The sequence below is a fragment of the Helianthus annuus genome, chromosome 4, assembly GCF_002127325.2.
Source record: "Helianthus annuus cultivar XRQ/B chromosome 4, HanXRQr2.0-SUNRISE, whole genome shotgun sequence".
Taxonomy (NCBI): domain Eukaryota; kingdom Viridiplantae; phylum Streptophyta; class Magnoliopsida; order Asterales; family Asteraceae; genus Helianthus; species Helianthus annuus.
In genome coordinates this window covers 158,793,809-158,865,897 of record NC_035436.2, presented here as the reverse complement: position 1 = coordinate 158,865,897, position 72,089 = coordinate 158,793,809, and the positions used below count along the sequence as shown (strand labels likewise).

Genomic DNA, 72,089 nt, shown 5'->3' with positions numbered 1-72,089 from the left:
GGTGTGTCTTGCGGTATAATTGAAAGTTAGTAAAAGGACGGCACTTTAGCTTGGTTTGCATGATTGATCGCTTGAGGATTGAAAATAGTTTTTGAATAGGTTGCTTGGGACAAGCAACGGGTAAGTGTGGGGATGTGACGGGTGGTCTATAGGACAACCCTTAAAATGTCTAAATATATATACATTCCATGCTTAATTCGGTTTATTGTTTGAACTTAGTAACTACGAGAGATTTGATGTTGCAGGTGTTAAGGCGCTCAAAGTGCATGATTTAGGAAGCTTGGATGGATGGGGGAAGATGGCATCATTAAGAGATGAAGAAAACAAGTTTTGAGGGAGAAACGAAGGAAAAAGCTCACTAAGCACCGTAACCTACGGCTCCCCATACATGTCCAGATGCACAACCGTAAAACAGGCTCTCTTGGCCGTAAGACTCCGCTGATCGCCGTAACCTACGGCAGGAGGTCGTAGGTTACGGCCCTATGCTGACTTATTGACTATGCTAACCGCCGTAACCTACGGCTGGGAGCCGTAGGTTACGGCTCCGACTAATCCCATCTTGTAACCTTCGCATTTATTGGCCATTTGATGGGGATTTATGGTGTCTAATCATGGGTTTTCGGTTACTACTTGAGGGGAACGAGATTGGGAGTATAAGGGAGGCACTTGGAAGTGAAAAAACATATCTTGGAATTATCTAATCATCTAGTTTTCATTAGTTTGTGTTGGTGATTCTTGTAAACAATAATTTCCTTCTATTTTGCTACAATGTTTGTCCAAGCCATGAGTGGCTAGGTTCTTTATGGTCATCCTAGGTTAAAGGTTTGCGTGAAACAATTATGTTTTGATTCCATAATTTCTAGAATGGTAAACTCTATCTATGTCTTGTTTATCATGGTGTGTGATTGCTTATTTGTAAAGTGTTGATTCTTATGATATTCTAGTTTGAAACCATACGTTCTTGGTGCCGTTGGCAATCGAGATATCATGGGTAGAATTAGGATTGGGTAAGGGTTGATTGGTCATCGGGAAACAACCTCACGTTCTAGGAATCTGAGTACTTCGTTCCCTTTCATCACAATAAGTAATTATGCATGAACTATGTCTATGTAGTTCTTTCTAGTGGATGATAGCACAATTGTTGAAGCAAACCGGAAACTTAGGATGGTCATTTGTCTCCAAATTGTTTACAAACTCAACTTACATTTCGCAAATTAATTAGTATTCTTAGTTTTAAAAACCAATCCAATTAAACCAACTCTTGAATTTTACTTTATTTGCAAATTAGTGTAATTTTAGTCAAGTTAGATAATCTCCTAAATAACACATATTCCACAAACTCCTTGTGTTCATACCCACTTACCACTAACTATTTAGTTGTATTGGGAGTAAATTTGATTGTGACCACGACATCACGTCAAACCACCACCCACAATGCCGCCCCCACAGTTAAAGCATAACAAACACCATTTTTAAAATCTTAACTGGAGATGAATTGGAGATAAGCATTAAAGATGATAAAATACATGTGATAATCTTTGAAAAGAAAATATCCATGATCAATGATGAACCCCAATAACCCCTTGATCAAATCTACTCTGGTAGCTTTTCATGTGCCAAACACAACAATTGAATTTATGTGATAATCTTTAAATATATGTTAATATTCATGTGTCAAACAAACAACAATGTAAATTCACTGAAAAAAAAATCTTTGTGAGATCGTCAATATTTAATTTGTTACAAACCAAACTTGACTAATAAATGTAGTACATGGGTAAGATCTTGATGTTCCAGTGGATGCAATAGATACCTCAAAATTTTAGCGATTCGACTCAGCAGGGAATAAGATCTGGTGGATCTAATGGTGAAATTTTAGCGGGAGTAAGAAAGGCCGGCTCAACGATTCAAGATCTGGTTCTGATGGTGGTGGGGGTGGTGCGATGGTTTGAGAAAGAAAGGGTAGGGTGGGTGATGGGAATATAGCAGTGGCTTTAGGCGATGGCGACGGCAACACTGTGGCGGTGGTGGCCACACAGGTGGCGGTGACTGTTAGTCTAAACATGTTGCCCGAGTGCCTCGCCCGACATCGGAGAGTTGGCCGGCCTCAGAACCTACCGATGGTGGCGGTGTTGAGAGAGGAGGGAGACATTGGTGGTGTTGTGATGTTTGGCGGTGGTGATAGGATTTTGAACCTGAAAGAAAGAGAAGAAATCAAAGAAAGAAAGAAAGAAAGAAAGAAAGAGAAGTAAAGAAGAAGATGTAAGTGTTGGATACATGTATGTCCGACCTTAATTAAAGTCAACGTAACTAACTCGGTACGATCCGAAGAGTTACACGTTGGTACACGAATCGTATATGTTCACGAGTAGGTAGATTATTATTTATGAAATAATAATAGTTTAAACCTGAGGGACTTAATATTAATTAGATTATTATTAAGAGGATTATAATTGTATAATCTTAAAGGGCCTTAATGTAAGATTGGGTTTTATAAAAGGATGTTTAAGGTGGAAACCCTAGATACACTTTTATAAAACACAAAACCCTAGCCACCCTCCTAAGCTTGGCCGCCACTCTTTTGCCGTCGACCAAGCATCGCCGCCGCCTCCTTCTTGGCCGGTTCTACTCTCGGGTATCTTGTGCTCGGTTGTGAACTTCCTACTAGCGAGGATTCGTTGTAACCCGCGTGTTACAATTCCGGTGTAGTCGTCAAAGGTTGATTACTAAAACCCTCTATGGTTGTTTATTCCGTTTATTTGTTTATACGCGTATAACCTTGATCCTGATTGGGAATATTTATTAATCGGATTAATAAATCAAATTTATATAATCGGCTTTTGGTAAATTATATAAACCGCTTCCGCTAATATTTTGATACCATGATTCCCAAAAGTGGTATCAGAGCCACGGTTACACGCGTATAGATGGTAAAGTTACAATTTTGATCTATGTTTTATTTGTCAAAAATTATTTGTTTTGACAAAAGATCAAAAGCTTTTGGTTGTCTATGGATTGTGATGTGAATCGAGCCCTAGGTTATGACCTTTGTCATGGTTGTGTTGGTTATGGTTTTATTTTGATTTGTATTTTTTTCGGATATTGGATCCGATGTAATAGTATTTTTGATTTGTATTTTATTGCGGATATTGGATACGATGTAATAGATAGGATTAGATAGATTTGGTTTTATTGTATTTTCAAATTTATTATTGTAATCCTTCGAGTACAAGATCAAGATCAAGATAAATGGCGAACAGGTACCATGAAGATAGAGATCGCGGGTCAAGTGGGAGCTTTCAAAAATTAGCTTTTGAAACCCTTTTTGACTAGTTCGTTTCGTTTCTGGCTAAAACGAAACGGCCAACCTATTAGGGGCTCGATTCGTTTTTTTATTGTGTTTTGTGGTTGTGTTTTATTTATTGTAAATAATCTAGATAACCCAAAATAAATAAAATTTTCACAATCAAGACAACGGTTTTATTAAAACAAGTTTTATAAAACTGAAAAGTATAATTAATAAAAGGTTTTTATTAATATTTAAAACAAGATCATTCGCGATAAAACGACCGACATAGTTTAATAGGGTATTTAAAACTATATCGTGCGAGCGTGGAAAGGAGTTTCTATTATCACGAATTATATAAAATCGGATTTTATAAATAATTGTGTAACTCGTCTCATGCTACGAGTTATTCAAAATATTTTTGTAAATATTAAAATAAATCCCAAATTTTAAATTGATGTTTTATGCCACCCTTAACGAGTTAACACTTCATTCTAAATCGAACCCAAATGTTAGTGCTATACCTTGCATCTGGGCGTCCATCATGAAAGAAGGTAATCATCGCGTTTCCTGTGTAACATAGGTCGGTGTTACGGTTAACAGTAAAGGACAAAACATCACTTGTTCATCAAGTGGGCATAGTTGGGGTTAAACATACATCGTTTTAAGCGATAACCCCAAATGGAGAGTTGTGTAGTGGACACAATTAACAATCGTTGTTTACCTACATAATCATACCAGTGGATAGTGCTTAAGCCAATTCACTGTCATATGATGAATTGGGATCTCATCTTAATTAAAATTTTGTTTTTGGGTCATAAAATTAAATTAAGATATTAAAAGCATAAAATGCTAATTAATTAATTTTGAATTTTGTAGATGTCAACTGAAAACAATTCCTCCCAACTCTCTCTCAAGTCCATCTTAGAGAAAGACAAACTGAACCACTCCAACTTCATGGACTGGCACCGCAACTTGAAAATTGTTCTCAAGGCGGAGAACAAACTGTATGTTCTTGAAACACCAGTCCCTGATGAACCTATCAATCAGCAAACTGTTGCATATAGAAACTATGCAAAGCACTTTGATGACTCTATGAAAGTCTCATGTTTAATGTTAGCATCCATGATTCCTGAACTTCAAAGGACCATGGATGACATGATGCCATATGAGATGAATGAGCACCTGGTTGAAATGTTCCAACAGAAGGCTCGTCATGAGAGATTTGATGTGATGAGATCACTCATAACCACTCGTATGCAAGAGGGTACATCAGTTAGCGCTCATGTGCTAAAAATGAAGGCATATGTTGATCACTTGGCTCGTCTGGAATCCCCCTTGAGTGATGAATTAGCTGGGTATATCATCCTCAACTCATTACCTAAGTCATATGATCAGTTCACTATGAACTACAATATGAATGGGATGGAGAAGACACTTGCAGAACTACATCAGATGCTCAAAACTGCTGAGGTGAATATACCCAGCAAGACTGCACCAGTGCTGATGATCAAGGAGGGTCATGTTAAGAAACCCAACACCAAGAAAAAGGGCAATCAGGGCAAAGGGAAGGGCAAAGGCAAATTAGTTGCAAACAAGAAGCCTCAGAAGGATGCCAAGTGTTTTCATTGTAATGAAATAGGGCACTGGAAGAGGAACTGTGCTAAGTATTTAGCTGAACTGTAGCAAGCCAAGGCTTCAGGGGGAGAGTCCTCAGGTATATATGTTATTGAAATCTTTTCTTTTTCTGGCAAAACATGGGTGTTTGACACAGGATGTGGTTTTCACATTTGTAATGCTTTGCAGGGACTAAGAAAGATTAAGAAACTGAAACAAGGCGACTTGGAGGTCCATGTTGGCAATGGACAAAGAGTTGTTGTGAAGGCGATTGGAGAATATGTTCTTTTACTTCCTTCTGGTTTAGAAAATGTTTTGAACAATGTTTATTTTATTCCTAGTGTTACTAGAAATATTGTTTCGGTTTCTGCTTTGCATGGACAAGGTTTCAATTATCATTTTAATGGTGAATTTATTTCTGCTTATTTTAATGATGTATTTTACTTTGATGCAAAACCAAACAATGGAATCTATGAGATAGAAATCCAAAACAATAACATATTATACAACATCTCCCATAAACGTAATAAGTTGGACTTCAACGATACGTATATGTGGCATTGTAGACTTGGTCACATAAGCGAGAACCGTGTTAAACAACTTAAAATCGCAGGAATCTTAGATTCTAAGGGTTCAGAAACGTTTGGCAAATGCGAATCATGCTTAAGTGGAAAGTTAACAAAAGCACCTTTTTCAAATGTTGGAGAAAGAGCTAATGATCTGTTGGGACTTGTACATACAGATGTATGTGGTCCATTCAGAACAATGTCAAGACATGGAGAAAGATACTTTGTTACATTCACTGATGATTTCAGTAGATATGGTTATGTTTATCCTATGAAGCATAAACATGAGACATTTGAAAAGTTGAAGGAGTACCAAAACGAAGTAGAGAATCAGCTAAATAGAACTATTAAGATGCTTCGATCAGATCGAGGCGGTGAATATCTTAGTCAGGAGTTCATCGACCATCTAAAGGATTGTGGAATAGTTTCACAGCTCACTCCACCTGGAACGCCACAACATAATGGTGTGTCTGAATGGAGAAATCGAACTCTATTAGATATGGTTCGATCAATGATGTGTCGAACAACCCTCCCACGCTCCTTTTGGAGTTATGCTCTGGAAACTGCCGCAAAACTTGTGAATATAGCTCCAACGAAGAAGGTTGACAAAACGCCTTATGAGATATGGCATGGAAAGAAACCAAAAGTATCTTATCTCAAGGTCTGGGGATGTAACGCTTATGTCACTCTAGAATCTTCGGATAAACTAGATCCTAGAGGCGGAAAAGTGGTTTTCGTCGGATACGCTAAAAGGATCGGTTACCTTTTCTACCACCCCACTGAAAATAAGATTTTCACAAAACGCAGAGGCACTTTCTTGGAGGAAGAGCTTCTGGCAAGAGGGGTTGGAGAAAACCATGTGGATCTTGAAGAAATTCGAGAATCACAAGTGACTGAACCAGTTGTTCAGACAGAACCAGAAGTAACTGATCCAGTTGTTGAAGTTGAGCCTGAGAGGACTCAAGAAACAACAGAAACACCAAGTATTCGAAGAAGTATTAGGGATCGTCGTGCCTCTGAAAGGTATGACGATATCTTCATGATTGATGAAGCTGAACCTGCTACTTACAAAGCTGCAATGTTGGATTCAGAATCCAAGAAATGGCAAGAAGCCATGAATGCAGAGATGCAATCCATGTATGATAACCAAGTATGGGATTTGGTTGATCTTCCTGCCGAAGGTCGGACTGTAGGAAACAAATGGATCTTCAAAAAGAAGACCGACATGGATGGAAATGTGCAAACCTACAAAGCAAGGCTTGTAGCAAAAGGGTTCACTCAGAATCAAGGAATTGATTATGAGGAAACCTTCTCGCCAGTAGCCATGCTTAAGTCTATTAGAATTCTACTTGCCATTGCTGCATATTATGACTATGAGATATGGCAAATGGATGTCAAGACCGCGTTCCTTAATGGACACTTACTTGAAGATGTCTATATGGTCCAACCTGAAGGTTTTGTCGATCCAAATAATCCTAATAAGGTGTGCAAGCTAAATAAATCCATCTATGGATTGAAGCAAGCATCTCGCAGCTGGAATCTTCGTTTTGATCAGAAAATTAAAGAGTTTGGCTTCATTAAAAACGAAGATGAACCGTGTATTTACAAGAAATCTAGTGGGAGCTATATCACTTTTCTAATTCTGTATGTAGATGACATACTAATCATTGGAAACAATATCCCTATGCTAAAAGAAGTTAAGGCTTAGTTGGGAAAATGTTTCGCAATGAAAGATCTTGGTGAAGCCGCTTATATTCTAGGAATAAAGATTTATAGAGATAGGTCAAAGCGGTTATTAGGTTTAAGTCAAAGTACATATATTGATAAGGTCATACGACGCTTCTCAATGCAAGACTCAAAAAGGGGGCTCTTGCCCATGGCACATGGAACCATTCTTAATGGTGAGCAGTGTGCTAAGACCGAAGAGGAAAAGAAGAAAATGGAAAGAGTTCCATATGCTTCTGCTATCGGCCCATCATGTACGCCATGTTATGTACTAGACCTGATGTCTCGTATGCTCTTAGCATGACGAGTAGATATCAACAGAATCCAGGAGAGAGTCACTGGGCTGTAGTGAAGAACATTCTTAAGTACTTAAGAAGGACTAAGGACATGTTCTTAATATATGGAGGACTGGATGAGGAGCTATCAGTTAAGTGTTATACTGATGCAAGTTTCCAGACTGATCGTGACGATTCATGATCATAGACGGGATATGTTTTCATTCTGAATGGTGGGGTTGTTACTTGGAAGAGCTCGAAGCAAAGTGTGGTTGCTCAATCCTCCTGTGAATCAGAATACAATGCTACATCGGATGCTGCTAAGGAGGCTGCCTGGATGAAGAAGTTCATTACTGATCTCGACGTTGTTCCTAGCATAAAGAAACCAATCGAGATGTTGTGTGACAATACTGGTGCCATTGCTCTTGCAAAGGAACCAAGGTCACATCAAACCACAAGGCATATACTCAGAAAATTCCACTATATTGGAGAGATAATAGAGCGTGGAGACATCGTAATATGCAAAGTTCATACGGATCTAAATCTGGCTGACCCCTTTACTAAGACTCTACCTCAAGCTAAACATGAGGAGCATGCTGAAAAAATAGGGCTTAGATTTGCTAGACAGTGGGCATGATCTGTAGTTAGTATTGGTGTTTTAATTTTGAACTACAACAGTTACATTGAAATAGTTATTTGATTTATTGGTTAAATGCAAGTTTAATTATTTTGTAACTGTGTTCGTTATTTGTATGTTTATATCCTTGAATAAGCGTATTCTAAAATATCCGTAGTCGATCAAATTACATGGGAATGAATTTGAATGTAAGACTATTGTGAATTGAGATGATTGTATTCATGAGATGAATAACTCAAGAGTTTGAGAATCAAAATTCACAGATATCACTAGGGAATGATATTGGATGTGACTCGCTTCAAAACGATCTCCATGGATCTAAGTCATGAGATGTTTTGATATTGATATGTTCAATCTGTCCTTTTTCCTTAGGCACATATTAAACTACATTGATCAAGGACAATCTTTGATGTTATCTAACACTGTCCTGAAACATGGGTAGTAATCCGGGTAGCGTTGGGAGGAATCCAAGGTTAAGTGGGAGTTGTATGATGCTGATGGAATTCTGTACTTCTATGGGATTAGAAGTTTAGACATTCTGGCGCCCTCGTTAACTCAAACTGGAATAAACGCGTGGCCACGCTCGGACTAAAAGTAGTTCGTTAGACCACTTTGAATTAAAGACGAGAATAGAGAATGGTTGATCACTATATAAGAATGAATGATCTATGTCTTATGATCAACGAATGTTCTATACAGAAGGGACTTATTGATAGAATTATCAGGGCTATAGTATTTGGTTAAGTAAAGTGTTACTTGAACGCAAAGAACTAGTTGACGACTGTAAAGTGTCATGTCGTGTTAAGAGCAGTGCGATGCAGCTAGGCGTCCAACTCTGCACACGTTGACTCATTTAATTTAAATCGTCCAAGTGGGAGATTGTTGGATATATGTATGTCCGACCTTAATTAAAGTCAACGTAACTAACTCGGTACGATCCGAAGAGTTACACGTTGGTACACGAATCGTATATGTTCACGAGTAGGTAGATTATTATTTATGAAATAATAATAGTTTAAACCTGAGGGACTTAATATTAATTAGATTATTATTAAGAGGATTATAATTGTATAATCTTAAAGGGCCTTAATGTAAGATTGGGTTTTATAAAAGGATGTTTAAGGTGGAAACCCTAGATACACTTTTATAAAACACAAAACCCTAGCCACCCTCCTAAGCTTGGCCGCCACTCTTTTGCCGTCGACCAAGCATCGCCGCCGCCTCCTTCTTGGCCAGTTCTACTCTCGGGTATCTTGTGCTCGGTTGTGAACTTCCTACTAGCGAGGATTCGTTGTAACCCGCGTGTTACAATTCCGGTGTAGTCGTCAAAGGTTGATTACTAAAACCCTCTATGGTTGTTTATTCCGTTTATTTGTTTATACGCGTATAACCTTGATCCTGATTGGGAATATTTATTAATCGGATTAATAAATCAAATTTATATAATCGGCTTTTGGTAAATTATATAAACCGCTTCCGCTAATATTTTGATACCATGATTCCCAACAGTAAGAAAGCTGAGAGAGAAAAGGCTTTTGTTTTAACTAACTAAGGTGAAATACTAATAATATCATTGCCTTAAATAAACCTAACTGAGTAATTTAACTCAGTTTGGTGTAAAGGACTTAAAGTGATATAAAACATGTATTTTTTAGACATAAAATGAAATTAAAACTTTTAAAGGAAACGTTTCAAAATTTAGATAATACTTAAAGGACAAAAAATGAAATTTACTCTACTTTTATATCTTTATTAAATTGCTAATTATCGTTTTTAATTATTAGACGTGTCACTCTTGACCTACCGCATTGGAGAAATTAGCAAGTCCCACAAGTTTTATGCACTTATTGTATGTGGATTGACTTGTCTGATCTCTCAAATCATTTCCCTAAATTGGCCATGTGGCAAGATCGTGTATATGTAAATTATAAAGTTCACAAAAAGAGTCAATCCCTTCTAGATCATGTCGATTTGAGTGCTCAACGAAGTTCATGCATCGGTTTATCGTTCTTCTTATTATATGCAAGAAAATCAAATGTGAACACAAAGCTGGACCACATAGATCGTAGATGGGTCGTTTGGTCTCCCCATGTGAATATTTAGGGTTGGTTTTGGGCTAAGATAATTTTGCTTAATCTATCCAACGAAAGACGGCCACGTATACAAAATAAATTATATTTATTGATAATTTAAGCAATCTAGTAAACATCATTTGCTGTGATTATATTTTAAATTTTAATATGGTGTCGGGGTGGTTGTGTGATACACCACCATCGCGTGATACATCGACGTAAGCAGGGTGTATCACTTGGTGATGGTGTTGGTCGCGATACAGATCACGTTGGTGATGGTGTGTGTTGTGTGTGTGTTTTGACTTTTGATGTTAGGTGTTAAGTTGTGATTAAGTGTGATATTTATTTTGAAATGTGATGGGTATTACAAGTGTGATGAGTGAAATGCGATAGAATGTGATAGAATGAAGTGTCAAATAGTAATTGGGTTTGTTAGTGTGATGGGTGATGGGTATATATATACCCACCCTCATTGCTCTAAATACGTAGCATGATAATATAATATTCAGGTATTATTATTATTAATTTTTTTTTGTATCTCAAAAGAAAAGATGGTGGGTATATATATTCATCTTTTAAACTTATTTTTAGCTTTTTTTTATAAAAGTATTCTTATTAACAATAACTCAAGTTTATAAAAAGAGTAAACAAATCCAATTGTCACATTTGCACAACACCATGTTGGTTTTGTTAAATGCACTATTTGTAAACAAATCTTAATTGTTATTACTTGCTAACATATATCATTTGCTAAATTATATTAATATATATGGGTCAAATGGAGGGAGGGAGGAGAGGGAAGAAAGGAGACAGGAAGACCGGAACCGATACCTGAAGAACTGCGGAACAGGAACCTGGAGGAGCAAAGACGCATCAACAGCAAACAAGGAAGAGACGAAGACTGGCAGCCTTATAAGAGTAAACAGTCGAAGAAAATGGAAGCAAGGGGAGGAAGGTTTAGAAGCCTGTTATTTCGACCACAGACATTTTCATCAACAATCTACCAGATGGCATCAAGGAGACAACTCTGCTTCGGAATCTTGCAGAGTTCGGCGATTTGAGGAGTGTCTACATCGCTAGGAAGAGGGACAAACAAAGTAATCCTTTTGGTTTCCTCAGATACGCTTTTGTTGGAAACTCGGAGGATCTGCTGAACAAAATGAGCAATGTTGTCGTAGACGGGGCGAAAATCAGAGTAAATGTGCCAAATATGATAAACATGCAAGTGCCCCGGTGGAAGATGTGAGGGGTAAAAGTAAGGAAACACATGCAACTTTCTCTCTTGAAGAGTAATTTTCCATGTAGAACAGTGAGAGATACCATGCAGAATGTTCTAAGTATCGTGATATTTTGGTGAATCAATAAGTGAAGGAGAATAAGAAGTCGAGAACAATAATACTAGTGCCGGAGGCCGTCCATGCTGAAAACCTTTAGAGCAATAGGACCCTGGTAAGTGAGGTGAAGGATTTCCAGTCTCTAGAAAAACTTCAGTCACTTGCTTTAGAACTGGAGATACCTGAGGTGAGAGCGAAATACGTGGGAGGATTATCAATTTTACTCTCGTTTGATTCTAAAGACGCGACGGAGTACTTCAAGGTCAATAAAAAAGATGTCTCGAAGAGGAAAATGGTGGCTTTATCGGATTGGTTAGGTGATTACCAGCAGGAAGATAAACTGGTCAGATTGCGTATCACTGGAGTTCCGGTGAGGTTGTGGGATGTAACCACTTTTGACCTCATCGGAAATTCATATGGTAAGGTGGTTATCCCATCGAAAGCTTCGTTTCTAGATGATGTTTTGATGGTAGGAACAGTGGGAGTCCTAGTACGAGCTGGTTCGTACATCGAGGATAAAATGTAAATTAAGTGGAGAAACAAATCTTTCATGGTTGAGGTGAAGGAAGATCTTGTGAGCTGGGTACCCAGAAGTCTAGTGTCGGGGACAAGAAACTCAACAGACGGGTTTGGAAGTTGAAGGGACGAGTGTAGTAATGCAGCGCCTGACATTCCCTGCACACGTGCTCCTAGGGTTGAGGTCCCCATCCAGCCGACTTTGGGAACCAAAAGGTTTCAGGAGGAGTTAATTTTGATTGTTACAAATTCTGGACCCATCTAATCTATGCATGACCAAAACAAAAGTGGGCCATAACTATCCAAAGGAGTTGGGCCTGTAAGTGGATATGGGCCGAGGACTAAAAAAGGAAGAAGGGCTTTGGGGGTGGATCACCAGTTATGGAGAATAGGTCCATTTATTGGTACTGACCTAACTAATGGAATTAATCTTCAGGACATCCAAAAAGGTCCAAAAGTTTATTTTTTTTAGATTTGGTAAAAAGGTTGCAAATGGGAGACATGGGCATTGGACCAGCTGGTAATTCAATGTACTCAACATATTCCCCAACTCAATCGGATAGTTCGACTCTGACTCTGGAATTGTTGGAAGTGGGGCAAAAGTTAGCAGATGAAGAAGTTCATGAAACTATCAAGTATTGTTTCAAGGTGGGGGTGAACCTAATAAAGTACGATAAAGATGTGAGATCAATGGTTCAAAGAAAGGCGTCTTTTGCTCGGCCCCTATGACTTTTATGTCCATCAACATTAGAGGATTGGGAGATGAGGCAAAGGCTAGATGGGTTAAAAGGTTAGTGTTGACTCAGAAAATATTGTTCCTTTCTTTGCAGGAAACTCAATTTTTGAGTAGCGAGAAGATTGTTTGTTAGGCGTATTGGGGGCAGGGGAGGTTTCAAAAGGAGTTTGTGAATGCTACAAGTCGTTCGGGGGGGGGGTCTGCTCTGTCTCTGGAACAAGGATATTTTGAAGTGTTGAATGTTTTAAAAAAGCAGGTTCTTTTTAATCTTATTGGGTAGACTCAAAGAGGAGGATGAATTGGTTCATGTCGCCAACAACTATGGTCCTAAAAGGACAGTAGCTAAACGAAACTTATTGGGGAAATTGGCGACATTATTTTGGGTAATCCCGGAATCTGGGTGGCGATGGGCGATTTTAACGGTTTTCATTTCCCTGAAGAAAGATTAAATTCGATCTTCGACCCGGTGACGGCTCGGGATTTTAATGATTTTGTGGCAAGGGCACAATTGTTCGAGTTCACAATGCAGGGCCAAAAGTATACTTTTTGTAAAAGTAAGAGGAGAAAAATGAGCAAGATTGATCCTGTACTTGTTAATCAAAGCTACGTCGACAGATGGTCGGATTCTTGTCTCACGACGTTACCTATGTACCTTTCGGATCATTCCCAAATTGTGCTTAGATTCGCTCCGCTGGATTATGGGCCGACTCCTTTCCGATTTTTTAACTCTTGGCTTGACATCCCTGAGTTTGAAAAAGAGGTTCTGGAGTTCGATTCGTTGTTCTCTTTCGAAGGGCCACCGGATAAACGCATTGCTTGAAGAGTGAAGCATTTAAAAGAATGTATTAAGCAATGGGTTAAAGATCATAAAGTAAAAGAAAATGAAAAACTTGATACATGTACGGCTGAATTATCGCTCTTGGAAGAAAGTTTAGAGAATAGAGAGCTCGGGGAAGAGGAGTGGGCTAGACTTGAAGGTATTAAAGATTTGGAGAAATTGGAATAAGGAAGACGAAAGACTTACATCAAAAATTTAGATCTCGTAGTGCGTCTCTAGGTGATGACAACCCGGCATATTTTCATTGAATAATAAAACATAAGGCCACGTCTAACAAGATCCATGGGCTCGATGTTGAAGGAAGATGGTGCAATGTTCCTAACAAGGCGGAGAAGGAGGTCAACTGGTTCTTCAAAGAGCGGTTCAAAGAAAGTATACCTGAGAGGCCGTCTATGAATAACAGGGGGGAGGGTTTGACATGTTATTGGATAGAGAAAAGCCAGGTTTGTTGCCTCGTTTAAATCTAACTTATACGGGTTGGGAGTGGCAGATTGTGATATTAGGGATATGGCTAAAGTGGTGGGGTGCAACACGGGTACTATTTAGCTAACTTACTTGGGGATTACGGTGGGGGCTAACATGAATAGAATTAATAATTGGACCCTGATTATTGAAGTTTTTGAAAAAAAGGTTGTCGGTTTGGAAAGCAAAAACTATATCGATAGGAGGGAGGCTTACGTTGATTAATTCAGTGCTGGAGAGTCTCCCTATATATTACTTCTCGTTATATAAGGTCCCGGCTGGCATAATTAAGATTCTTGAAGCTAAAATGAGAAAATTCCTTTGGGCGGGAACTAGTGTTAATAATAAAATGAATTGGGTGGCTTGGGATTGGGTAACTTGGCCTAAGATAAAAAGGGGTTGGGTATCAACAAACTAAAAGAGGTTAATGAGGCCCTTCTTTTTAAGTGGGGTTGGAGGTACAGGGTTGAAAATCAAAATCTTTAGAGGAAGGCAATGGAAGCTTGCCATGGTAAAATCAGCCAAAGGAGTTTCCTCCCTTTTAACAGTAACATTTCGGAGTGTTGGAAAAATATTGTTAAGGTGATTTCTAATTTAAAATTAAACGGGAAGGGTTTAAACCGTCTGATCTTGGGTAAGGTTGGGAAAGGGGATGAGATTCGTTTCTGGTTAGACACTTGGGTAGGCGACCTTCCTTTCATGGAAAGATGGCCTCATTTGTTCGGTTTGGAAGTATTTAAAACATGCAGGGTTGCAGATAGAATGGAAGAAAACCAATGAAATGGTGGATATGTTTGGAATTGGTCTAGACAGCCCGAGTCTGATGTTGAGCTTAAGGAATGGCAGGAATGTCAAAATGTTCTTAACATGGTTATGCTTTCCAATGATAAGGATTCGTGGTTATGGATAAATGGTGATCAGGATGGATTCTCGGTAAAGGCAGTTAAAAAGGCTTTAATTGAAGATCGGGGGACAAGTTATCTTCCTAACTTTGAATGGCGTAAATGGGTGCCTCTCAAATATAATATTGTGGCGTGGAGAGGTAACTTGGATAGATTAGCTACGAGAGTTAATTTAAGTAGAAGGAACGTGGATATTTTTTCGGTTATGTGCCCTTTTTGCGACGATTTTGAGAAAACAGTGGAACATTTATTTACTGCGTGTTCGGTGGCTGGACGGGTGTGGTCGGCTTTCAGTGTTTGGTGCAACATCCTTCCGATTTATATTTTTGACTTCAAAGACATTCTGGATATTCACAACTTCAATCAATTGGGAAAGGAAGCGAAGAAAATCATTTACGACTTAGTGATTATCTCTTGTTAGTGCATTCGGAAAGGAAGGAATGGGATTGTATTCAATCAGATTAGAAGAAGTCCACAAGATATTATAGGGGAGGTAAAATCGAGAGGTTTCGCTTGGGTCAAAAATAGAATGTCTTGTAACTATATTAGTTGGATAGAGTCGTATAAATATCCAATGTATATGTTGTAATTGTGTATCCTTTACCCGTTTAGGTCGATGATATTATTGTCTGTTTGGCCTTTTACCCGATTAAATCAAAAGACATGTTTTATTGAAGTTTACTTAAAAAAAAAAAAAAAAAACAAAGCTAACCCCAAAACCTCCATAAGATCTCAATATCTCACCGCAACGTGAAAACCATGTACCTTCTCATTGAAATTGGACACATTATAAAAAGTCAAAATCAATCTTTGTGAAATCTCGTGTCTCCCCACCCTCCACTAGACATTTGCTTCAATTTTTTTCTTTTTCTTTTTTTTTTTGCTTCAATTTAGTGTAAATAAATATAGAATACCTTTAGTTTAACTATTACAAAAAAAAAATGAAAATTTTTATGTCAATTTGTAATTAATATTACGTAACTCTTTTTCTTTCTTTATATCCATTTATAACTAATATTTACGTAACTATTTTTCTTTCTTTATATTTGTTTATTTACAAAATGAAAATAGATGTTTTTAATAAACTAAGATAATTTGTATATCTTTTCGTTAGACACTCTTGCACATTACAACGGATTAACACTGTTTAGACCACCCGTAGTGGGGCGGTATTTTTAAAAAAAATTGAAAAAAAACGCCCCCCACCCCATTACGCTAGGCGTTATCCGGCGTTGTTTTTCAAAAAAAAAAAAACATGTAAGCGTTATAATTAAAACGCTGAAGTTGTTGGGGGGATTTTGCATGTGGCCAATGGGATGTCTCCAATGTTTGACTAGCCACTGTTTGCTTTTTTTTTTTTGTTTAATGATTGGAAGGGGCATTATTAGGTATTATTCCCACTACACCATTTTCGCAATAACGCCCCATGCTGACTGGGATGACACGTGTCGAATAATGCCCCATGGTGGGAGCATTATTTTTCTCTACCACTACGCATGGTCTTTTAACATACTTGATTGCTATCATTGTAATGCCAAATTAAAAAAAAATATATATGAAATGAAGAGGACATTTTTATTACATACTTATTATTTATTTTACTACCATTTCACTATATATTAGTCTTTTGGATGATATTCTCATCCCGGATGATGATTACAAAGAGACCTTTTCTCGAAGTGGCGGAGCTAACAAGTCTTAAGACCAAGCGTAATGGGGCGTTTTTTTTTTTAAATTTTTGTCCCAAAACGCTCTATAACGCCCATATCCCCATTACGGGGGGTGTTTTGGGGCGTTTTAAAACCAAAAAATCGTTGCCGGCGTTTAAATTAAAACGCTTAATCTCAATTCAACCACCAATCAAACGGCTATATTCCAACGGCTAGTTTGACTTATTTTTTTTTTAAACCTATTATATATATATATATATATATATAAATAACCAAAACTCATCCATTTTCAACAAAAACAATCTCAAAACCTCTCTAAAAAATCCCACATTTTTAAAAAAAAAACTTGATGGATTCTCCTAGTTCTTCATCCATGATAAATTTTTACTACAACGAGTATTTTGCGGATGGCGATGGTTCGACCAATGAGGAGCTTGAGCAAGAGGCGGTTACGAGTGCATGTCAACTAGCGGTGCGATATGTCAACCATTCTCGTCGGCCCGAAGCACCAAAAAATAAAAGAGGCTATGTTGAACGAGACCGACGCGCGGCACACGAGCGTTTGATGAAAGACTATTTTGACGAGGCGCCGACATTTTCAAACGAAGTTTTTAGGCGTCGTTTCCGGATGAGTAAGCGGTTGTTTCTACGCATAGTCAACGACTTGGAAGCCAACTACGATTATTTTAAACAAAAACCGGATGCGAGAGGGGCACTTGGATTTACGGGTATCCAAAAGTGTACGTCGGCATTGCGAATCCTTGCTTATGGTAACACTACCGACATCAACGACGAGTATCTAAAAATGGCGGAGAAAACAACACGAGATAGCTTGGAACATTTTTGTCGCGGTATAATTCTTATACTTTACTTTTATTTTTTTTAAACGACGAGTATGCTTAGATTTTTTTTTTTTGAATCTTATGTTTATCTATATTTTTTATATAGGTATAATTGATGTGTACGGTGCGCGTTATCTTAGAACGCCTACATGGGAGGACCTTCAAAAGATCTACGAGGTACATAACGCCGAGCATGGTTTGCCTGGTATGATCGGAAGCATAGATTGCATGCATTGGCGTTGGGATAACTGCCCGACTGCATGGCGAGGCCAGCACACACGTGGTGACCAAAAAGGACCCACTATTATTCTTCAGGCGGTTGCTTCACAGGACCTTTGGGTTTGGTCGGCTTACTTTGGCGTGGTCGGGTCATGCAATGATATCAATGTTTTTGAACAATCGCCGTTGTTAGAGGAGTGGATTTCTGGCAAAGCTCCAAAAGCGTCGTTTTACGCAAATGGAAACTACTACCCCCATGGATATTATTTGAGCGACGGAATTTATCCTAGGTATTCGATTTTTGTGAAGACGTTTAGTGATCCTATTGATGACAAAAGAGCATACTTTAAAAAGGTTCAAGAGTCTTCACGAAAAGACATTGAGAGATGCTTTGGGGTTCTTAAACAACGCTGGCAATACTTGAGAAATCCCTGTCGTGCATGGAGCAAGCAAAAAATGAGAGATGCTATGTACGCTTGTATAATCATGCACAACATGATTTTGGAAGACGAAGGAAAGGCGATATGCCAGAATTACGTGCCAGAAGCCGTTCAACAGGAGCATCCGCAGGCGTCAATGGAAGAAAGAGTGAGTAATGCGCGAGAGTTGCGTTACGAACCGTACCATTCCCAGTTAATGGTTGATTTGGTACACCACGCATGGTCGGTTCGGTACGTACCACCTGAGGGAGAGGAAGAAACGGAGGACGAGGAAGACGAAGTGGGCGAGGGTGAAGAAAGCGAAGACGAAAACTAGTTTTTTTTTTCTAGTATTGTATTTTTTTTTATTTTCTTTTTTTTTTATTTTCGGTTTTTTTTTTCAGTATTTTTTTTTATTTTTTTTCAAGTAATGCAATTTTATTTTTAAATTAATGAAGTTTTTTTTATGTTTTAAATTAAAAAAAAATAATTGGGAAATGATTGTAAAATGATTGAATGGGGGGTTATGGCATAATGCCCCACTACACCACTTTTGCTATAATGCCCCCTTGCTGACTAGGACGCCACGTATCGTATAATGCCCCATGGTGTGGACATTATAAGGTTCTACCACTACACATGGTCTAATTTGCGTCGGTATGTCATCGGAAGAGTTGTCATTTGTTATGAGAAGCTTTTTAATGGAAGGTTATGCGTGTTTTGTTAACTCACATGTCAAATCAATAATATCCCACTGCTTAGTCTTGGTCCCACCTCAAAAAGTTGGAAAATCCCACCGGCCTATTGGTTACAAAATCAAACCGTGTTGTTGGTATACAGGTTGATCGAGTGGTGGAGATGAAGGAATGTATACATCACCTCCAAAAGAGAAATCTTATTTCTTGATCAATGATTCATGCAAAATCTTGTGGACTTGTTATATATGGTGGGGTCTACCATCCTGTTATGGGTTTGACCTCTTGTTAAGTTAAGTTGTCAACGTTTCATGTTGTGGTCGGTCTTTAGGGTTTGAGTAATTTTCAATGAAGTGTGTTACCAAAAATCCACTAAACATAGCGTATTGCCCACTCATATTAATGAGTTTTGCACGCCAGATTTTCTTCATCAAAACGTCATCTGCCTAATTAATGTGTATATTAGCCTAATATTTACTTTTTTTCAAGTCGAAAATACTTGAACATTAGTGCACTGCCGTGCATCTATTTAATCTTTGATTATTAGTCTATAATAACTTGAAGCATGGAGCGTATGGTGTATATTCTCTTCTTAATTAGTCTTTGTAAATGCTATTGTTTTGGAATTGAGATTGACGTATGTATCTATAATTGTTTACTTAAATTTATCCGTATTTTAATGCTACTTTTTATTGTCCATAACTATTCTAGTTTGTATTTTAAATTTTTGTCCATAACTATTCTAGTTCGTATTTTAAATTTTTAATAGTTTTTTTTCATAAATTTTTCGTTATTGTAGCATTTACTGTAGATGTAAATAGTTCACTTCGTAAAGTCTTATAACTTTTTTATTTGTATCCAACATTTTCTCAATGATTTAAATCTCAAAACGTTTGCTACTAAACAAGTAACTTTATGTTTTATTTGTAATATATCATATATTGCATATATGTAACATACGGTAAACTGCTTATATGTGATATAAAGTATTCTGATTTTCTCAATAAAAATGAGCTTTCTCAGGATCAGTGGAAAACTTAAATATAATATTATAAATCTTCAAGAAAACCACTTTTAAAATTGTTTTTTATTTTTTCATTATATGTATATGTTATTATTATTCATGGAAATTGAAAGGAAATAAAAAAATATGTAGATGAGCAAGCTACATATATGTAGCTTGTCAATCTACATATATTTTTTTATTTCTACAACACTAATCTTATAGTGAAAAAAATTGAAAAGTAAAAAAGAAAATTGATTGTTTAGCAGTAGTTTTCTCTCTTTTCAAGTTTTTAATGGTAATTTGGTGAATTCAATGGTATTTACAATGTTATGTTGTCTTATATATGTTCATGGTGTTTTACTGTAAAACACAACACCTTTATTCACAATGCAATTAAAACACTATTGTATGAACATAGACAAAACACCATGGACTAAAATATCTGATCGAAACGTAATTTTTTTTCTCTATATAAGTATAGCAATATGATACTCATATCAAAAATAAAAAGGCACTCATTATTATGGTGTATTTTTTTTAAAGTTACCTATAAAAAGTTATTGACATTTAAAAGAGGCAGAGAAACTTGCATGTGCATTGCATTTGGGTTTCTGAATTTAAAAATGTTAAATTTACATTTATACCCTTAATCTAGAAAATTAATTATTTTAATGGTAAAACACTGTTTACAATTTTATTATTATAATTTCAACCATTAGATTATAGATCAAATGGTGTAAAGTCCGTCCTACACTTCTCACAAAATACACTCTTTTTTTACAATAACTCTACCCTATATATATATATATATATATAGGTATATAGGGTAAGGATAGTGTAAAAAGGGCCTAAAGTGTGAGAAGTGTGAGAAGTGTATTATAACACTATATATAATACTATATAACACCATATAAACACCGTATAACAATATGTAACACCATATAATACCATATAACACTATGTAACACTATATAACATTATATAACAAATATAACACTATACATCTATCATAGACATGCTATCAGACAAACTATAGTGTTATATTTGTTATATAATGATATATAGTGTTACATAGTGTTATATGGTATTATATGGTGTTACATATTGTTATATGGTGTTTATATGGTGTTATATATTATTATATATAGTGTTATAATACAGTTCTTACACTTCTCACACTTTGAGCACTTTTTACAGGATCCTCTATACCCTATATATATATATATATATATATATATATACAGTGGCGGAACTAGAATAAAAATCCAGGGGTATCCTAAAAAAAACTTTTGGACCTAGAGGTATGATAATATTTGCGACAGGAGATAGCAAACAAAAGAAAAAAAAACCCAAAAGTACAGTGGTAACATAACAAAAGGTATCGACACATGTTTGGTTCGTTTCCTTTTTTTATTATTGAAAGTATTTCGAAACATATTTAATTAAAATTATGTTAAATAATAACATAAAAAGAAAACAAAATTAAAGTACATGGTATTAGTTGTTATCGAATTTATAATTATTTATAAGAAATGATAAAACTATTGTCGTTCTCTAATTCATACCATATATCAAATAAAAATATAAAAAAAAGGCTCAAGAAAAGAAAATCGTTGAGCATCATTGTTGACACAGCCTCGAACTCACGCCCTTGTCTTCTTGTGTTTGACTTCAAACAATGCAATCACTGAGCTACCATAGAACTTGTGAACAGCTTTAACAAATATGATATTTAACTCATATTTAGTCGATGGTTGAGTACTCCGGTTACGGTTCGGCCAATAGTTGAGGGGTAGCCCGGGCTACCCCTCCCTCCTTAATAGGTCCGCCCCTATATATATATATATATATATATATATATATATATATATATATACACACACACGTACATTTTAGGCTATTATGGTATTTCAATATTATTAATTAACATACGCTGGTTGTGATAAATTCAAGTTAGTTATGTAAACTGTCATATAGTGATAAAAATATGTTAATTATATGAACCTTTTTGCAGATCATTTCTATTATATAAGATCGTATGGTACACGGTTTTATAAGTTATAACTTAGTTACTATTAATAGATAACAATAACAAAAATAATGATAACACATAATCAATATACTAAACCTTTAAAGAAGGTGTAAGCCATGGTGGAAAATTTATTGTTAAAACCTTCACTTTAGCAAAACTTTTAATATAAAAAAAGAAAAAAAAAACATTTATAGTATTAGAAGAAACTTGGATAGCCGAAACAATTAGTCCAACTTTAAAACCTATTTGAAGATTAAGTTTGACTATAATCAGTTTGGATGTGTGAAAACTAGTCGATCTACCGAATGTTCCATTGTTTGAGGTGGTTACGGTTCACACGTGACTCATATATAGTGTACAAGTTGATTGTAGAAATATCTCCCTATGTTCTTTATTATAACAATAATAGAATAACTAAAAAATCATGTGCCAATATAATAATGTATAATTATTGTTGTTATGGTTTTTATTATTTTTATTTATATTATTTTTTTAGTATAAGTGATCTCTGCATACTTATAAAATGGTAAAAACATATTGCAAAATAATATGTTGTGAGGAATATAAAAGGTAGTAAAAACAATGTGGTACTAGCCCATTAAATTACATTGGATGTATGAAACTTTGAATTAAATTAGGTAGTCAATTAGACCTTCCTTAGTCACAGTGGTATGGCGTCACCCCATCATAACATCGGCAAACACCGCCCTAAGGGCGTTATATCCTGGTTTTAGGTCCTGTTCGCGCAAATTATAACGGTGTGAAGATTAGTCTTCTCTCACAGACATATATATATATACACACACACATAAGGATACTGTAAAAAGGGCCTAAAGTGTGAGAAGTGTATTATAACACTATATATAATACTATATAACACCATATAAACACCGTATAACAATATGTAACACCATATAATACCATATAACACTTTGTAACTAGGGGCGGACCTATTAAGGAGGGAGGGGTAGCCCGGGCTACCCCTCAACTATTGGCCGAACCGTAACCGGAGTACTCAACCATCGACTAAATATGAGTTAAATATCATATTTGTTAAAGCTGTTCACAAGTTCTATGGTAGCTCAGTGATTGCATTGTTTGAAGTCAAACACAAGAAGACAAGGGCGTGAGTTCGAGGCTGTGTCAACAATGATGCTCAACGATTTTCTTTTCTTGAGCCTTTTTTTTTATATTTTTATTTGATATATGGTATGAATTAGAGAACGACAATAGTTTTATCATTTCTTATAAATAATTATAAATTCGATAACAACTAATACCATGTACTTTAATTTTGTTTTCTTTTTATGTTATTATTTAACATAATTTTAATTAAATATGTTTCGAAATACTTTCAATAATAAAAAAAGGAAACGAACCAAACATGTGTCGATACCTTTTGTTATGTTACCACTCTACTTTTGGGTTTTTTTTTCTTTTGTTTGCTATCTCCTGTCGCAAATATTATCATACCTCTAGGTCCAAAAGTTTTTTTTAGGATACCCCTGGATTTTTATTCTAGTTCCGCCACTGTTTGTAACAGTATATAACATTATATAATAAATATAACACTATACATCTATCATAGACATGCTATCAGACAAATTATAGTGTTATATTTGTTATATAATGTTATATAGTGTTACATAGTGTTATATGGTATTATATGGTGTTACATATTGTTATACGGTGTTTATATGGTGTTATATAGTATTATATATAGTGTTATAATACACTTTTTACACTTTGAGCACTTTTTACAGGATCCTCTACCTACATATACATAACCCCACTACACATTCATATAATATATATATATATATATAGAGAGAGAGAGGCCGGTTATCATACAAATAACCTAATCGTACATTATGTACGCGTCGTCCACAACCGTCGGATCATCTTTCTTAAACAACGTGTTTTTCTATTAAATTTATCACTATAGGATTAATAAAAAAGAAACCGCCAAGGTTAAAATCGTCAAATTTAAGATCAAAACACCTGATAAACGGCGAACAAAACCTCAAAAATCATAACGTAAGATCCTAAATCAAAACCAAAAACGAAATTATAACAATTAACCAAAAATCTATCGATTCTTATTCACCAAATCGATCGATTCCTATTCAAAAAAACTCTTCTGAGAAAATGAACTTCTGATGAATTTAGAAATTCTGTATGCACTGACTATCGAAGAAGACGATGCAGATTGTCAAATCATGTGCGAAAACGTCGACAATGCAAATGCGAATCCGGTATAAAAAGAATTCTTTGACATTTCGTATAGTTTGCGAATTCATGGGATGCATATGCGATATCAGTAAAAAGTTAAGAATTTTTTGAGATATCATATAGTTTGCGAATTCATGATAATACACATGCGATTTCAAAACTTTTCAGAAAACTCTTCATATAGTGTGCGATTTCAGATAATTTACACATGCGATATCATAAAAAATGATATTTAAATGTTTGTTTCTTATAGTTTGTGAATTTCTTTCGAATCAAGTGCGATTTCGAATAAGGAAGACTGCAAATAAAAACTTTAAAAAAAAATACTTTGTAACAAAAAATGCAAAAAAAAAAAAAAAAACTACCCATCTTAAAAACTAAAAATGATATTATTTTATATAAAAAAACTTAATTTATTAACGATGTGACTATAATTTGACATGTAATGATGAATTTTACAATAAATACTACTGAACTTACCACCCTACCTATATAATAAATTTACTATATTAATATAAAAAACCTTGATAACTACCTTCCATATTAAGACATAGAAGACCAAATAAAACACACACAAAAACACAGACAAAACAAAAATGACATCTGAAGATATGGAAAAAATCAAAAACAGTGCAATCAAGGAGCTATTGTCAACTCGCAAAACAAAAATGACATCTGAAGATATGGAAAAAATCAAAAACATTGCAATCAAGGAGCTATTGTCAACTCGCACGTTGACAGAAATAAGCACTGATGTCACCTCTTCTCATCTGGTTCTTGATGTGCAGGGCAAAATCCTTGAACAAATCAAGAACAATCAAGCAGTATGGGAAAAGCTACTTCAAGAACCACCAACAAGCTTCAGAGACAAAGCTTTGGATCACATAAAAGAGCAATCTCGAGCTGATGACTTAGCCTTCTCTTTCCTGACAGATGCTCTAAACACTGTCAAGGAGAAGATGGAGTTCAGCTCTACTGAACGTGACAAAATCTTTGCTTCAAGTAACTAAATTTCTGTTTAATCGTTTTATGGTTGTAGCTGTGTTTGACAATAACATCTATTTTGTATTTTCGATATATGTTTTGAACAAATCTTATGCTTTATTATATTTTAAAATCGCATGAATGAATTAGATATCTTTGAACAAAACTTATGCTTTATTATAATTCAAAATCGCATGTATATAAAAAAGAAATCGCATGTGAAAAATGATATAAACTGATGCATATAAAATCGCAAGTTTATAATACTAAAATCGCATGTGAAAAATGATATACATAAATGAATATAAAATCGCATGTGTTTCATATAAATTCGCATTTACATTTAAAAAAAACATTACTCATCCTTGTCATCTTCATCTCCAGACACCTCTTCCCACTGATCTTCTTCTTCAGATCCATCATCACTACTGTAATCTTCAAAGTCATCTTCCTCTTCGTCGTCTTCACCCTCATTGTCTCTGTCTCTCAAACCATCTTCAATCTGGACACCCTTCATCTTCTTTTTTCCCTGTTTACCTTGTTGTTTGGCTTTAAGCTCGCCGCAAGTCCGAATGTCATGACCTTTTTCATTGCATACGCTACATGACCTTGACCTTTTCCCTTTGCGGCTGATCATTTGTTCCTTCTTGGATTTAATCCTTCTATGCGAGCCGCGGCCTTTGTTTCTTATACCAGCCGGCACACGAACAGTAGGGGGAGCATTAGTTACTGGTTGTTGATAACCAATCAACTTTGAAAATCGGTCAAATTTTGGATCAAGCTGCTTGGTTATGCGACTCTGATCAACTCTCTCTTTAAGCTGCATCATTTGATCCCTCACTAACACAAGTTGATCAAGGTCGGAAATCAAATTACTAACCAAATACTCCCCTGTATGGATGATTTCACGAGCAATCCGTTTAGCCTTGTGTTGCACATCCTTACCACCAATATTTAGATTATACTTCACATTTAACTCATTGGGCACCACATCCTTCGTCCATCTCTTCGTAACATATTTGTTTGGAATTTCTTTAACACCAAACATCTTGAAAAGAAAATAGATGTGTTTACATAGCAGCCCATACTGCTCAAAACGCAAACAGCTACACTGTGCAGTTACATCATTTTCAAGATTCTTGAACCACACCTAGCAAATAACCAAAAAAAAATAATAATAAGCTTTAAAATCGCAAGTATAAACATAACAATTTCGCATGTTTAAACAATCATGTAAGTGAGTAAAATTAATATCGCATGTGGAACATAACAATTTCGCATTTCTAAAAAATAATGTAAAATAAATAAACTAAAATCGCATATGTAATGTAACAAATTCGCATATCTAAAAAAACATGTAACATACCTCCAATAAACCATCTCCATGTGCTTTAAAGTCCTTCAACAATATTCTGATACGTGGACCTTCAACTTTGGTGTCCATCGGCAAACATTCGGAAATTGTTCCATGTATCTCTAATTGCTAATAAAAAAATATAGACCTGGTGTAGATCTTAGCAGCATCTTTTTCCAATGTAGTTTGACTCCAATCAGCTGGCTCAGTATATCTTGAAATATGATCATTTTTTCTATGATTGAACCTTTGAACATCCATTGCCCCATCAAAATGATTAAACTCTACGAGTGTGAGTTGTGAATTAGCAACCTGACAAAAAAAAAATGGTTCTCACTCTCTGATCTTGAAGTTGTTCTCATAAGACCTGACATTGGCTCATGTCGGTAAAAAGCCGGAATCCACATGGATCTCATCCCAAACATATCATCAGTCCATTTGTTTTCAGTAAGACCAAGCTCAATCATCACCAACTTCCACTGTCTCTCGAATTCTTCGGGCTCAATCGAATCAGTCCAAACAATGTCGCACATCCTCCTTTTAAACTCGTCATTATTGCATAACTCGTGTCCAACCTTTATCAATAAATGCAGTTTATATCAGTCTATTACAAAAAACTATAATAATAAAAAATAACACCAACAAAAACACAAAAATATTGCATGCTCTACCTTGTCTGCCACTTTTTTCATTATGTGCCACATACACAATCTGTGTCTGCTAATAGGGAAAACCTCCTCAATAGCCTCTTTCATAGCAGGGTCTTGATCCGTCACTACAACATTAGGCTGCCGACCAAATGACTTTAAAAATGAATTTAGAAGCCATTTATATGATTCAATACTCTCTGATGCCAATAACCCAGCTGAGAGTGTTACATTCCGACAGTGGTTGTCAATGCCTGTGAACGGAACAAACACCATCTTGTACCTGCACAACAAATGCGAAATCACGTTTATTATATGCGAATTAATAAAAAACAAATGCGAAACCAGGGGAAAAAAGCAAGCGATATATTCAACACCACTATGTTGTCTACAAATTCGATATTGAACACTCATTAGCAAAAAAACATGCGAAAAATCAGTAACAAAAGATGTTTGTCTTTGAAACAGTTACCTGTTTGTCTTGAAGGTTGCATCGAACGATATCACATCGCCAAATTCCATATAGTTAAGCTTGCATAAACCATCAGCCCAGAACAAACCAGTTAACCGTTTGCCATCATCAACAGAGTATTCAAACGAATAATCAGCTAAATATTTTTTTTGTCAGTCATCCTATTTATAACCATGTCAGCGTCATACTCTCCTATATAGCTGTTTATTCGCTTCCTAAAATTTTTGCAATCATCAACCGTGGCACCAACGTTCTCGAAACCACCATAACGTTTCCTCATTATATGGAAAGCTTTGACAGGACCAAGGTTTAAAGTGCCTAGTTCCCATACCATCTCCTCCTGTACATCTGACAATTGTCTGTAAGCTGGGAGCATGTGAATGTCATTTTGACAAACAAACTTATGATTATGACCATCAACAAATCTCTTTACTGTATATAATCTACCATCCACAGTGCAAATCATAAGTTGAGCTTTGCATCCGGTCCTAATAGTCCCCCTGTTCCTTGTTTTGAATTGCTTTGTTGACTTCGAATGATCATCAATACACACAGGCTTATGTCCCTCTTTGAAACAAACAAAATACTTAGTTTTGATTATACCACCACGGTATACTTCACCACCTTTCCGAATAGAAAAACCAGCTAACTTAGCATATGATTGATAAAACGCATATGCTTGTTCAATGGAGATAAATTGCATTCCAACAACAGGTGTAGCTGATGCCTGAACCTTCGGAGTGTAAACCCTTTCATCTACATGAATCAAAAATAAAAAACATAAAACGTCATATAAACCACATGCGAAATCGTCTGATCAAAACATGCGAAACGATGATATTGATTAATCTGAATTACATATGCGATTTATTACATAGTAACGTGCGAAAATTGCAAAAAAAAAAATCAAATGCGAATTGTAAAGAGTAATAACATGCGAAGTTATACATGTTGCTTCTCAAAAAATACAAAAGTGTAATCAAACATTCAAAATACAAAAAACATCTACAACAATGCTACGATTAAACAAAAAACAATTATACAAACAATTTAGATATTTGAATTAACATAATTACCAATAGAAAACTCGTTTGCACTTGAACTTGAAATTGGAATTGGAATTGGATTTACAGGTCGCGGATTTAAAACATCCTCAATCGAAACTCTCTGATAAGCAGATAATTGAGCATGATCACCGATCGGTCGATTTTCTTCAAAATCATCTTCTGTTCGTCCAGTGCTACTCTGTGGATCCATCGAAATAGACAAATTGAATGAAACCCTATCACGTACGAACGAAAACTGCAAATTGTGAATTATGGAAAATTTGAAACTGATTTGAATAATAATTACCGGGATATCAGTGTAACGAACTTCTCGCTGAATGAGTGAAAAGACGAACTTGCCCTCTGATGGTTAGGTTAATTGTCTGATTTAACCTTCTTAAACCGAACTGAATCAGGACACGTGTACGGCTCACAATATAGCGTACATAATGTAGGATAACCATATTTGTACCATACTCTTTGCCTATATATATATATATATATATATATATATATATATATATATATATATATATATATATATATATTATGCTCTATAAAAAACCCTTGAATTTAAGAAAACTTTGCAAACCCAATGCATGGTCTTGATTTTGCCACGTATCCATAGTAAATATCATATTCTTTTTGTCCTTGAGGGCATTATGGTATTTTCACATCTATCTTAGATATCTTCCCCTATTTGATTTGACAATAATTAATACCCATCACATACAAATCTACTTTCAAAACCCAAGATCCACCATTCAAAACCTCCATTTTTTCATTAACTTCATCTCTGTGTTTCAAGATCCACCCTTTCAAAACCTCCATTTTCCATTAACTTCATATCTGTTTCAAGTTCTACCCAAGATCCATTTCCATGAACTTCATTTCGGTTTCAAGATCCACCATTTCAAAACCTCCATTTCAAGATCCCCACTGACGGGAACGTCATTCACAACGAGTTCCCTACTGACGAGGACAAGAATGATCAAGGTTTTTCATCCTTTTTTTATGGGTTCGAGTTTTTTTTTTCTTTTTTACACCCCTAATTCAACTTTACATGTTAATTTCTTAAAAGAAATCGAAGAACCAAGATACTGTCGAAGAATCAAGATCCTATCAATAATAAGTTGGTTTTGATTTTTAATTGTCATTTACTTTGATTTTCGTTCTTCACAATTGGTTTTATTTTTTCCAGAATTAAGAATGTTGCCAAAAGACTAATTATTTTTCAATACCATTGATTATTGTTTCACAAAAAAAAAGAATGACGTTTATAGGTAATAAATTTCAATACTATTGATTTTAGTTTGGTTTTCATTCTTTTGGTGTTTATAAATTTTGATTTTGATTCACGGATTACTTGTTTTGGTTTCAAACTCCTTTGATTTTGATCCATGGATTAGTTATTTTTGTGTTAAAAAAATGTGTTTGTTGGTTTGGGGATTTTGATCTGAACAGTAACTGTTTTTTTGTTGGTTTGGTTGCCTTGTTTGGTGCTTTTGATCTGAATAGTAACTGTTTTTGTTGGTTAGGTTGCTTTGTTTTGGGCTTTTGATCTGAATAGTAACTGTTTTTGTGCGTTATAGTACAGAAACAGACCCATAACATGTGTTAATCCCCTGTTAGAATGATATATAACGTGTGTTGATTTACAGAAACAAACCGATAAACATATTCAATCGACAAGCTGGGTGGATGTAGGCGACGCTAATGCGGGGGCATGTGTTAAAAAAAGATATTCAATAGGTCACATTTTTTGGGAAGGAACTCTTCGTTCATTTATAACATGTGTTAGTGGTTCATGCTGTAACAGAACTCCATGATGTAACCTGACAAGTGTTCATGTATAACATGTGTTAAGCCCCTGATAGAATGATATATAACGTGTGTTAACCTTTGTTAATTAAAAAAGTATGTATGATGCGTGTGTAGTGTAATATATTTTAAATGTATATTTAAGCCCCTTTTTACACTTTTAGCCAAGTTTTAAATTTATAAAACACGATATTTACGAACACTAAACACACATATGGGCAAGTGCACCCATCGTGGACGTAGTATAGTGTTGGTAAGATACCGAGGTCGTCCAAGGACACAAGAGCTTTTAATACCGGTTTATCCTCAACGTCTAATCAAATCAAAAAGTGAGAAAAATGTTTTAAACTAAGAAAAATAAAAACTAACTAAATGCTGAAAAATAAAATAAAAATAAAAACAGATAGACAAGATGAATCACTTGGATCCGACACGTGTGTTAGTATAACCTTTGATTATTTTCGCACTTTTGCACTTGTTTAAGAGATTATCTTAGTTATTGTAGTAGGCCCCTCTTTTGAAGGCGACGTTACCCTCAACCCAGTAGTTTGAGTCAGCAAGGATACAATCCTAAAGGGTCGGATTATTGAAAGATAATGAATTAAGTTATTAATGCAAATTGTGGTAGGTGTCACACCCCGAAATATCAGAGCTGGCGTGACTGGACCGGTATCTTCATTGCACAGCGGAAGCAAATAAGCTAAGACTTCTAAACAATGAACGCCCGCTAAGTGCTCGAAATCCCATGGGTTCTCCTATTCCAACCGTTCCGTAGTTTTGAAAAATGCAACCTGAGAAAGAACATGCGAAAAAGTCAACATAAAGTTGAACGAGTTCATAGTTTGTTTTGAAAAGATTTAAAATAAATCTTTTTGATAACCGGTTTAAAAGTTGTTGAGAAAATATAGTAAAATCATTTTCTCGGCATGATATATGAAAACTGTGAGTCTAGCCCACGAGAGTCTTTGTAAGCAGGACCAACACGTCCTCTTACTTGTACATAAGTTGAAAACGTTATCAAAGTTTGTAAATACATGTAGTATGAGTTTGCGTCAAGTGAATATTAAAAACATATGAAAGTTATAGTGTTGTAAGTTGGTATGAAAAGCGTCTATGAACATGTTGATCATTAATGTTTCGCGAGGACATTAATATATGCGACGACATAGGAGGTACTCAACCCGCGTAGGCAATTTTTAGTGTCGAATAACCTCGACTGGGACACAACAGCACTCTAAGTGGTCACCCATGGACCGTGAGTGGGGCTCGCCCGTACCCATTAGATCTAACCTTTGTTCCTTGGTCCTCAAAAGGATTAATGGCACCTCAGTTACAGCCTATGCTCACATGATCTAAGAGTTCATTCCATAACTTAATCATACCTAAGTTTCACATGTATTTCCCCCCGAAAGTTGTAAACCGAAACGTTGAAAGAAAAGGGGGACATGATCTCACTGAGTTGTCTCGTTTTTCGTACGCAGGCCAACCCAGTCCCGTTGTTGTAACTAGGACATTCTCGTCACTAGTCATAAAAATCATGCACGTTTTGTAAAACCGGTATGTTTAGTATAAACCTTTCGTAAACCTTTCGAGTTCATTGAAATTCATTTGCAACATGGTTTATAAATATGTGTTTTCGTTCATCAAAATAGTATTTGCTTTTGCAAAAACTTGCATGTCTTTCCACCCCCGAAAACATTTATAAAAAAAAATGTAAAACAGTAAAAAGTGGGGGTTATGAACTCACCTTGACATTCCGGTGCAAAGCTAGCCTAGCGTGTTTCCGTAGTGCCGTTCCAAGAACGTGAATCGCTAGCGTATAACTGTGACATTCCTACGAAGGAATACTTATAAGTTTCTAACTTAAACGTAGTTAAACTACGTGTCCGAGCTCTACCGAGTCATTAACAAAACGACTCTACGAAGGTATTATTATTTTGGTTTGAAATAACCAAACTATGGTTATTTGATCCCATTCATAATCGGGATGACGCTAAGTCTCGGAAACGGCTTAGTTTCCGAGTGATATAGAATATATATATTTATATATTTAACTATAAATATACTAAGTCGTGTTAGTTGTCGTGAATTAGAAATACGTGGATGGATCAACGTACTTCTCGTCGTAGTTTTTGTAAGATGTAAAATAAATATGTACACACACACACACACACACATATATATATATATATATATATTTGAAATATTGGCGTTTGAAATGAATATAACGACTATATTCATGTTATGAGAATATTCGGGTTCTAAGAGATCGAAATATATATAAATAATTATATTTATCTTATACGATTTCCGAATACTAAACGTTCGAAATATAAGTTTCGAATTCTGTTGTTTGAAATAAGTACACAAATTATATTTATATATTATTATAGAAAATACTCGGAATGTCGGCGTTCGGAATAAATGTAAACATCGTATTTCTTTTATAAAAGTGTTTGGAAGTCTCGACGTTTGAAATAAATATAGACGTTTATTTATTTTAGAAAGTATTTGGGTATCGTTGGTTAGTAGTTCGTTTGTTGTCGAAAAGTTATAATCTCGTTTTATAAGTTATAAAATATTGCCAAAAGTAAATATACTTTATACTTATTTCACAAAAATACTTTGTTTCCGATAAGTGTCGTTTATAAGATACAAATGTTTTGTATTTCGATTTTTTTTTTTTTTTACGAAAAACGGACAGAGTTTCCTCTGTTTTTAGAATAACCTCGACATCCAAAGTGTCGATATTTTGATCAAAACACAATAATTTTCAACAATTTTCCAATAACATAAACACTATATAGATATAAATTTCAGCAAAAACGCCAAGAATTTAACAAGTCGCTAATGTATAAGCGTGAACTAATCGGATCGAGCTCGGTTTCGCGTAGTCTAGAAAAATCTAAAGTCTAAACTAACGTATAATAACTTGTTTCGCTTAAAACTTTACCGGGTCCTTCGTGTTGACCACGTTTGACCTGTTGACCGGCAGTTGACTGCCGTTGACTGGGGTTTGACCAGTTGACTTTCGTTGACTGACTTTGACCGCGCCGAGAACCCGAACCACCCAAAACTGATCCGAGTCGTAATCTGAACCAACCACCAGTTGTTTGTTTGTTGACCGAAACGAAACCCGACTTGAACCAAATTTTTCTTTGACAAGGTCTGACCATCTCGAGCCGAACCAACTTGAACCGAAACCACCAGTACTACTGCCGCCATTACCATCATCGTCACCGGCACCACTACGGCCGGTCGTCGCCGTACGATGGACCTGTGTCTGTCGCGACTTCCACGTCGCACCCCCATCCCCTCTCCATCATCATCATCAACATCAGAGAAAAAAAAAATCAAATCTCATGGTGATGATCCACAGAACTTTGGGAGATTTTTTTTTAAAGAAATAAAAAGTGTTGGGAGTGAAGGGTTTACCGGAAAAATAATGTCGCCGACGTTCACTGCCGCCATACGCCGCCGCCATCGCCGTTAGCGGCGGAGCCGCTCCTGCTCCGTCATTCCTCTCCGTCTCCCCTCTCTCTCTCTCCGTGCTTCTCTCTCTCTCTTCGATCTGTCTCTCTCGTTCCGTCGTTGTGCGCCGCCGCGAGCGGCGGCTCTAGTTCCGTTGTCGTGAACAGTCGACCGGTAATCACCGGTTCTTCAGTGAGTTGAGGGGATCTGTGTGTTGATATATATACATCGAGAGAGAAGGGGAAGGCATGCAGGGTTTTATGATTTTGATTTGTCTGTGTTTTGTATTTTGAGATGGTGGGGTGTGGATAAGGTTAGATATAGAGGACATAAAATGAGATAGGAGGAAAATGATGTAAACGGCCGATGATATGTGTAGATTTAGGGTTAATCTACTCTTATATACTTAGGGTTGTTTTAATGGGCTTTGGGCTTGGGCCCAAGGCCCACAAGCACAACCTCGTGTTTTTAGTGGCCCGTGAGTTCCTACGAAACCCGTTATAAAAACCCGAACTCTCCGTAACGTCATAAATTTTAATTTTTGTATTAAACACGTGAAACATGATCGGTAGTCGCGTTTGGCGTGTTTGTTTGTCGTTTACGATAATAATCGCGTAAGATCGCGTTGTTGCCGTTATTAATCCGGGTTCGACTAAGGATATATAAATTTAATTACGAAGCAAAATATAACGTAAAATTTTCGTATTGAAGGTAATACGCGTCTCCGTTGCTTCCATTTCGTTGTCGATGCGTTCCTACAGTCGCGTTTTTCGTTCACGTTTGCGTTTTGTGTCGTTCGAAAGCATGGATATTTCGCAAAACGAAATCCTTATGTTTAAATTATACGTATACCGTTCGTATTTGTTGGCATTGTCAGTATTTTGTACGGTGTGAGTTTGTTACCGTTAAAGCTCAGCAGATTTCCCAAAAATTACCTTTCGTGCACTGTAACGTCAGATAAGCGTTCCTAGGCATTCCAATAGCCTAATCGAGTTAATTTGTGCCTTAAACACTATTTATTACCGCCGTAAACGTTCGTTAATCACGTAATTAGGAGCCGTTAATTACCGGTTGTCACATTCTCCCCATGTTGCAGAAATTTCGTCCTCGAAATTTAGACTATGTTATCTCCTTAGAGTTGTGTCGTTCTCAGGTAAGTCCAAATAATACCAAAGTGAATGACCGCGTAATTAAGTCAAGACTTATTCAGATTACGTGAGTGAAAGGACATTTTGCATCAATAAGAACCCAGCGCTTCAACGGAGTTTGTTCCAGAAATCCATGTCAAGTGAACGAAGCGTAGTGATACTATCACCAATGTGATCAAGTTTACGGGGTTCAATAAAAGAGGAATTTCGAGCAGTAGAATTTCAATTGAACGTTCACAATATGCAAATCAATTTTTGAGACAATAGAATTCACTACCAACGGAAACTTGCGTTGGTTGTTGTATGAATGAAACTCGAATTCAACAAATTCGTTTGACATAGAGACATGAAAATGTTCATCAATCGAACCGTTAAATGAATAAAATCAATGTGTTGACATTATCGAATTGCAAGGATACACCGAACTGAAATACAACCGAACCTGGTGTATCAACGTCTTAATACATAGTTGTATTAAGACTATTTAAATGATTAGTCAAACGAAAAGCATACGTTGTTTTGCATGAAGCAGTTGATCGTGATTAGCACAAGCTACGAGTGTATACCGACACCACAAGGTGTCGTAATGAATGAGATAATTCGATAATAGTGGTGACCGAACAAGTATCACCGTGTTTCGCATGAAACATTCGATCATGATTAGCCCAAGCTACAAGTTTATATCGACGCCACAAGGTGTCGTAGTGAATGAAATAATTCGATAATAACGGTGATCAAACAAGTATCACCGTGTTTGAAATCAAATGGAAGGTTTAACGATATACTTATGAATATTTGCTCCAAGCAAATCCCATAGGATTTTCAATTGAAAATGAAACAAATAATTAATGTTTTCGAGCGAAGATGAAAAAGCAATAAATATGACAAAATATTTGCTCGATGGTGAAAGAAACGTTAAGAGGTACACCGGAATATTTAACACGAACTTGGGTACCATTATGTTAACACATAATTGCATTAGGACTGATTTAATACAATAAATCGAACAAGCGGATTTAATATCACTAAACAAATAAATAATTAAATCTGTACATGATGTGAGCAACGAGATTAGCGCAAGCTTCAAACTTGTGAAAGATGCCACCACAAGGTGATCGTGATCAAAGAAATGATCAATGAAGTCGAAGACCAAACAAGCATGTATGGTTCAAACCAAATGAAGTGCTTGTTGAGATTATTTCGAATATGATGGCCACAATCCATCATATGGAATCTTGAATCGAATGTGTATTACGAGCAAGTTCGATCAATTAAACTTGGTAGAAACACAATCCAACAATAAATTCATGTATCAATAAGATAGTTTCGACATGGCCACAATGAAAAACCATGTATACCATTCAAAAGAAAATGAGTTTTCCAAGAAATTTGTCGACTCGATATCAAAGAGTCAACGCTTTGCAATAATGTTGTTCATCTAGATCACAATGCAAAGATCAAGTATAGCGAAACAATATTTGAGCTTTGATGAAACAAAAATTTGGAGTGAAGCCCTCCAATGGTCTTCACAAATCAAACTGACCACATGCGCAACAAACAATGCATGTGTAACTTACGAATTTGTCAAGAAATGGAGCAGTCGAGTGTTCGCTATTATGAAATAAAATCTCCGTGATGAAATGACCATTAGGGGGAGTAGAAATACGAAAATCTACTCACTATGCAAAATTCGGAATTTCAATAAAAGAAATTTAAGGAACTTACCTGGAATTTCGTGTGATGACCGGTTGTTACATGACATTACCATGGAATGTCGAACATAGCGTAACCGCCATAACGAAGTAGGGGAAATGCGAAGATATGTGACTTCTTTTGCAGCGCCAACAATTGTGAGTCTCTTTAGACTAAGCATCGATCGTTATGAAATCTTGTTTAAGCGTACCTCAGTGTGATTCGTGTCGTTTGCAGGTTCACTTGCCAATTTGCCGCTTTCGACCAGTAGTTCTCCCACTGACGGGGTTAGCATCGTTGTTGTCATGCTCAATCATTTTTTTCCAAAGGCCTTGCCTCGAAAGTTGTGTGTGATGTATTTCAACGTCCGTTGACGTATAGTTTAAGTTTCACGTGTATTCGCGCCCTAGCGTTTCGTTCCACGTAGATTACCTGCTCGGGTAATTAAAATAGCATAGACAAATAGATAATAGCGTTTGCCTGAGTTGTTAGTCACGGTTTCTAAGTGAGGATCTTTAATGAGTTTCGACGTAAGTTTTCCAAAGGTCCTAAATGCATGTTATCCAAAACTCTCAAAGTTTTGCTTACTATATGTAATCGGTTCATGTACCGTGTATCCAACACAACACTTGTGTATGTTTAAAACCAAAAATGTTGACTCATTGTTTTCGGCACCGGTTGGAAACCCATATTCGAGTCTTAGGCGTTCTGTATGTGTTCAATTCTTGATATCTAAGTCCCCAGATGAGAGTAAGGTTAAAGCCTAGGTATCTCTACAGAACCTAATTCGCTGAAACCTATAGCTCTGATACCAATCTGTCACACCCCGAAATATCAGAGCTGGCGTGACTGGACCGGTATCTTCATTGCACAGCGGAAGCAAATAAGCTAAGACTTCTAAACAATGAACGCCCGCTAAGTGCTCGAAATCCCATGGGTTCTCCTATTCCAACCGTTCCGTAGTTTTGAAAAATGCAACCTGAGAAAGAACATGCGAAAAAGTCAACATAAAGTTGAACGAGTTCATAGTTTGTTTTGAAAAGATTTAAAATAAATCTTTTTGATAACCGGTTTAAAAGTTGTTGAGAAAATATAGTAAAATCATTTTCTCGGCATGATATATGAAAACTGTGAGTCTAGCCCACGAGAGTCTTTGTAAGCAGGACCAACACGTCCTCTTACTTGTACATAAGTTGAAAACGTTATCAAAGTTTGTAAATACATGTAGTATGAGTTTGCGTCAAGTGAATATTAAAAACATATGAAAGTTATAGTGTTGTAAGTTGGTATGAAAAGCGTCTATGAACATGTTGATCATTAATGTTTCGCGAGGACATTAATATATGCGACGACATAGGAGGTACTCAACCCGCGTAGGCAATTTTTAGTGTCGAATAACCTCGACTGGGACACAACAGCACTCTAAGTGGTCACCCATGGACCGTGAGCGGGGCTCGCCCGTACCCATTAGATCTAACCTTTGTTCCTTGGTCCTCAAAAGGATTAATGGCACCTCAGTTACAGCCTATGCTCACATGATCTAAGAGTTCATTCCATAACTTAATCATACCTAAGTTTCACATGTATTTCCCCCCGAAAGTTGTAAACCGAAACGTTGAAAGAAAAGGGGGACATGATCTCACTGAGTTGTCTCGTTTTTCGTACGCAGGCCAACCCAGTCCCGTTGTTGTAACTAGGACATTCTCGTCACTAGTCATAAAAATCATGCACGTTTTGTAAAACCGGTATGTTTAGTATAAACCTTTCGTAAACCTTTCGAGTTCATTGAAATTCATTTGCAACATGGTTTATAAATATGTGTTTTCGTTCATCAAAATAGTATTTGCTTTTGCAAAAACTTGCATGTCTTTCCACCCCCGAAAACATTTATAAAAAAAAATGTAAAACAGTAAAAAGTGGGGGTTATGAACTCACCTTGACATTCCGGTGCAAAGCTAGCCTAGCGTGTTTCCGTAGTGCCGTTCCAAGAACGTGAATCGCTAGCGTATAACTGTGACATTCCTACGAAGGAATACTTATAAGTTTCTAACTTAAACGTAGTTAAACTACGTGTCCGAGCTCTACCGAGTCATTAACAAAACGACTCTACGAAGGTATTATTATTTTGGTTTGAAATAACCAAACTATGGTTATTTGATCCCATTCATAATCGGGATGACGCTAAGTCTCGGAAACGGCTTAGTTTCCGAGTGATATAGAATATATATATTTATATATTTAACTATAAATATACTAAGTCGTGTTAGTTGTCGTGAATTAGAAATACGTGGATGGATCAACGTACTTCTCGTCGTAGTTTTTGTAAGATGTAAAATAAATATGTACACACACACACACACACACATATATATATATATATATATTTGAAATATTGGCGTTTGAAATGAATATAACGACTATATTCATGTTATGAGAATATTCGGGTTCTAAGAGATCGAAATATATATAAATAATTATATTTATCTTATACGATTTCCGAATACTAAACGTTCGAAATATAAGTTTCGAATTCTGTTGTTTGAAATAAGTACACAAATTATATTTATATATTATTATAGAAAATACTCGGAATGTCGGCGTTCGGAATAAATGTAAACATCGTATTTCTTTTATAAAAGTGTTTGGAAGTCTCGACGTTTGAAATAAATATAGACGTTTATTTATTTTAGAAAGTATTTGGGTATCGTTGGTTAGTAGTTCGTTTGTTGTCGAAAAGTTATAATCTCGTTTTATAAGTTATAAAATATTGCCAAAAGTAAATATACTTTATACTTATTTCACAAAAATACTTTGTTTCCGATAAGTGTCGTTTATAAGATACAAATGTTTTGTATTTCGATTTTTTTTTTTTTTTACGAAAAACGGACAGAGTTTCCTCTGTTTTTAGAATAACCTCGACATCCAAAGTGTCGATATTTTGATCAAAACACAATAATTTTCAACAATTTTCCAATAACATAAACACTATATAGATATAAATTTCAGCAAAAACGCCAAGAATTTAACAAGTCGCTAATGTATAAGCGTGAACTAATCGGATCGAGCTCGGTTTCGCGTAGTCTAGAAAAATCTAAAGTCTAAACTAACGTATAATAACTTGTTTCGCTTAAAACTTTACCGGGTCCTTCGTGTTGACCACGTTTGACCTGTTGACCGGCAGTTGACTGCCGTTGACTGGGGTTTGACCAGTTGACTTTCGTTGACTGACTTTGACCGCGCCGAGAACCCGAACCACCCAAAACTGATCCGAGTCGTAATCTGAACCAACCACCAGTTGTTTGTTTGTTGACCGAAACGAAACCCGACTTGAACCAAATTTTTCTTTGACAAGGTCTGACCATCTCGAGCCGAACCAACTTGAACCGAAACCACCAGTACTACTGCCGCCATTACCATCATCGTCACCGGCACCACTACGGCCGGTCGTCGCCGTACGATGGACCTGTGTCTGTCGCGACTTCCACGTCGCACCCCCATCCCCTCTCCATCATCATCATCAACATCAGAGAAAAAAAAAATCAAATCTCATGGTGATGATCCACAGAACTTTGGGAGATTTTTTTTTAAAGAAATAAAAAGTGTTGGGAGTGAAGGGTTTACCGGAAAAATAATGTCGCCGACGTTCACTGCCGCCATACGCCGCCGCCATCGCCGTTAGCGGCGGAGCCGCTCCTGCTCCGTCATTCCTCTCCGTCTCCCCTCTCTCTCTCTCCGTGCTTCTCTCTCTCTCTTCGATCTGTCTCTCTCGTTCCGTCGTTGTGCGCCGCCGCGAGCGGCGGCTCTAGTTCCGTTGTCGTGAACAGTCGACCGGTAATCACCGGTTCTTCAGTGAGTTGAGGGGATCTGTGTGTTGATATATATACATCGAGAGAGAAGGGGAAGGCAGGCAGGGTTTTATGATTTTGATTTGTCTGTGTTTTGTATTTTGAGATGGTGGGGTGTGGATAAGGTTAGATATAGAGGACATAAAATGAGATAGGAGGAAAATGATGTAAACGGCCGATGATATGTGTAGATTTAGGGTTAATCTACTCTTATATACTTAGGGTTGTTTTAATGGGCTTTGGGCTTGGGCCCAAGGCCCACAAGCACAACCTCGTGTTTTTAGTGGCCCGTGAGTTCCTACGAAACCCGTTATAAAAACCCGAACTCTCCGTAACGTCATAAATTTTAATTTTTGTATTAAACACGTGAAACATGATCGGTAGTCGCGTTTGGCGTGTTTGTTTGTCGTTTACGATAATAATCGCGTAAGATCGCGTTGTTGCCGTTATTAATCCGGGTTCGACTAAGGATATTATAATTTAATTACGAAGCAAAATATAACGTAAAATTTTCGTATTGAAGGTAATACGCGTCTCCGTTGCTTCCATTTCGTTGTCGATGCGTTCCTACAGTCGCGTTTTTCGTTCACGTTTGCGTTTTGTGTCGTTCGAAAGCATGGATATTTCGCAAAACGAAATCCTTATGTTTAAATTATACGTATACCGTTCGTATTTGTTGGCATTGTCAGTATTTTGTACGGTGTGAGTTTGTTACCGTTAAAGCTCAGCAGATTTCCCAAAAATTACCTTTCGTGCACTGTAACGTCAGATAAGCGTTCCTAGGCATTCCAATAGCCTAATCGAGTTAATTTGTGCCTTAAACACTATTTATTACCGCCGTAAACGTTCGTTAATCACGTAATTAGGAGCCGTTAATTACCGGTTGTCACAGTAGGCCCCGCTTTCGGCGGTGACGTTACCCTCGGCTAAGTAGTCTGAGTCAGCAGGGATACAGTCCTAGATAGCCGGTTTATAGTATTAATAGTAGTTAACTTATGAGGGGGTCAAAGAGTTTGGATCCCCGCCATCCAATACCTATGGGCATTGAAGGAGATCCTACTAAATTTGACCCAGGTCCCAAGCAGGACCTCTAAACGCTGAACATGGGCAAGACCCTTACCAAACCATTCCCTTAACCCCCGACTAGGTAGCCAACATACCTCCATATAGACCGTGGAGATATGAATGGTGAAAATCTTTTATTTTATATAGACAGTAAAATAATGCCAAGACACCACGGACAAACGATAAGGAAAGATCACCTTCAACATAAGTAACTAGTTATTAAAGTCATTAATACAAAACCAAATAAAAAGTGCAAAAGATTAAAAATAAAAAGTATTATACTAAACACTTGTCTTCACCAAGTGATGTAAGAGACTTAGGCAAACATGGCCTTGATTGTCAAGAACTCTTACGATCAATCTTGGATCCCAAGACGACTCACACACTCTACGATGGACAATGGATGATGGTGGTGGATGATGGTGTTATGGTGGTGGTGGGTGGTGGATGGAGTGTGAGAGAGGTGGTGTGCCAAAGGATGAGATGGAATGAAACCAAGCACCCCTATTTATAGGCTGAACAGAAGGCTGGGCACGGCCCCGTGTCCGCTGGACACGCCCCCGTGCCCGTCTGACATTCTCTCTCTTCATTAATTGTAATTCGCAATTACAATTAATGCGCCTGCTGTAATTTCACCACGCCCCCGTGCCCGCTGGACACGGCCCCGTGGTGGGCAATGGAAGCTTCTACTGGTTTGTCTTTTCTGCTGTTTCTTGGGCACGGCCCCGTGTTCGCTGGACACGGGGCGTGTTCAGTCTTCTGTTTTCTCTTCTTTGCCTTGGGAGGTGCCGTTGAGGGTCCGGGCAGTCTACTTTTATTCCTTTTCTTGTATTTATGCTAGAATTAGTTGTCTTTTTGCTTCTTTTGTGATTTTGAGCTCATTTCATCCTGAAAATACAAAAGGAAGACAAAAACACTCTTTTTCCAACATTAGTACTTAAAAAGGGTTAGTTTTATGCCTTAATTGATGTGATTTATATGTTGCATTTTACACACATCAAATACCCCCACACTTGAACTTTTGCTTGTCCTCAAGCAAAACTTTTTTAAATGTGGCTTACACTCCCAAATGGAATAGGTAGAAGAGAAAGTTTTTAGCTTGTCCTAGAGTGTCGGGAATCCAAGGTCTTTGTAAGTTTTATTTTTATTTATTTACAATCCTATTCGTTATGATTTATTTTGAACGTTTCATAAGATAAATTACTTATTTGGGCATAGCATGCCTTATTAAAATTCCATTTATATACAAGTTCACATACCTCGCGGGGGATCACTCAACACTCGGTCGAAGGTGTAATTTTTAGTGAATCACTCGAGAGCGGCATGGAACTTACGCCTTCCATAGGCTTGCCAAGTAATCAATCCTCCTCCTTTTTAACTTTTTACCTTTGTAAATATCAAGAGGACTTTTGGGGTGAAGGGTTAGGCTTGGGTTAAAGGTGGTTGGTTGGGTTAGTTAGAAAAAAAAGTCGAAAATCGTAAAAAGCGTCGGTTTTCGTGACATACCTTGTTTTTAGTGACTTTTTATTTTGAAGTATTTCTCCAAACAAGCTTTTATATAGCTTTTGTTTGTTTTTGACTTCATCATTTTTTTTTCACATAAAAAGGCGAGTTTACGAAAAACCGAGCTTGTTACTAAAATAAAGGGTAAAAAATAAAAAGGGTTTTTGGTGGGTAAAAAGGGTTTTGGGGTAATGAAATGAAAGGTTTAGGCTTAAAGGGGCTATCTAGGGGGATTTTGGGTAGGTGGTAAAAAAAATGAAAAATAATGGTTTAGAAAGAAAAATATGGTTAGTCCTAATGCCTCCATCACTTACTTACTTGGGTTTAAGTTGGTAAGGACCGGGAATGTATTGTCGTGGCAAGTTCTAGAGTTGTAAGAACCAAGCGGCTATTCACACAAGAAACGAAAAATAAGCATTTAGTCTAAATATGTATATCTTTATGCTCAATAAAGGCTCAAAACTCACTTTTGTGGGAATGGGTTTTTAATGTGATCAAGTATATATAATCGAATTTTTAACTAGACTTGTTATGCTGTTTCGTAATTTTCTTATGTTGGTTCTTTGTTATCACGACGCTATCGGTTGTAAATTTGTAAAAATATAACCTTTTCAGAACTTGTTATTCCCAACTTAAACTAAGACAAGTAAATGAAAAAAAAAATGAAAAAGTTTTTGAAAAAATTTGGGGTGTTTAGCGGTTCCAATAGAGTTTTGTGTAAGGCTTGTATTTAGGATTTGCAAAATTCAAGGTTTTAGCATCCCCCCACACTTAAATTACACATTGTCCTCAATGTGTCCAAAAATAAGGTTTTTGGTTGATTATAATGTGTAAAAGTAGGTTAAAAAGCAAAGATTTATGTTACTGGCATCCTGGACACGGCCCCGTGGTGACCGGGCACGACCCCGTGGTCAGGTGCCAGTAACAAAAATTAAAGAATTAAAACAGAAGCCTGGACACGGGGGCGTGCCCGCTGAACACGGCCCGTGTCCAGTTACCTGAACTGGGTGTTTTTCTGCAGGTGGCTCAGCACGGGGTCGTGTTGGTTGGGCACGGCCCGTGTTGAGCCTTCTGTGATGGAGATTTGTGTCGGGTTGCTCTGTTCTTTGTGCATGGGTCCATTTTTCTCGTTCCCCTTTTCATCCATTACCACCATGAGTGTGTTTTATTCTGCAGAATAAAATTAAAAGATTAAACTAAACTAAGGATAGTTCCGCGGAATGCCTCCGTGGTGCGCCACGTTTATAAGGGTCCTTGGCTAGACCCAATGCGAGGTTATATGTTTTCTGAGTGGGATGTCTGGCGTCCCATGTTACACCGTCGGAGAGCAGCATCCAAGCTTGAATCAATAACCTTCATGTAATTGACCGGGTCGTCGTCCTCTATTCTCTTCCCAACCCCGAACTTCACTTTATCATCCCCGTACCTCAAGGTGAGTGTCCCATCATTCATATCCACCACTGCTTGGGCGGTGGCAAGGAAGGGTCTCCCTAGTATAAGGGGGACCTCGGTGTCTTCCTCCATATCGAGTGTGACAAAGTCAGCTGGATAAACGAATCTGCTTACCTTTACCAAGACATTCTCGATGACACCTTGTGGGAATTTGATGGATCGATCGGCTAATTGTATGCTCATTTTTGTAGGGCTTGTGGTTCCTAAGCCGAGTCTTTTGAACATTGATGAGGGCATGAGGTTAATGCTAGCTCCAAGGTCGGCTAAGGCATTACGAACGGGTGATTCCCCTATTGAGCAAGGAATCGTGAAGCTTCCGGGATCGATTTTCTTTTGGGGAAGTTTATTGAGTACGAGGGTAGAGCATTCTTCGCCTAAATTGACTAATTGCAAGTTTTCAATTTTCTTTTTATGTGTAAGGAAGTCCCTCATGAATTTAGAGTACTTGGGCATTTGAGTTAGGACTTCGATAAAAGGAATATTGACATGCAATTGTTTTAACAGACTTTCGAACTTGGCGAATTGCTCATTGGTCTTTTGACGAATTAACCTACCGGGGTATGGAACTCGAGGAGCCTTGGTAGGCTCTGGTGACGGAGGGGAGTCCTTTTCCTGCAGAGGTGTGGGTACTGTTTCCTCCGTTGGTGGCATCACTTCTGCAGGCCCTACGGTGCGGTTCCGTAGTGTGATGAGGTGAACTTGTGCTTTTGGGTTTGTTTTGGTATTGCTAGGTAATGCGCCTTGCGGTCTCTCGGAAAAATTTTGAGCTATTTGATTTAATTGTTTTTCTATGTTTTGAATACTAGCTTGTTGATTTCTAAAATTTGATTCTAATTGTAGAAATCTTTCCGAGTTTTTCTTATCAGTGTCGGAGACGAGGCGAGATATCGTATCTTCGAGCCTTTCTCGTCCACTTTGTTGAGTGAAATTTTGTGACTCATTTCTTGGTTGCTGAAAGTTTGTTCGTTGGGTTTGTTGGTTACAACTATTGCCGGGTTCCCTCCAACCAAGGTTTGGGTGGTTTCGCCATCCTTGGTTGTAAGTTCCCGTTGGGGGACTCGACGGCCTAGGTCTATTATCAATGTAGTTTACCATTTCTTGTTGATCGTCTGTTTCTTTCATGCAACTCCAATTTTCATGTGACCCACCACACCCTTCACAAGCCATAACCGAGACTGTTTTTGTCATTTCCAATTTTTTTATCTTTGAAGAAAGGGCCTCGATTTGGGCTTGTAAAGAAATGCTTTCATCGACCTTATGGGCGCCCGGGGCGATAGACTTATTTCCCCGGGGGGTGTGCCATTGAAAATTGGTTTGAGCAATTTTCTCAATTTGATTATATATTTCGTGTGGGCGTCGATTACCTAAAAGTCCCCCGGAGCTAGAATCAAGTGTCTGCCTAGTGTGTGGCAACAATCCATTATAGAAAGTGGATACTTGTTGCCATATTGCGAGGCCGTGATGGGGACACTTGCGTAATAGCTCCTTGAACCTTTCCCAAGTTTCATATAAGGATTCCTCGTCCTCTTGTGAATATGTATTAATTTCAGCCATTAACTTAGCAGTTTTAGCAGGAGGGAAATACTTATATAGAAATTTTTGGGCTAGTTCATCCCAGGTGTTTACCGATCCAGCTGGGAGGGCGTTGAGCCAAGCTTTCGCTCGGTCTTTTAGTGAGAAGGGAAACATACGGAGGCGGATGGCGTCGTTTGATGCTCCATTGATCCGAAAGGTATCACATATTTCCAAGAAATTAGTTATATGTAGATGGGGATCCTCGTCCGCAAGCCCGTGGAAGGTTGCGGAGTTTTAGAGGATTTGTATCAAATGCGGCCGAAGTTCGAAGTTATTGGCTTCGACATTCGGGGCATTGATAGCGGCGCCTAGATTACCTACGGTGGGTCGTAGATAATCCATAAGGGTACGTTGGTCCGCCATTGGAGGTGGATCACCCGAAACCTTCTCTTGGTTTTTGGCTTTTAACCTTTTTCTGAGAAAGCGTTCGGGTTCTTCTAGTGGTTCTTTTATGTCTTTATTGGAACTGGAGCTCATACACTACGTGAGGTTGGCGTCGGGTTCCAAGTCCTGCAATAAAAACAGAAAAGAATGTTGGTCAGAAGGTTCACCACGGCCCCGTGTTGAGCGAACACGGCCCGTGGTCGGAATTTCAGTGATTGTTTTCCAGATCCCAGTTACTGGAAGTTGGACACGGCCCCGTGTTGCACCGGCACGGCCCCGTGGTCAGCCTTCTGTAACTTGTAAAACAAAAACTGCCAGTAACGATGCTGGGCACGGCCCGTGTCCGACCAGGCACGACCCCGTGCTGAGCTCTGCAGAAGCTGAAAATCTACGAAAAATCCTAAAAATTAAAGAAAAAATAAAAATATGATTAGGCCGTTGATTCCTAACTTTCTTAAAATCCTTGTGTCCCCGGCAACGGCGCCAAAAACTTGATGCGTGTGTAGTGTAATATATTTTAAATGTATATTTAAGCCCATTTTTACACTTTTAGCCAAGTTTTAAATTTATAAAACACGATATTTACGAACACTAAACACACATATGGGCAAGTGCACCCATCGTGGACGTAGTATAGTGTTGGTAAGATACCGAGGTCGTCCAAGGACACAAGAGCTTTTAATACCGGTTTATCCTCAACGTCTAATCAAATCAAAAAGTGAGAAAAATGTTTTAAACTAAGAAAAATAAAAACTAACTAAATGCTGAAAAATAAAATAAAAATAAAAACAGATAGACAAGATGAATCACTTGGATCCGACACGTGTGTTAGTATAACCTTTGATTATTTTCGCACTTTTGCACTTGTTTAAGAGATTATCTTAGTTATTGTAGTAGGCCCCTCTTTTGAAGGCGACGTTACCCTCAACCCAGTAGTTTGAGTCAGCAAGGATACAATCCTAAAGGGTCGGATTATTGAAAGATAATGAATTAAGTTATTAATGCAAATTGTGGTAGGCCCCGCTTTCGGCGGTGACGTTACCCTCGGCTAAGTAGTCTGAGTCAGCAGGGATACAGTCCTAAATAACCGGTTTATAGTATTAATAGTAGTTAACTTATGAGGGGGTCAAAGAGTTTGGATCCCCGCCATCCAATACCTATGGGCATTGAAGGAGATCCTACTAAATTTGACCCAGGTCCCAAGCAGGACCTCTAAACGCTGAACAAGGGCAAGACCCTTACCAAACCGTTCCCTTAACCCCCGACCAGGTAGCCAACATACCTCCATATAGACCGTGGAGATATGAATGGTGAAAATCTTTTATTTTATATAGACAGTAAAATAATGCCAAGACACCACGGACAAACGATAAGGAAAGATCACCTTCAACATAAGTAACTAGTTATTAAAGTCATTAATACAAAACCAAATAAAAAGTGCAAAAGATTAAAAATAAAAAGTATTATACTAAACACTTGTCTTCACCAAGTGATGTAAGAGACTTAGGCAAACATGGCCTTGATTGTCAAGAACTCTTACGATCAATCTTGGATCCCGAGACGACTCACACACTCTACGATGGACAATGGATGATGGTGGTGGATGATGGTGTTATGGTGGTGGTGGGTGGTGGATGGAGTGTGAGAGAGGTGGTGTGCCAAGGGATGAGATGGAATGAAACCAAGCACCCCTATTTATAGGCTGAACAGAAGGCTGGGCACGGCCCCGTGTCCGCTGGACACGCCCCCGTGCCCGTCTGACATTCTCTCTCTTCATTACTTGTAATTCGCAATTACAATTAATGCGCCTGCTGTACTTTCACCACGCCCCCGTGCCCGCTGGACATGGCCCCGTGGTGGGCAATGGAAGCTTCTACTGGTTTGTCTTTTCTGCTGCTTCTTGGGCACGGCCCCGTGTTCGCTGGACACGGGGCGTGTTCAGTCTTCTGTTTTCTCTTCTTTGCCTTGGGAGGTGCCGTTGAGGGTCCGGGCAGTCTGCTTTTATTCCTTTTCTTGTATTTATGCTAGAATTAGTTGTCTTTTTGCTTCTTTTGTGATTTTGAGCTCATTTCATCCTGAAAATACAAAAGGAAGACAAAAACACTCTTTTTCCAACATTAGTACTTAAAAAGGGTTAGTTTTATGCCTTAATTGATGTGATTTATATGTTGCATTTTACACACATCAATGTACAAAGGACAAAAAGAACATGATTACTTCTTTGACCATGTGGATAAATGTAGACCATGTATTTTATTTCATTTGACTAGATTGACATTCGAAATCATTGTGAAATTCTATGAAGCCAAACATCAACCATTGATTATGTTTTATTAATTAGATCTATGGTTGTCATTTAATTGGTATATTTATAACATTTAAATAAACCAGTAGTTCAAAAGCAAACATCCTGAACCATGGCGCCAACATGGTACAAACACACAAAGCTTTTATTTGTAGTTTTCCAAACAGAGATTCCTGCATTTGTTTTTTATTTTGCTGAGTGTACAACAATGACGAAATTACATAGGGGATGACTGAGTACGAGTGCAAAAGCAGCAACATTTGAGAATGGCACATGGTACACACAAACAAAAATATAACGTGTGTAACATACGTGTTTTCATTAACATGTGTTAAGTTCCCGATATACACGAAATATAACGTGTGTTAACATGTGCAGCCAGCAGGAGGATGGCATGTAAATGTGCAATATGATTAGCGGATCACGTATTGTAACACATTTATAGGTAGCTTGGGAATAAATAAAATGAAACGCCGTATTTATTCCTTCAATGGAAAAATGACTTTCCCCAGTAGTACCAGGGGATAGTTGGTGGCTCTTGTGTTAGTGGTTCATGTGTATAACGTGTGTTAACATGTACAGATAGCAGGAGGATGGCAGGTAACGTGAAATATGAATAGCGGACCATGTATGGTAACTCATGTATAGGTAACTTGGGAATAAATAAAATGAAACGCAGTAATTTTTCCTTCGATGGACAATGACTTCCAGGGGATATTTGGTGGTTCATGTGTTACTGGTACGTATGTATAAATTCTTAGGTGGTTCATGTGTTACTGGTACGTGTTGTTGAATCCAAAAAATATCATTTTTGTTTCTCTAAGGCCGAATGGACCGCACGATGGAAAAAATGACTGCCCCCAATAGTTGGTCAGATACTAACATGTGTTAGTGTACATGTAAGGTCACATTTGTTTTCAGTAACATGTGTTACGTTTATGTCAGCGTTTGTTTTCACATTTGTTTTCATTAACATCCGGAACATATGATATATAACGTTTGTTAACATGTTAGCATGCGTCAAAAACGGGTGACTCCAACACAAAACATTTTTGTTGGTGAGTTTACAACAAAAATGGATGCATAGAGCCCAATAGTAACACAAACATCCTTTTTTGCTTGTTGGTGAGTCTCATGGCGGACTAAGAAGGGATGGAGCTTTCGTTGACGGTCTGTCTTTGCTGTTTATCTGCTAAATTTGCTGACTCGTCCTTTGCATGAAATTGGTAAGTCAACAGGAGTACCAATGACATTGTGATGACCCCATTTGAAGAGCACGGGACATTTATACGCAAATTCGTGTCCTATACGGGGTGTGCTCGGGTTGTGAACGAATTGCTTGGTAGTGAATTACAACACGTGTGGCCAGAACATTTTTAACAACATGTCCTAGATAAAATAATAAGAGTCTCACATTACATATTACTAGTAACCAAGGTTAACACACGTTATATATCATTCTAACAGTGGCTTAACACAAGTTATACATGAACAGATGTCAGGTTACATCATGGTGTTCTGTTACAGCATGAACCACTAACACATGTTATAAATGAATGAAGAGTTCCTTCCCAAAAAAATGTGATCTATTGAATATCTTTTTTTAACACATGTCCCCGCATTAACGTCGCCTACATCCATCCAGCTTGTTGATTGAATATCTTTATTGGTCTGTTTCTGTAAAGCAACACACGTTATATATCATTCTAACAGGGGATTAACACATGTTATGGGTCTGTTTCTGTACTATAACGCACAAAAAACAGTTACTATTTAGATCAAAAGCCCAAAACAAAGCAACCTAACCAACAAAAAACAGTTACTATTTAGATCAAAAAGCACCAAACAAGGCAACCAAACCAACAAAAAAACAGTTACTGTTCAGATCAAAATCCCCAAACCACCAAACACATTTTTTAACACAAAAATAACTAATCCATGGATCAAAATCAAACGAGTTTGAAACCAAAACAAGTAATCCATGAATCAAAATCAAAATTTATAAACACCAGAAGAATGAAAACCAAACTAAAATCAATAGTATTGAAATTTATTACCTATAAACGTCATTCTTTTTTTTTGAAACAATAATCAATGATATTGAAAAATAATTAATCTTTTGGCAACATTCTTAATTCTGGAAAAAATAAAACCAATTGTGAAGAACGAAAATCAAAGTAAATGACAATTAAAAATCAAAACCAACTTATTATTGACAGGATCTTGGTTCTTCGATTCTTTGACAGTATCTTGGTCCAAGTTTTCTATTGAAAATGAATATAACTGAAAGCATATCGAACCAAATTGGAAAATAGTAAATTACCAAGAGCAATTAGACCGAGAGGAGAGAGAGCACCGGAGAAGAAGTCCGGTGTGTTTCGCTGGAGAAGGTGGTTGCTGGTGGTGGTTGTTTATTGACGAGAGAGAGGGCCGGAGAAGAAGTCCGGTGAGTTTCGCCGGAGGAGGTGGTTGCTGGTGCTGGTTGTTTGTTTCTCCTGGAGAAGGTGGTTGCTGGTGGTGGTTGTTTCTCATGTTTGTTTGTCTTCAAGATTGGGGTAGAAGAAATGAGAAAGAGAAAGATGTAAGAGAAAGATGAGGAGTGTTATGGTGATTTGATTGCACTGATAGTACTTCCAATTCAAAAGGTGATTCTTCACTACCCAAAATGCCCTTATAATTGTACCAGCATGGAGTATTTTAATGTTTTAAATGCTAAAAGTTGTCTAAACAAATCATGACCCTTAATCTATTAAGATGAAACAAGATCAATGGACCACATAGAGTTTTCAAAGTTTTTTAAAAAAGATGGGGTTTCTTATAGAGCCCAGTCCTATATATATATATATATATATATATATATATATATATATATATATATATATATATTGAAGGGTATAACCCCACTACACATCCATATAATATAACCTCTCTCTTACGCAATTACCACGTATAAAATAATACCACATGATTGTGGGTGAAGAAGGGTAACCATTACACATGGCGTTAGTGTTGGGAAACAAGCGGTCTCAAAGAATCCCAACAACCCTCCCAAAGCTAACAATAGAGAAATATAACTGAACACAAGAATATACGTGGAAACTCCAAAACCGGAGAAAAACCACGGGCCTCCAGAGAGAAAGATCCACTATGCGACAAATTTTTACAATCACACAGACTAATCTCTCAAGCCTCCCCCCGCCCAATTACAACCACACTTCTCCGAAGCGTTTAACCAAAACCTTCCTACACTCTAAGACAAGAGAACTAGAAAAGAAAGAAAGAACCAAACACTTCAAGTGTATTTTTGGTTGGGGCACTTTGAAACCAAAGCCTTGGACTCCTTTTATAAGCTTGTAGTCCTCCCAAGCTTTCATCCTTGCACCGATGTGGGATGGGCACATTTTTCATATAGCCAAAAACCTAACAAATCTCCACCTTGGATATATGAAAAAAAAAACAACCACATCAAAGGAACACCGTCTTCAACCGACGATCATACTCCACCATAAAAAAGTATCTCCACTTAGAATAGACCATTCTAAGAATTTCTTCTCGGCACATGTTAAAAAACCTGCTGAAAATTTATGGTGCAACTTCCCCGCTTGGCATACTCGGAAGTTCATCAGCCATCAACATCAATTTTTCACCACACATCTTGCATCTATGCCAACCCAATGCCCATGTGTAAATCCGTGAACCCGCTAACAAATTGCATCCCCTTTCATGGTAGCGCGGGCATACCATAGGGATGACATAACTTCAAAAGAAATCATCACCGTCAACGACGGTGACATTGTTAGCTGTCTTGGAGCTGCTTGCCGAATCTGCTCCACCTGGACAATTTCTCTTGACATGCCCAGACTGTCCACACTTCCAGCATACAGGAATCTTCTGTGGGTGCTTCTTCTTCCCGTTCCCGCATATTAAAACCGTTCCTTCTGACGAAGTATGACCGCTACTACCCAGTCTTTTCTCTTCAGACAATAGCTTCTTAGTAACATCCGCATACTTCAGGGTTTCTTTCCCATACATCAGAATGGGCTTCATATGCTCATAGGAAGATGTCAAAGATAATATGAGCCTCAGTGCTTTATCCTCATCTTCAACCTTTACTCCAATAGCCTCCAGTTCTGACACGATATTATTAAGAACACTTAGATGATCTGAAATTTTTGTATCTCCATCCATATGAAGGGTATGAAACTGTTCCTTGAGATACAACCGATTTGAGATGCCTTTGCCTTGATACAACTGCTCAAGCTTCTCCCACAAATCCTTTGCAGTTGATATCCCATGCACATTTGCAAGAACATTCTTTGCTAGACACAAACGAATCGCACTTGCCGCTCTCAAATCCAAATCTTCCCATTCTTCATCATCGTCTTTACTGGTTCCGCTTGAATCCTTGCTTGAAACAGGGGTCGGTTTCCCCCTCAACGCCTTGTGTAACCCAGATTGAATCAACACATCCTTGACTTGAACTTGCCACAAACCAAAGTTAATTCTTCCATCATATTTCTCTATGTCGAACCTCATGGGACTGTATTTCGACATCGTATCCGTATCTTCAAAAACAGTATTGTATACTAGAACACCAAGCCTATAAGCAGTACACCAACAAAGGATTCCCAGGAAAGAGAGGTGGGTACAATGGACACACTTAAGTACCAAGTCTTTCCTAGCCAGAACCTTCCTAGGATAAAATGCGTATATCCGGCTCGCGTATAATTCTATCGTATACAGACAGTCAACCGAATCAACCAAATCCTCGTTTCTGATGTGGAAGATCAGACTAAGCTGCAACCACAGAGCATACTACGAACCTTCAAAATACCACGACACCCTCCAAGAAAATTCGTTTCTGATGTGGAAGATCAGACTAAGCTGCAACCACAGAGCATACTACGAACCTTCAAAACCGAGACCTCCCCTAAAACCTGGAGCTCTGATACCACTTGTTGGGAAACAAGCGGTCTCAAAGAATCCCAACAACCCTCCCAAAGCTAACAATAGAGAAATATAACTGAACACAAGAATATACGTGGAAACTCCAAAACCGGAGAAAAACCACGGGCCTCCAGAGAGAAAGATCCACTATGCGACAAATTTTTACAATCACACAGACTAATCTCTCAAGCCTCCCCCCGCCCAATTACAACCACACTTCTCCGAAGCGTTTAACCAAAACCTTCCTACACTCTAAGACAAGAGAACTAGAAAAGAAAGAAAGAACCAAACACTTCAAGTGTATTTTTGGTTGGGGCACTTTGAAACCAAAGCCTTGGACTCCTTTTATAAGCTTGTAGTCCTCCCAAGCTTTCATCCTTGCACCGATGTGGGATGGGCACATTTTTCATATAGCCAAAAACCTAACAGTTAGAGTTGTATATAAGTTGGTAGGATTAGGTTCAAACGTGAACAAAATCCTAAGAGTGAACTGCGTGAACTGATCTGGGCCCTTGATTTTTATGATCTTGAGATTAAAGTGAGTAGCGTGATGGTAATTATTTGGTTATTGTTTTTCATTTAATTAAATACAAAAAGGGTATATGTGTAATTTCAATCTTAAATTGATTGCATTAATCTCTCACAAATCAAGTAATCAATTATCTTCTTAAATTGATTGCATAAATCTCTCACAAATCAAATCAAGGATTAGGAAAGATGTAACTTAATTCAATTATTAAAATAATTATTTGTTTAAATGCGATATACACATGTGTATTCTGATTTTACTCTCTTTTTATTGCGATGTACACATGTGTATATCGTCTGTTTTTGTGATATCTCAGAATTTTTTGTTGTATTAAATGTTGATGTACACCTATGAATTACTGTACACATATGTACGATGCTGAGTACACATGTGTACTGTTCTATTTATATCCAAGTACACATGTGTATACCCTTGAAATATGAAGGTTACGTGGATCTTAAAAATCCAAATTTGAATTATGGTGATGAAATCTGAAATAAAAATTAAAATTGAAATGTGGTGATTTGTTGTTTGTTTTGATAATTATCTTATTAATAAATAAACATAATGTGGATAATGAATTTAAATTAGGAAATATGTAACTTAATTCGATTATTAAAATAATGATTTAAATCTAATTTTTTATACTATTACAATCTTACCCTTAACAACTAAAAAGGAAATCAAGGGTCCATATCTGTTCACGCAGTTCACTCTTAAGAGGTTGTTCACGCTGGAACCCTACCCTAAGTTGGTAACATATGAGATGACATGAAAAAAGTTGTAGATATTTAAAAAGATATATCACAGAAAATACTTTTCTATTATGTTTAAACGTGTGGGGATCTCGTATAATCAATCATACATCGTTTAACAACTTTTCTACATTCTCATTTAAGCTTCCTTTTTGAACCCAAAGCTTCAAGATGTTGTCTTCTTTTCTTAATTATTTGAGCTGTAACCTAAATACGCGCAAGGACTTTGCAAAAGTATAAACGGAATATTTATTAAACTTGACGAACTTGTTTCTTATTTCGAAACCAGTCTATCGATTAGTGGAGGCTTTCATTTTTATTTGAGACATAAAAGGAAAGAGTTTGACATCGTCAGGGGCGGAACTAGAGGGGGGTCAAGAGGGTCTGCTGACCCCCCTCACATAGAAATTTGAAAGATTTTTATATGTACAATCTGAGATTTTTCTAGGAAAAAACATGTTTTAAACTCTCTAGTTGTAGCCGGCAGAAAAGAGAGTCTTATAATTACCCCCTAAGACCATGTGTAGTGGTTAAAGAAAATAATGCCTCCACCATGGGGCATTATTCGACACGTGTCATCCCAGTCAGCATGTGACGTTATTACAAAAGTGGCGTAGTGGGAATAATGCCCCTTCCAATCACTAAAAAGAATACTAAAAAAAAAACTATTTATCATTGGCCATGCCCCCACCTTGGACCCACTCCCATTTGCCACATGCACTCCCATTGGCCACATGCACTCCCAGTCAAACCTCAGTCAAACCCCATTCAGCATTATGATAAAAACGCCAACTTCAAGTTTTTGAATTTTTTTTTTAAAACGCCCCATGTAATTGGGGGGGGGGGGGGTTAGGGCGGTTTTTTTCAATTTTTTTTTTAAAATCACGCCCCACTACGGGTGATCTAAGACCATGTGTAGTGGTTTAGCCAAATAATGTCCCCACCATGGGGCATTATTCGACACGTGACAGTCCAGTCAGCATGGGGCGTTATTGCAAAAGTGGCGCAGTGGGAATAATGCCCAAATAATGTCCCTTCCAATCATTAAAAAGGATAAAAAAAAAAGAAACTTACACTTGGACCACTCCCATTGGCTAGTCAAACATGTCATACTCAAACCTTTGTAACCTTGAGCGTTTTAAATAAAACGCCAGTTAACTTTTTTTTCAAAAAAATGCAAAATAACGCCCTATGTAATAGAGGGGGAGGCGTTTTTGGGCGTTTTTTTTTTTGAAATTTAAAAAAAAAAAACGCCCCACTACACATGGTCCAACAAAGAAGTTCTGGTTCCGCCACTGGACATCATCATATATAGAGTTTCACTCCTCGATTTTTTCAAGTTGAAGACGAATTTATTCCTATAAACCATGTCCCAAATTGCCGTTTAAACGACGCCATCAAATAATATCTTGCATCTGATTGAGACGATGTCCTTGAGAAGTAGAGACGCGTTGAATTATGTTCTACAACGAGTTCACGTTAACCCGCGCGTTGCGGCGGGATATTGCATAAAGTCAAGAATTTTCGTTTAGCATCTCATATTATGATACTAAGTGCAACCCATGTTTTGCATAAAAGCAAAATTTTTTTTTTTCCGTAACTCTTGTTTTGTTAAATTAAACCTAAGTTAACAACAAAGATGCCAAATTTCAGGATCTTCAAAACAAATCTAACATAATTGTCGATGAAAGCAACAAATTCTTATTTAACTGTTGATTAAAATTTGACAACCATACATGACGACAAAATTATGATAAACGTAGAGGCATATACGTGATACTAATCAAAATTATGATAAACAGATTTGAGATGAAATTTTGGCAAGGAAAAGCAAACATAGTGGCGTATACGTGAATCAGTTGGCAGTTTAAGAATAAAAATTTTAAAGTGTTAACATGATATTAATTTGTATATCCAGAATATTATTGTTTCTTCAAATTAAAATTTAAAAAGGACAATTTCTTAAAAATTAAGAAGGACAATTTGGTACACGGGATCATTAAATTTATATGTATCACCATGTTGTATCTATCTTCGTGAATAAATAAATTATCTATAATTAAAATCACATTAACAAAAGAATGATATGTAAATATCAACAATTAAAAGTGGATATGACCGAATCAACCTAATTCAAAACAAAAAATTCTGAAAATGATAATAAAAAAGAATCACAAAGTTGATATAATAGGTCACGCATTACGCATGCAGGAATTTAGTCGGTGTTGATTTGATTCATTACGGTAACTGCATTTGCTATAGCAATAAAAAATTAAAACCCAAATTCTCGGGGAAACCTAAAAGTTGAAGAAAGGTAAAGTTAAATAACATTTTGATGCTTAACCGAACGTGATTCAATATGCCATAGTAAATTCTACAAAATTGTAACTTTCACTTTGCACAGAAAAGACAACACAATGAAATCCCCTATAATCAAATGATAAATGCATAACAGTACACACAAATTGATTGAAAACTTACAACTTCAATAGGTTTTTGAGAAAAGTGGGAAATACCATAGACAACCCCACTTCAATTCTCGATGATCCACCGATTGAATTCCGATAATTGATTCATGTCCGCTTTAGTGTCTTCTCAACGCGCGAAACTCCCATTCACAACCACTTGTTTCCGTGATGAACAATCAAATGGCAAGTATCTTAGAAACCCATCAAACGTAACTCCGTGATGTATTGCAAAATACATCATTTATTCGTGTACAGTTTGTATAGTTTTAGTTATATTTAGTTTTGTTTTCGTTAGAATATGTATACTATTGATCAAATCGTGTTTCGCAGGTCTTGATGTTCAAATATGCGAGAAAGCGAGTAAAACGAGTAAAAATATTGAAGTGTCAAGTCTTGGAGCATGTTGGAAAGGTCGAGGAGTTGAAATAGAGTTAAAGAGCTGAAAAATCACTCTCTGGCACCCCATCACCCACTAAGCAAGTCTGTGGCACCAGGCGAGAGACTGAAGGTAGTACATGAGCTGAAAAACAAGGTGGCACCCCACCACCCAGTCCCTGATTTTGTGGCGCCCAGCCAGAAGCTTCTGGCTGGCAATTATTACGAATTTAATAAGGGTTTTTTTTATGGGAAGTCATATATAAACATCTTAAAACGTGAAAAGAAACCCTAATTCGACTTTGGGGACTTCTTGGGCGATTGTTGAGCATTCTTGGAGCGTTTTTGGAGATTTCGAAGCCTAGGAATCATCGGTACGAGTTCGGGGAAGAAGACTTGAAGATCTAATCGGGTTTTCTAGTTCTTTGTTCTTGATTTTTCTTACGAAACTTGTTACAATGAATTCTTTGTTGAACGTCTTTGAATTGTTTGCGTTTATGAACATGCTCGGCTAGATTTATTAACCGTCTAGACTTGATGAATGGATTAATTTAAAGTTTTTACCGTTTATGTTATTTGCATGATTGTTATGGATTGATTGTGTTTAGTAAGAAGTTTGATTTAATGATTTGATGTATATGCATGCTATGAATTGGTTTATTGTTATTATTTGCTTCATATGATTCTTAGTGACGGTCTATATCACAACATAGAGTCATATTAGGGTTTAGGATTTCGGTGAGTGTCTATATCACGTTAGAAAACCTTAGCTCTTTAGGGAGAATTGGCCAATAACCCCTAGAAGTAATTGGTAATAATTTGCTAAGTCTTAGTGTTCTACTAGTCCTAACACCTGGAAAGTGAGAGGCTATTGGTAGGTCTTACCCGGCGAATTGCTTTAGATAGTCCTTGGAAAAGGTCATGTCTTGGTTTACCTGTCGGTTTTATTAGTCTATCAAGTCAAATTAATTAATTTAAACTACCTTAGACCTAGGATTGGAAAAGAATAGGTCAACATTAGGGTACTTACACAATAATTAGACAACTGGAAAGGCGTCTAATAACCGGTAGGATTAACGGCCTAGGTAGTTCCACAGGTTTCTCCTTGAGAAGGGTCGAGGGGCCTCGATGGTTCTTAATAGGTTTAGTACTTTAAGATCCCGGTTCCATAACTCGTGCACTTAACTTAACTGGTAATCTCTTAAAAACAATCCAGGATTCTTGTCTAGGTGGTCTCGTTCTCGCATAAAGAAAGTCTTCAATCTTATTTCGTATTAGTTTAATTTAGTAGTTTAATATAGATTTCCTAGATTTTCCGTAACCCCCCCCCCCCCAAACAAATAAACAAGTCTTAGTCGTGTCTGTCAGCGTCTAGTAAGAGTCTAGTCTACGTGATACATAGAGTCTCGTGGTTCGATATCCGGACTTCCTAGGGTATACTACATTGATCGGTACACTTGCCGATTGTGTGGTTTTAGGTCGAGTCTAGAATTAAAGCTTTTTAGTGTTAGCTTAGAGAGTCTAATTTAGTTAATTTTTATAGTCTGTCTAGCACACATCAAGTTTTTGGCGCCGCTGCCGGGGACTCTTGGCAATCGCGTTCATTAGCTTTGATAGACTTTATTGACATATACGTGCTACGTGTTTAGTTTGTTTGAGTCTTTTATTTGTGTTATTATTTTCGTTTGAGTCGTAGTGACTACTGTTGCTTTTCTCACATTCAGGTTTTTGCGGGTAGTGGATGCCACATCTGCGTTCGCACGGACCGCCACCGAAGCCACCAGTCACCGAGTCATCATCATCGTCTCGTTTGGGCCAAGGCCCACAGGTTAGTATTTCATCCACGTGTCAGTTTCCCAATTTCGATTCCACTCCATTACCCACCCCACCTCAATCACCCAAAACATCACCTAAGATTTCCCCACCCGATAGCCCTACTTTTAGCACCTCTAGCATCCCATAGAACCTAGAACACATGGCCAACGCTAGGCAGACCGTTCACCAACAAGCCACCCAAGGCTTCACTGGTCTTGCGTCACCCATTACTGTTCCACCTATAGTTAGCGAGAACTCATGGCAGATTCCATCTTATGCCATGCAAGCCATCACCAATAGCATCCAGTTCCACGGTCGCGAGGACGAGGACGCACCGGCCCACATAAACCGGTTCTCCCGTGTTCTCGCTACTTTTAGCCTTCATGGAGCCCCAAATGATGCCACTTACCTTCAGCTCTTCCCGTTTTCATTAGCCGGCCGTGCGGCTACTTGGTTGGACTCTCAACCAACCGGTACCTTTACCACATGGGCGGGGCTTCGTCAAGCCTTTTTGAACAAGTATTTCCCGCCCGCTAAAGCCTCACGTCTTAGGGACCAAATCCACTCCTTCCGCATGGAGCCCGACGAGCCTTATTACCTTGCTTGGGAGCGTTTCCAAAACCTTTGTGCTCGTTGCTCCCAGCATGGTCTTTCCGATTGGGCGTTATGTGAGAAATTTTATAACGGTCTCACCCAAGAGACTCGTGATAGGTTCGATACTAATGCGGGAGGGCATATGATGGGTATTCTTACTGTTGTTGAGTGTTTAGAGCGTTTTGAGGCATTTGCTCAGTCTCAATCCTAATCACGATCCGATCAGCGGTATCAAAGTGGTAATTCGAATACCACTACTAGTGCGCCCGCCCGAGGGGTGAACCATGTCGCCATGGACCCTAGTTTGGCTGTTGTATTGGAAAACATGACTCGAGAGCTTAAGGAGATTAGAGCTAAGGTTGATAAGTGTGAGTTTTGCCGAGGGGGTCACGACACGAGTGCGTGTCCGTTGCTAGTTGGTGAGGAGCAAGTTGATTTCGTAGGAGGAGGTTTCGGTAGAGGTCAACCTAGCGGTTTTGGTAATAATAATAATTTTCGATCAAATGGACCCCCTGGTTTTCAAATAGCTCAAAATCCAAATAGGGGTCTAGGCTCACTCTTTGGTGGGGGTTCAAATGGGCAGGTCAAGGATGGGGGGTCAAGTAGTCAGGTTCAAACAGGTCAAGGGTCAAACTATGATCTTGGGGGTAGTCTAGAAAGGATGGAGTCCATGATGAGTCAATTAATTGTTAGGGATCAAACCACCCAAAAAAAACTTGGAAAGCACCCCGCCATTGTCGCCATCTCTGCCTATAGCCTGATCATCACTTTAATCGCAACATCTAGACCAACAAAGTCAATATAACTCATAAAATCTCCAAACCTACCTTTCCGTCACCATCCATCGCCTTAGACACCTCCTCTAGCGTCGCCGGTATTGCCCACAATCGGACCCGAACCCATGTTGCCAGAAAGAAACTGGTAAATAACGTATACACATCAACCAAAGAACAAATATAAATACACATCAACCAATGAACAAATACATAATCCCGATTATCATCTACATGATTAAATAAAAACACATAAATGATACTAACAAACTCTATGCAATCATTCGTCTACATACCTCACAATTGTATCAAGTCATGGATCATCAGTATGCAATCCATCATTGATTTATTTCTTCTACACAATCACTTTTATTTGTTCTATAAGTCTTTGTTCTATGTTTGAACGATAGTAGCGAGAACATACCAGAATCGAACGAAAGGAGGAAAACGAAGGCGAGAATTGCCCAGAGGAAATAGAAAAAACGTCTAAAAAACTGGCGGTTACGGTTACGGGCGGATATATGGCGGTTGTGAGATGACCGGAAAAAATTTATACTTGTTCATTTGAATGGTATGTCGGTTTTTTGGAATGTTTTACCCGGTGTGTCGGTTTGGTTTCACTTGTATGTATTTAATTGAAATGTAAATTCGTGTATTTAATTTGAATATAAATTCCTATGTGTATATTCAAGTTGAATGTAAATTCCGAATTTGTATATTTAATGTGGATGTAAATTCATATTGCTACTATGTTGATAATTATTGTGCTAATTCGCAGATGGCATTCATCGGGTTTGGATTTGTTTGATGTCATGTTCTGTTTTTTGTTTGCCTTTTGCATATTATTAATGAATGAATCGGTGCCTTGAGATGAAAGGATGTGATGGTTCCTTAAAACAAATTAAGTTGCTAATTGTAGTTATATATAATATAATTTAGCAATGCCTTCCAAATATCTTTGACCATATGGCATAGTGGCTTGCACTCGGTTTTTGGATTATCATCACTTATGGGTGTCTCAATAAATATTATGCTCAACGAACCAGGATGCATTCTCTAGATTAACTCTTGTAGAAATCCGTGAATTGATAATCCTACAAGATGTACCATTCATTTTGGGTGGAATTACCTTGATCTACTTGAATTTTTTAAGGATGTATGGGGTGTATGCCTAATGAGATGGGGGGAAATATTCACCCACCTAATCATATTGTGCTACGTCATTTCCCCTCTCATTCTTCCCTCTTGCCCAAAAAAGATAGGGGGTGGTTTCCCCCAAACCATTTAAAATAACAACAAAACATGATTGGTTGAAGTAGATACTGGGCCTCACCACTTACCCCTCTCCCTCAAGTCCCCGCAAGCGGCAACCTTTCCCCGCTTTGATCTATACCCACGCGGCATATATTGGTGGCGGCGGTGTTTGTCGAGCAGCAAAGGGGCTTGCTGCACCCTTTGTGGCGACCACCCCGTACACCCTAACACCCTATATTTTATGGTGCTTATGTAATTAAAAAAAATCCTTAAGGACCATTTATGCAAATTGAAAATTTTGAAAACATAAGGGGTGGGATGAGGATTTTTTATGTGCCCTATTTTGGGGAAAGGAGACCCCTAGCCACCTCATGCCATTTTTCACTTTTGATCAAACGTTTGAGAGAGGGAGAGAGAGCTACAGTGAGAAAGTGTTAATATGGGCTTAAATGACCACTTTAGTGTGGTTTTCAAAACAAGATATACGGACTCGAGCTGGTATCACCACCAAGATCCAAAGGGTCGTGTGTCCGTTGTGTTTCAGTGTTAGAGAAGGAGGTTTCGAGCTTCAGAAGCTAGGTTTTCGTTCAAACAAGGAAAATGTAAGGTATTGCGTAAACCTTCACATATTTGCACATGGTTATGCATAGAAACATGTTACTCGACTATTTCAATGTATTTCAAGCAATAAAGGTTGAACCTTGTTTTGTTTTCATATTTGTGTGAAGGTAGCTGCCATATTTAGGTGTTTGTATTAAATAAGAATGTAACTCTCACATGATATATATTGTTCACACATAAGTTTTAGTCTTCCATGAGAGTTCTGAGTGAAAGTCTGGACCACACAAAAGTTTGAATCAAACGAAAGTTATATTTTTACAAGTCCTGACTCCTGTGTAGGACTCTCGTATGGAAGTCGCAGGCAAATTTTGTCTATGTGAAAGTATCAATAGGATTATGTCCATGTGAAAGTTCTTAGACTCACACGTAACTGTTTATGCGAAAGCCTCAACTATCAAATGGAATTCTCATGTGAAAGTTAATGAGTTGACTACCTTATACAAAAGTTAACCTATATCACATGTGAACCTTTGACCGAGTAGCTAAGGGTATGAATGTATGATAGGTGCTTTTATAGTGATTAGAAGTTAATCCTCTCAGGTGAGTTCTAAACCCATTTTTTTACTATTTTGGGGTGGTGTGCATACACCACAAAGTATTTATTATTAGGCATCAAAAGTTTTCTCTAAATTATATGTTATGTTGTGAATAGACATCCGCAATATCTCCATGTTATTTATGTTATGATGGAAAATTGTAGTAACAGCTAACAGAATGGAGTGATTAAAATCGCTCATAAGGTTAACGTTACCTTAATGTTATGTATGTTATGTAGAACACGACAGCGAGGGCTAGCAAAATGAAGTGATGACGATCATTCGTGAACATCGTAGCTACGGCTAATAGAATGAAATATGTTATGTTTTATGTTATGATATGTTATGAAGCGCTATGTTATGATATGTTATGTTGTGATACACGTTAAAACAATAAAGATGCTTATGAAACTTAATGTAACTTAGCATAGCTGACTGTTATCATGCACATTAGGTTATGTGTAGGTTAGCTTTGAAAGCTTCTGAGGACATGTGTGGCATGGAAGTTATCATACCCCGATTTTTCAACACCCCGGGCAAGCAACCATCAATTGGATCCTTGTTTTGAATAACGCATCGGAAAACATGTATCTTTATTTTGTATTTCACTCGTAAGTTGAATAAAATATACTCCTATGAATGGGGATTTAAATACTCAATGATCGTACAAAACATTTTATTACAAAAGATAATCAAAATATTTCTACTGACGGTTTACAAAAAAAATCCATAAGGTTTTCCTATGCCCAGGGAATCGTAATCCTTTCAACGCCAAACCTTGTTATTTACACTCATTCATTATTACGTGAAAAAGTTTTGAAAATAATACGTTAGGAAATACCTCAGCTTCTATGACCTCGTGGTCGTGAGTCGTTTATCCTTCGGTTTTACATGCCATTTGTGTAGCTTGAGTAAAACACGTTTCTACTTGACCCAAAAGGGTCTTTTACGCAATTTCTTAAAAGCCTACTATTAAGCATCAAACACCGATAAATAAACAAATAACTTAAACGTAACCATGTAGTTCCACACCTTAAAGCGTCTCCTTGGGGCAAGCGTCTTTTCCGATTTGGCTTCCCGAAGCCTCACTTGAGTTGCCCATAGAATTAATCCAAGTGATCATTAACATACTACGAAGGGTTCATTAGAATTCCTTCATATCACCTTTACCAAGTTTCAAACCTAAATAACAATTTAAGTTTCATTTAGGCATTTTATCGAATATCTAGTGGGCATTGTGTTCAAGCTATTCTATTAGCTAAAATTAGATAACCCCCTACCATAAAATCTCAACCTAACGATTTCATACTTTCATTAGAATCAATTTAGCATATAACTTTTAGTTTATCGTATGTTAATACTTAACTTAGCCATCATATTTCATGGGTTCAACTCTTATGGTAAAACCCGCTTCTTTGCATACATGGATTATAATCTGAACACCTTATTTATGTCAAATACTTCACAATTTCAACAAGTATGATAACCCTAAGTATCCATATACCATAAATTTTGCCATACTATCTACAATCCATCCAAAATTGCGACAACTCAAGTTCATTCTCATTCAACATTTCACCAAAAAGTAAATTATAACATACAGTATGATTGTCAAGTATGGGTGATCAATAATCTAGGTTCATGCACAAGATTTAGTCCCAATTCACCCTTGAATTTGCAGAAACTTGATGAACTAGGTTTTGGAGTGTGTCCCCCCCCCCACTTTTCTCTTTGTATAACGACACACACATGTGTGTGTGAAGTTTTATGATTTTTAGCTTTTAATCAAACTAGTTTCTCATTTGACCAACTTTAGCCCCTTAGATTTAGTTAATTATTTAGTTTGGGCATTTCTTGTATAATCTATATCATACGACATCATACTTAACTAGGTTTAACCTTATCCTAGTTATGAAATTCAAGTTAAATGCCAACTTAACGAAAATAATGTATTTTGTATTTTTGGGGGTGTTACAAATAATCGTGATGGATGTTACAAGATCGGTGACGGTTCTGTCGGCTTGTCATTATTTGGTTCTAGATAAGGCTTATCTAGTATTGATAACAAACCGTTATAGACTGGTGACGATCTGTTAACAACATTAGTCATCAGACACGTGTCGTTCACTAGTGCTACATGTCTAATTGTAGTGTGACGAACCGTCATAAAATCAATAAGGGCCTGTCACCGAGCTGAGTCATGTGCCATGTGACACAGTTCGTTACGACCAACTTTGGCAGATTTTCAATTTTAACCCTGAAGTTAAGTTTGTCACAATTGAACTTAGGCCTTTCGACTTTCTAAAATACCATTAGGCATAAAATTTTGACGGATGTCACAAAAGTGAAGGCTATCATGCTCGGTGACTGGCATCTTGATCATGAATGTTTTATTTTGAACAATGTTGTTTAACGTAAAACCACTATGGGAGTTTAAGATGTCATGTGATGTTATATTTACAACTGTTATTCCATCGCGTAATGAATGAAGTTCCGTGTTTACAACGTGTAATGCCAACAGATGAGATCCCGGGCTTTGGGGCATTTCAAATTCATCATGAAAACGTTGAGAATGAGTCTATACATTCCTAATTCCTAACACTATGAACTCCCATGTAGTCATCATGTAAACGTTAATAATGAGTCTATACATTCCTAATTCCTAACACTATGAACTCCCATGTAGAAGTACGCAAATCGGGTATTTTCAATACCCAGTATTTTCAATACCCAGTATTTTCAATACCTGGTTTCGGGTATTTAATTATAGATAAGAACCGGTTATTGGAAGACCGGGTATGGTTCCGGATCCGGTTCTTGGACAAAAAAATATCCTGTGTACCCGGTTTCAGGTAGGGTATGGAACTGGATATAAAAAAACTTGGTCCAGTTATTGAAAACCCTCAGTTGAGGGGGGCGGGGTGCAACTATTTCTAGTGTTTTAACTCTATGTTTTTTTTTTGTCTAAAACCATAAAAATCAATATGTAACATATAAACAAATAACATAAAAGTGCATATATACTAGAAATTTAAAATATTACAAAGATATAAAATTTAGAAACATAAAAACATAGATAGATATATTTTTTATAACTTAAGAAACTAGAAAAAAACATTGATAAAAAACAGGTACACCTCTGGTATTGAACCGGGTACTGAAAAAAACGGGTTCGAGTATGGAACTGGAATTGGTTCTAGGTATAAACGGATACAAATCGGGTCTAATTTTGGGTACGGTTTTTGGCATTGAAATCCATACCCTGTACCCTGTGGGTAGGGTTGGGTACGGATCCGGTTCCTAACTACCCGGTTATAACCATACATGGTTCCAGGTTTGGTTCCGGTTCCAATCTGTTTTCTTTTTTTTATTCACCTCTACTCTCGTGAATTACTATATGGGCCAATCCATGTGGTTCGTCTATTGAGCCCATGTTACTAATTTCTTCAATTTAATTAATTGTGTGGCCTGAAGCGTAGGCCTAATGGGCTGCCTCTAGGCCCTGTGGTAAGATGCACCAGGATGAGCAATGTGGATGTATCGTTGGAACAATAAATTTTATTAAAAGATTAATAGTCTTTTATTGTTTTGTCACCATGACCATCTCCAATTATCAAGACCTTAAACAACGTCTCCAATTATATGTATCAATATCCCAAAAACATAAATAAAACTAAAATAATGGAATGTTACATCAAATGTGTTAATCCAATGGACCCGTCCTTTTTAAGTATTTGGTATGGTAACATCATTATCTCCACAATTTTCATGTATACTCTTGATTCGAATCTCTCCCTCTCTTCCTCTCCTATGAACTATTCTTATTGAAAAAGATACATTTGTAATCCACAACTCACCAAAAAATGACTTTATATGCCAATCAGAAATGAGAAATAACTAAACAAAATTGGTTTGATGAAATCTAGGGCTGCAAACGAACTGAACTTTCAGCGAACAGTTCATGAACCGTTCGGCGGGAAGTTCGTTTGTGTTCGTTCGTTTAATAAATGAACGAACACGAACAAAAAATTTCGTTCGTTTAGTTAAATGAACGAACATGAACAAAGGCCATGTTCGTTCATTTGTGTTCGTGAACGTTCGGTAACGTGTTCGTTTACGTTCGTTTGTGTTCGTTTGTTTATGTTCGTTTTTATGTTCGTGTTCGTTTGTGTATAGGAATATATACATATATATATATATATATTATTTTATTTTATTACCCAACTTATATTATATTATATTTTATGGCCCAACTTATATTCTATCGTTTGTTTATGTCATATGTGTTGAGCTTACTTGATGATGGTTGGACGAATTCAAGTTTATTTTGGTTATAGACGATCTCAAGGTTATTTTGGTGGATTAAATGGAGACTTGAAGTGTAAGATGAAGTTTTGAGACACTACTTTGTGTTAGTTATGTTTATAAAAATTATATATTAAGCTACTCAAGTTTGGATAATTAGCTTGGTATATTTTGGGTGGATCTACTTAGTGTTTTTTTTTGTTATGATCATCTTCGAAAGTAAATATATGTTCGTTTGTGTTTGTTTATGTTCATTAACGTTTGTTTGTGTTCGTTTGCATCTGTGTGCGTTCATGAACGTTCGTTTGTGTTCGGTACCTAAATTAACAAACGAACACAAACGAACACGAACAAGTTCATTTCCTTAACAAACGAACACGAACAAAAAATCTCGTTCGGTAAGTGTTCGTGAACTGTTCGTGAACACATGAAATCCTTAACAAACGAACATGAACAAGACCGTGTTCGTGTTCGTTCGGTTCGTTTGCAGCCCTAATGAAATCTATCTACAGAAACCAACTTTTAAACACGTGTCATTCATTAAAGGTTTCATTAAATTTATACTTATCTTATATTAATTAAATAAATAATAAATTAATATTAAATCTTTTAATACTTTAATAAAATATTATCCTCAAATCTATATTATTAATTTAATATATTTTTAAAATAAATACCTTTCTTTCCTACTTATCTTATATTAAATATATAAACAATAAATTAATATTAAATGTTATCCAAAAATTATATTTATTCAACTCGTGTAAAATGCAGAGTTTTTAAAAATATTTTTTTTATTATTTACTATACAAAATTACATTTATATAACCCGTGTAATACACGAAGTTGTTAAAGATATAACTTTTTATCATTTGCTATGTAAAATTAGATTTATTCAACACGTGTAATACATGGGTTTTAAGGATACATTTTTTATTATTTGTTGATTTTTCAACCCGACTATACATGAGTTTTTTAAAGATACGACGTTTTTAGTATCTAATATACAAAATTATATTTATTTAATCTGTGTAATACACATGGTTTTTAAAGATATAACTCTTTTTAGATCTATTTAACACGTGTAATATATGTGGTTTTTAAGGAAGTAATTTTTTTTATTATTTGATAGATTTATTCAACCCGATTATACACGGGTTTTTTAAAGATACGGCGTTTTTAGTATTTAATATACAAAATTTCATTTATTTAATCTGTGTAATACATATGGTTTTTAAAAATATAACTTTTTTTTTATTATTTGATATATAAAATTACATTTATTTAACTCGTACAATATACGAGGTTCATAAAGATCTAACTTTTTATTGTTTAACATATAAAATTACATTTATTCAACATGTGTAATACACGGGGTTCTAACCTAGTTTGTTATAATACAACTCACTTTAAAACCTTTTTAAGAATAAATGGGCTACATTGTCAACTCGTGAAATCCATCAGCTTGACCCAAGCCTAACACGCTTAGCAAAATGTGTTTACAAGTTCAACAAAAAAACTGACCTGCATCTGTTTAGACGTAACCCAAAACCGCAAATTTTGTTTTTAGGTTTATATAGTGTTTTCATGTCGCTTTTTTTATGTTAATATAGTGTTGTCATGTCTTCTTACAAGGTCACACACTCACACCCCTAGTCTCCATCCCCTAAACGAACACCGGTTGAATCTAGCTCCTACACGCAATGTTGTAGAAGGCGCTAGACGCTAGTCGGGCGGTGGGGTACCGCCTAGAGATTAATCGTGATTAATAGGGATTAATCGGATTGAGTTTTTTATGTATATTTTTATAAATTTATATATAAAAAACATTGATTTTATACTTTTTATCTACAAAATTGAAAGTTTAGGGACCAAGTGTAAACTAGTGATAATAGAGAGGGGGTTAAATGTTAAAACACCCAAACCTTATTAACCATACTCCCACCATCGTTCTTCAGACGCCGTCTCCTCTGTCCTTCATTCATCAGAACCCCAAAATTCTCTCCTTCATTCATACAGCGACTTCAGGAATCTCTTGACTCTCTTGGCTGATGTTGATTTCGCACAATGGAGACTCATTTTTGACTCGAAATTGGTCCGATTTTGGTTTGAATTCTGGTAAGAACACCCTTCCCTTGAATGATTTGGTCTAATCTTGAACCATTCTGATTAAATTACCAGTTTTGACCTAATTTTGACCGACTAGGTCCGATTTTCAGCGGATTTCCACCGATTTTCCCGACTTTTGACCGACGTTGACTTTTACCGCCTAATTAGACTGATTTTGGAAAATTTGGGCGGCAGACCTCCGATGAGCGACTAATCGCCGCCTAAAACCGATTTCTACAACACTGCCTACACGATAATGAAAGGAATGGGGGAAGAAAGGGTCATTTGCCTAATCCCCTTAAAATTTAATTACTCATAGAGACTCCAAACTCCAATTAACTAAATTAATAAGCTTCGGCCCATTTCCATGAATAAGCCCAAATCTCATTTGATCCATGATAGTTTGATGATATAACCTAACAAATCAGAATTAAGGGAGTCAAACATGTTTTATAATTTCAAGATTTACTTTAAACACAATAAGCTTGGACTTTCAAATATTGGATACATTACAGATCTCGTTGATGATCAAATAAACAAACTTACACTTTATCTATTACCGACTTTTGTTCATGTATGTTTATTGGGCCTTATTTGGTGCTCTCACTTGGAGCCCATCTAGGTGTGTATTAGTTTAGTGTATTTAATATCAGTTTGGAATTTGCTTAAATTCTTGTCATAAACCATATATTTACAAACAAGTGAAAACAGAAGTTGAAAATATAATGCTTAAACGTGTTCTAAATATAATTAAACTTAATACGTGTCAACATCATGTGGTGACGTTGATAGCTGAAAGACATGGTGGTAGATGCACCAATCAGTCTCTGTCCTGATTTTGAGTGTTATGTGTCTTAGGTCCAACGCTTGATACAAAACTACAATCGAGTCAGGGGTCTCACTGGAAGCAGCCTCTCTATTCCTACGGGATAGAGGTAAGTCTGTCTACATCTACCTTCCTCAGACACTACCTTAGCTTTGCTATTGGTGGGATTTACTGAGTATGATGACGATGACGTGTCAACATTTTAACATCCAAGATGCCAGGGGCGCCCCCCCCCCCCCCCCCGAATTTTTCGACGCGTAGTGTTATGAATAGTACCTTCGTATAGAAATTTTTAGGTATATACGTTTTTGCTCCCCCCCCCCCCCCCCCCCCCCCCCCCGCGGGAATTGGGAAAAATCGACCCCTCAAGCTTCGCCAATGCAAGATGCGATGATGATCCAACCATATAGCCTCTAATATTACTGTATCCCCTCTCCATCTCCGCAACTCTCACAACATTGAGGATCCCATCTAGTTGTGATTGACGAGCGGAAATCCCTACCTAATTAAGACAAGGGGTAGCATTTCTTTTGTAGCAAGCAAGAGTGTCGTCCGGAGGTAGACGCCAGTAGACACCCAGGACACAAAAGATGATAAGTCCTTAGAAGTTACCTCTAGACATAAATTGTAGCCACATACAATGGTGGTCATGGTTGAATTTAAGTCTCGTCGGATGTGCGAACCACTCAAAACAAAGGGACCATTGTCTTCAAGGGACATTTAGGTCATATTTTTATGCCATCCAGTGTTTAATTAATAGCATAAGGCTGTATACAGTCGGTTATATTATCGACTTTTTTAGTTTCTTATCAGTTATAAGTTCATTGTAATTTTTAGTTTCTAATTAATTACTACTTACTTCTATGGAATATGTCTTTGTCCATTAAAAAATAAACACAAACACAGAATCACATCACTGTACTTGTGAAATAAATAAAATAAAGACGATATGTATACGGAGCATGTTCTTTTCAGAATAAACAATCTTATGTAGAAAATTGTGTATGTGTGTATTTGTACATAGTGCTTTGCTTATAAACGCATAGGCACTACAAAAACTTGTACTAGCACTTTAAATTTGATACATAAAAACGTTTTTAACCACCTTTCTTTCTCTCCAATTACATATGATTATTTTCGTACGTTATTCGGTTCACAAATTTTTTTAGTTAAAATAGGTTATGCATTGAATGGACCAAGTAATATGATTGTAACATGTGGAATCGTTGATATATTGACGAGCGGGTTTACCCGCACGTTGCAGCAGTGCTTTTTCCCATGTGGCGCAGCGGAAATTATGTATATGCATTAAACATAAAATGTGGTTAATGGTAGTA

At 37.1% G+C, this 72,089-nt stretch overlaps 2 protein-coding genes and 1 non-coding gene across 4 annotated transcripts; 2 read left to right on the top strand and 1 right to left on the bottom strand.

The window, feature by feature from the left end:
* The first annotated feature begins 16,985 nt into the window (after positions 1-16,985).
* LOC118491571 lies at positions 16,986-19,622 on the top strand. Its single transcript, XM_035989442.1, has 3 exons — positions 16,986-17,487; positions 17,585-17,931; positions 19,611-19,622. The coding sequence occupies exons 1-3, from the start codon at positions 16,986-16,988 to the stop codon at positions 19,620-19,622; spliced, it is 861 nt and encodes a 286-aa protein (XP_035845335.1).
* Positions 19,623-37,038: 17,416 nt separating this feature from the next.
* LOC118491103 lies at positions 37,039-40,723 on the bottom strand. 2 transcript variants are annotated; one of them, XR_004890373.1, is made up of 3 exons: positions 39,856-40,723; positions 38,652-38,738; positions 37,039-37,695 (listed from the first exon to the last, which is right to left on the bottom strand). XR_004890373.1 is itself a non-coding variant. In XM_035988567.1 (3 exons), exons 1-3 carry the CDS (start codon positions 40,212-40,214, stop codon positions 37,660-37,662), a joined length of 471 nt encoding a protein of 156 aa, XP_035844460.1. In that variant the 5' UTR covers positions 40,215-40,723; the 3' UTR covers positions 37,352-37,659. The 2 variants fall into 2 exon arrangements, 1 of the variants encoding a protein (XP_035844460.1); XM_035988567.1 differs by having other exon boundaries at positions 37,352-37,695; positions 38,652-38,727.
* A 5,311-nt stretch (positions 40,724-46,034) lies between these two features.
* Positions 46,035-46,141, top strand: LOC118491922. The gene has a single exon (XR_004892367.1). It is a non-coding gene; the product is annotated as a small nucleolar RNA R71 (small nucleolar RNA).
* The last annotated feature ends 25,948 nt before the right edge of the window (positions 46,142-72,089 follow it).

Coding starts and splice junctions, on each gene's coding strand:
- LOC118491571 (XM_035989442.1), top strand. CDS start 16,986: ATGGATTCTCCTAGTTCTTCATCCATGATAAATTTTTACTACAACGAG. Junction 17,488..17,584: donor CTTGGAACATTTTTGTCGCG/GTATAATTCTTA, acceptor TTTTTTATATAG/GTATAATTGATGTGTACGGT.
- LOC118491103 (XM_035988567.1), bottom strand. CDS start 40,214: ATGGGGGTGCGACGTGGAAGTCGCGACAGACACAGGTCCATCGTACGG. Junction 38,728..39,855: donor TGGTCAACACGAAGGACCCG/GTAAAGTTTTAA, acceptor GGAATGTCACAG/TTATACGCTAGCGATTCACG. Junction 37,696..38,651: donor CTTTGCACCGGAATGTCAAG/GTGAGTTCATAA, acceptor GTTCTTTCTCAG/GTTGCATTTTTCAAAACTAC.